Here is a 72,089-nt window from a genome sequence, read left to right as displayed (position 1 = left end):
TCATCCCATCCTTACCCATCCCATCCTTACCCATCCCATCCCATCCCTACCCATCCCCATCCATCCTTACCCATCCCTACCCATCCTTACCCATCCTTACCCATCCTTACCCATCCTTACCCATCCATCCCATCTTTACCCATCCATCCCATCCTTACACAACCCATCCCAACCCATCCATCTCATCCATCCCATCCTTACCCATCCTTACTCCTCCCATCCTTACTCCTCCCATCCTTACTCCTCCCATCCTTGCCCATCCGTACCCATCCAATACGTACCCATCCTTACTCATCCCATCCTTACTCCTCCCATCCTTACTCCTCCCATCCGTACCCATCCCATACGTACCCATCCCATACGTACCCATCCCATACGTACCCATCCCATCCGTACTCATCCCATCCTTACTCATCCCATCCTTACCCATCTCATCCTTACCCATCCTTACCCATCCCATCCTTACACATCCTTACCCATCCCACCCTTACCCATCCCACCCTTACCCATCCATCCCACCCTTACCCATCCCACCCTTACCCATCCCACCCTTACCCATCCATCCCACCCTTACCCATCCCATCCGTACCCAATCCACCCCTACTCATCCTTAGCCATTCCAGAAAAAAAAATACTCCTCAGCCCCAGCCTCAGCCCCAGCCCCAGCCCCAGCCTCAGCCCCAGCCTCAGCCCCAGCCTCAGCCCCAGCCTCAGCCCCAGCCCCAACCTCAGCCCCAACCTCAGCCCCAACCTCAGCCCCAACCTCAGCCCCAACCTCAGCCCCAACCTCAGCCCCAACCTCAGCCCCAACCTCAGCCCCAGCCCCAGCGCCCCAGCATCTCAGCCCCAGCATCTCAGCCCCAGCATCTCAGCCCCAGCATCTCAGCCCCAGGTGTCAGCCCCAGGTGTCAGCCCCAGGTGTCAGCTTACCTTCCGTATGCGAAGCGTCTGTCTTTATGATGATCGCCAAAGGTGTCCCACAGCCTGAGAGACACACTGACCTCATCCACCACATCCCTGGAGCGCTCCAACACCTACAGCGGGTCACACAGAGACACATATTAGAAAACATACAGATTTTTAAACAAGATTAATTTAAAATACTGTACATAGAATGCAGGTGGGGGTGAGTGATGACAAGTGGGAGGTGAGTGATGACAGGTGAGTGATCAAGTAAGTCTTGAATTAGAGGGTAATGCCTTTAAATTTATACACTGATTGAGTCTGAAGTTATGGAGATTGTACTCCTGTTAGAGAGGCAGTTCCTCAGTTTAGGGTTCTATAATGTTGATTGGAGATTAACAATGTTTGCAGATCTGTGCCATGTCACTCAGCTGTGATTATCCAATTAACTGTCCATTTATCCATGTGGTCTGGAAATAATAAACATGAATACAATGGCATCAATACTAAGATAAGGCACATTCATTTAGAAATAACAAGATACAGTCTCCATCTGTTAAAATAATCCAATGAGTGAAACAAAAATACAAGTAGCTAGCAACATCAGACTAACCAGCTAACAATTATAGGCGAAAATGTAGCTAATAATGTTAGATAGCTAGCATAAAAACAAGATATATAATGTTGTAATAATGACAGAAATATTCTTAAACTATTGACATCTTTCATCAGTAAAACATATACCTTCTTAAAGGGACAGGCTTTCTTAGGTAGGGCTGTTTGTTGACAGTAGGGCTGTTTGGTGACAGGTAGGGCTGTTTGGTGACAGGTAGGGCTGTTTGGTGACAGGTAGGGCGACAGGTAGGGTGACAGGTAGGGCTGTTTGTTGACAGGTAGGGCTGTTTGATGACAGGTAGGGCTGTTTGATGACAGGTAGGGCTGTTTCAGCTGCAGTGTAGAGAGACAGACTGTATTGGTCTATAGCCCAGACCGTAGGGATGTGTGTTGGGGTTAGGGGTCAGGGTTAGGTTTATACCTCTTGACAGACTCTGTACTGGTCTATAGCCCAGACTGTAGGGATGTGTGTTGGGGTTAGGGGTCAGGGTTAGGGTTGTACCTCTTGACAGACTCTGTACTGGTCTATAGCCCAGACCGTAGGGATGTGTGTTGGGGTTAGGGGTTAGGGTTGTACCTCTTGACAGACTCTATACTGGTCTATAGCCCAGACCGTAGGGATGTGTGTTGGGGTTAGGGGTCAGGGGTCAGGGTTAGGTTTGTACCTCTTGACACACTCTGTACTGGTCTATAGCCCAGACCGTAGGGACGTGTGTGGACAGTAGTTGGTACTGGTTCAGAGTGGTGTTGCAGGCCCGAGCACAGATCAGCCGTGTCTTCCCTACGGCGTTGTCCCCCACCACAACACACTTAATGGTCTCAACATTGGGTCTCTCGTAGTCCATACTAGTGTTCAGGGCCCTGTGTGACAGGAGAGAAAACAGGCTCAATCACGTTGGATAATGATGATGCAACGTCCGGTAGTAGATCGCCTAAACAACGCAGATGAACAACATAATGTAGGTACACGTTTAAATTAAGACTTCATTTTCACTCAGTTCATTCAAAACAACCGTGAAACACGTTCTAATAAGCAGCTATTCACATTCTTATGATTATACTGATGACATGGCGACAGGATAGTATTAACACTGAGGTCCACTAATCTGTCACTCTGCTGCTCTAGAACCACACTACTGCAGAACACATCCAGAGGTCAGGGAATAGAGGGAGGAGTAGGAAACTGGCTCTAATCCGCAGCCCTGCATCCAAAACAAATCAGTTTAGCTCTTCAACAGAGAAGGGACTATGGACCAACCAAGCTTTGTGTTTGCTTCAGCCGTTACACTACTGTTGAATTTACACTTGTTGTTTAGTATTATCCGAGGTCAGAAGAGGGGCCAGCCGAAAGGTCTCGGGTAAAGAGGGGCCAGCCGAAAGGTCTCGGGTAAAGAGGGGCCAGCCGACAGGTCTCGGGTAAAGAGGGGCCAGCCGACAGGTCTCGGGTAAAGAGGGGCCAGCCGACAGGTCTCGGGTAAAGAGGGGCCAGCCGACAGGTCTCGGGTAAAGAGGGGCCAGCCGACAGGTCTCGGGTAAAGAGGGGCCAGCCGACAGGTCTCGGGTAAAGAGGGGCCAGCCGACAGGTCTCGGGTAAAGAGGGGCCAGCCGACAGGTCTCGGGTAAAGAGGGGCCAGCCGACAGGTCTCGGGTAAAGAGGGGCCAGCCGACAGGTCTCGGGTAAAGAGGGGCCAGCCGACAAGTCTCGGGTAAAGAGGGGCCAGCCGACAGGTCTCGGGTAAAGAGGGGCCAGCCGACAGGTCTCGGGTAAAGAGGGGCCAGCTGACAGGTCTCGGGTAAAGAGGGGCCAGCTGACAGGTCTCGGGTAAAGAGGGGCCAGCTGAAAGGTCTCGGGTAAAGAGGGGCCAGCTGAAAGGTCTCGGGTAAAGAGGGGCCAGCTGAAAGGTCTCGGGTAAAGAGGGGCCAGCTGAAAGGTAGGATTTAGTCCTACTGCATGGCATTCAGAACAGTTGACCTCAGTAGCTAAGAGGAGGAAACGGGCCTAGTCAACACCAGTGATGCTACTCTGAAAGAGGAGTTAACGGGCCTAGTCAGCACCAGTGATGCTACTCTGAAAGAGGAGGAAACGAGCCTAGTCAGCACCAGTGATGCTACTCTGAAAGAGGAGTTAACGGGCCTAGTCAGCACCAGTGATGCTACTCTGAAAGAGGAGTTAACGGGCCTAGTCAGCACCAGTGATGCTACTCTGAAAGAGGAGGGCACGGAGTGTAACAACACGTCAGAGGTTTGATGACACGAGATATTCCCCAAAATGGGCCTGAGTGTAACATCATGTCAGAACTTAAGAATTTCACTGTACCCTGCAATTGCATTTGTGACCCTGTGCATGTGACTAATAAACTAATCTAATTAGCTACATAATTTTAAAAAATAATTAAACATGACTTGTTTATAATTTCTGAAGATAGTTGATGGGAGTCTGCTGCTTGGCATAATCACTCTGTGATGTCATTTAGGTGCAAAGTCTTTAAACGTTTCCAAACCTCCACAATGTGTTTCACAACCAGACTGCTGTAGTTTACTCGAAATTGACACTAACCTGGGACTCAAATAATGAAATCAATCAAATAATGTAACAAGAACGATGTCCTTGCATGATATAATTTGTATCCACATTAAAATGAGTTAAAGTGCCTCTCGACTCAACTACCGTGTAAGTGCCAGGCACAGCTCTGTAGTGAAGTAACAGAGAGGACGACACCCTAGTCTTCGTTCCAGTTGGCCAAGATGTCATAACAGAAGCACCTACCGTTCTCTAGGGCTGAGTGAGTGTGATCTGGTCAACCAAAACTACAGGCAGGAGTTCAGAGTGCGATTCAATAATTGCAGGTAGCTCGATGGCTCCTGTACAAATAAGAATCGCTCGCCGCTAGCTAGGCAAATACTGCAAGATCATTTCGTAACTGGTATCGCGCCCCAGCTTGTTGAACGTTAATCCTTTTCTCCCAATGTAACAATAACCACTACTATGTATCTAGCTTGATTGTTCGGGCTGCCTTCAGAAGTACTCCGTCCGTCCCCATCCGAAAGCGCTTCGGGAAAAAAATAATCTGCAGCCACAACAGCACGGAACAAAACGACGTGATGCGGCTTCCATGGTGACGTCAAGCCCCGTCCGTTCTATTTATAGCGCGAGGCGAGCTACGGTTTCATTCAGAAAACCAGGTGGTTCAGCCCGCGACGGGAGAGGTTATACGCGTACGCCGGGTGCCTAAATTGATGACGTTTGGAGCGCAGTTGAGAGTCGAGTGGAGACAAACGGATTCGGTTCAGTCAGTCATCCTGATTCTCAGTTAGCGGATTTATGTTTTTGTCTAGAAATGTCAGTGATCATTTGAAACGTGTCTGTCGAAGTTGGGACGTGGGAGTGTTCAGAATCATTCCGTTCTACTAATAGTGTTATTTATTTATTTAGACATAAATGTCTCTTTAGACCGATATTAATGCCATAGTTGTACATTTTCGGCGAAAACCTCTACAATGAATGTGCTTTAGCTTTCACCCTGGCCTGATATTGGCTACACTATATCTATCTACTTCCACCTCCAGCAGGAGCGATGACACTGATGTGGCCCATGTTGTATCACATCCGGCCGTGATTAGGAGTCCCATAGAGCGGCACACAATTGGCCCAGCGTCGTCCAGGTTTGGCCGGGGTAGGCCGTCATTGTAAATAATAATTTGTTCTTAACAGACTTTCCTTGTTAAATAAAATAAATCTCTCCCCATTGAGCAGTGTAGACTGTATCACGGTGACATCCCGACAGTTACTACCACTATTACAAGTTATTTATCGTGTAGGCTGCTATCCTACTCGTAATAAAATCAAGTGGGATGGAACAAATTGAAGATGGTGACCAATACTACAAGTAATTTCTCCCTCGGCCATCGAAATAAACATCACTTTCTTTTACAATTTTGAACTAGTGCCATGCTGCGTCTGTTGCTAAACTTTATCGGAAGGGCTTATCAGGACGACTGACTGAACCGAATGCATTTGTCTCCACACACCCTTCACTTTTAAACTGCGCAACATACATCATCCATGTGGGCACCAGGCTTGTCTGTATAGCCTGTCCCGCTGGAGACAGAGAGAGACCGGGCAGGGAGGGACGCTGCTGAGCTGAGCGTTTCGACCGACGCCATCTGTGAATATAGGAGACATGTTTATCATTTTAGATAAATATGTTATACAGAATGTAAACATTTGATAAAGTTATAACCGAAGTGGTATTGACAACAAGGTAAATATCTTGTGCACTAATGATATACTGTACCGGGCAAGCAGTAGTATCTGGACCACTATATTTCAACTGACACTGCCATTGAAGTCCAGGCACTAAAAAGGACAGCAGCAAAAAGCGTCATTAATATTAAAATGAGTTATGTAAGCCTTCCATTGTAATAATGCAGAGATTGGAAACGGAACATAATCATGTGATACACTAGACAGAGCGGTTGGAAGGGCTGAAGTAGAGACAAGGACCAATCAGAATCATTCATGCTTTCCGCATCCTGTTGTTTGCATCTGTAACAGTATAATTTTAAACCGTCCCCTCGCCCATACCCGGGCGCGAACCAGGGACCTACGAAGCGTCGTTACCCATCGCTCCACAAAAGCCGCGGCCCTTGCAGAGCAAGGGGAACTACTACTTCAAGGTCTCAGAGCAAGTGACGTCACTGATTGAAACGCTATTTAGCGCCCACGCTAACTAAGCTAGCCGTTTCACATCTGTTACACATCCATTCAAATTCTGTCAAGTAAAACTGTCTTAACTAAACTAACAGGTTAAAGCAGTGATCCGTTAGATATGAGCCGCAGCAATTTAAATGAATGGGACGCAATTAGCTTTTTCCTTGTATATAAGATGACAACACATCAGAACAACACAGCATTCTGTAGATATGTCAGACACATCAGAACAACACAGCATTCTGTAGATATGTCAGACACATCAGAACAACACAGCATTCTGTAGATATGTCAGACACATCAGAACAACACAGCATTTTATAGATATGTCAGACACATCAGAACAACACAGCATTCTGTAGATATGTCAGACACATCAGAACAACACAGCATTCTGTAGATATGTCAGACACATCAGAACAACACAGCATTCTGTAGATATGTCAGACACATCAGAACAACACAGCATTCTGTAGATATGTCAGACACGTCAGAACAACACAGCATTTTATAGATATGTCAGACACATCAGAACAACACAGCATTCTGTAGATATGTCAGACACGTCAGAACAACACAGCATTCTGTAGATATGTCAGACACGTCAGAACAACACAGCATTCTGTAGATATGTCAGACACGTCAGAACAACACAGCATTTTATAGATATGTCAGACACATCAGAACAACACAGCATTCTGTAGAAATGTCAGACACATCAGAACAACACAGCATTCTGTAGATATGTCAGACACATCAGAACAACACAGCATTCTGTAGATATGTCAGACACATCAGAACAACACAGCATTCTGTAGATATGTCAGACACATCAGAACAACACAGCATTTTATAGATATGTCAGACACATCAGAACAACACAGCATTTTATAGATATGTCAGACACATCAGAACAACACAGCATTCTGTAGATATGTCAGACACATCAGAACAACACAGCATTCTGTAGATATGTCAGACACATCAGAACAACACAGCATTCTGTAGATATGTCAGACACATCAGAACAACACAGCATTCTGTAGATATGTCAGACACGTCAGAACAACACAGCATTTTATAGATATGTCAGACACATCAGAACAACACAGCATTCTGTAGATATGTCAGACACGTCAGAACAACACAGCATTCTGTAGATATGTCAGACACGTCAGAACAACACAGCATTCTGTAGATATGTCAGACACGTCAGAACAACACAGCATTTTATAGATATGTCAGACACATCAGAACAACACAGCATTCTGTAGATATGTCAGACACATCAGAACAACACAGCATTCTGTAGATATGTCAGACACATCAGAACAACACAGCATTCTGTAGATATGTCAGACACATCAGAACAACACAGCATTCTGTAGATATGTCAGACACATCAGAACAACACAGCATTCTGTAGATATGTCAGACACATCAGAACAACACAGCATTCTGTAGATATGTCAGACACATCAGAACAACACAGCATTCTGTAGATATGTCAGACACATCAGAACAACACAGCATTTTATAGATATGTCAGACACATCAGAACAACACAGCATTCTGTAGATATGTCAGACACGTCAGAACAACACAGCATTCTGTAGATATGTCAGACACGTCAGAACAACACAGCATTCTGTAGATATGTCAGACACGTCAGAACAACACAGCATTTTATAGATATGTCAGACACATCAGAACAACACAGCATTCTGTAGATATGTCAGACACATCAGAACAACACAGCATTTTATAGATATGTCAGACACATCAGAACAACACAGCATTCTGTAGATATGTCAGACACATCAGAACAACACAGCATTCTGTAGATATGTCAGACACATCAGAACAACACAGCATTTTATAGATATGTCAGACACATCAGAACAACACAGCATTTTATAGATATGTCAGACACATCAGAACAACACAGCATTCTGTAGATATGTCAGACACATCAGAACAACACAGCATTCTGTAGATATGTCAGACACATCAGAACAACACAGCATTCTGTAGATATGTCAGACACATCAGAACAACACAGCATTCTGTAGATATGTCAGACACATCAGAACAACACAGCATTCTGTAGATATGTCAGACACATCAGAACAACACAGCATTCTGTAGATATGTCAGACACATCAGAACAACACAGCATTCTGTAGATATGTCAGACACGTCAGAACAACACAGCATTTTATAGATATGTCAGACACATCAGAACAACACAGCATTCTGTAGATATGTCAGACACGTCAGAACAACACAGCATTCTGTAGATATGTCAGACACGTCAGAACAACACAGCATTCTGTAGATATGTCAGACACGTCAGAACAACACAGCATTTTATAGATATGTCAGACACATCAGAACAACACAGCATTCTGTAGATATGTCAGACACATCAGAACAACACAGCATTTTATAGATATGTCAGACACATCAGAACAACACAGCATTCTGTAGATATGTCAGACACATCAGAACAACACAGCATTTTATAGATATGTCAGACACATCAGAACAACACAGCATTCTGTAGATATGTCAGACACATCAGAACAACACAGCATTTTATAGATATGTCAGACACATCAAAACCAAACAGCATTCTTCAGATAGCTGGGACTGGGAGCACTGAACAGCCTCTCTACTATAGCTGGGACTGGGAGCACTGAACAGCCTCTCTGCTATAGCTGGGACTGGGAGCACTGAACAGCCTCTCTGCTATAGCTGGGACTGGGAGCACTGAACAGCCTCTCTACTATAGCTGGGACTGGGACTGGGAGCACTGAACAGCCTCTCTACTATAGCTGGGACTGGGACTGGGAGCACTGAACAGCCTCTCTGCTATAGCTGGGACTGGGACTGGGAGCACTGAACAGCCTCTCTGCTATAGCTGGGACTGGGAGCACTGAACAGCCTCTCTACTATAGCTGGGACTGGGACTGGGACTGGGAGGACTGAACAGCCTCTCTACTATAGCTGGGACTGGGAGTACTGAACAGCCTCTCTACTATAGCTGGGACTGGGAGCACTGAACAGCCTCTCTACTATAGCTGGGACTGGGAGCACAAAACAGCCTCTCTGCTATAGCTAGGACTGGGAGCACTGAACAGCCTCTCTGCTATAGCTGGGACTGGGAGCACTGAACAGCCTCTCTACTATAGCTGGGACTGGGACTGGGAGCACTGAACAGCCTCTCTGCTATAGCTGGGACTGGGAGCACAGAACAGCCTCTCTACTATAGCTGGGACTGGGAGCATTGAACAGCCTCTCTACTAAAACTGGGACTGGGAGCACTGAACAGCCTCTCTGCTATAGCTGGGACTGGGACTGGGAGCACTGAACAGCCTCTCTACTATAGATGGGACTGGGAGAACTGAACAGCCTCTCTGCTATAGCTGGGACTGGGAGCACTGAACAGCCTCTCTGCTATAGCTGGGACGGGGAGCACTGAACAGCCTCTCTACTATTGCTGGGACTGGGAGCACTGAACAGCCTCTCTACTATAGATGGGACTGGGAGCACTGAACAGCCTCTCTGCTATAGATGGGACTGGGAGCACTGAACAGACTCTCTACTATAGCTGGGACTGGGAGCACAGAACAGCCTCTCTACTATAGATGGGACTGGGAGCACTGAACAGCCTCTCTACTATAGATGGGACTGGGAGCACTGAACAGCCTCTCTACTATAGCTGGGACTGGGAGCACTGAACAGCCTCTCTACTATTGCTGGGACTGGGAGCACTGAACAGCCTCTCTACTATAGATGGGACTGGGAGCACTGAACAGCCTCTCTGCTATAGATGGGACTGGGAGCACTGAACAGCCTCTCTACTATAGCTGGGACTGGGAGCACAGAACAGCCTCTCTACTATAGATGGGACTGGGAGCACTGAACAGCCTCTCTACTATAGATGGGACTGGGAGCACTGAACAGCCTCTCTACTATAGCTGGGACTGGGAGCACTGAACAGCCTCTCTACTATAGATGGGACTGGGAGCACAGAACAGCCTCTCTACTATAGCTGGGACTGGGATCACAGCACAGCCTCTCTACTATAGCTGGGACTGGGACTGGGAGCACTGAACAGCCTCTCTACTATAGCTGGGACTGGGAGCACAGAACAGCCTCTCTGCTATAGCTGGGACTGGGACTGGGAGCACTGAACAGCCTCTCTACTATAGATGGGACTGGGAGCACTGAACAGCCTCTCTACTATAGCTGGGACTATGAGCACAGAACAGCCTCTCTGCTATAGCTGGGACTGGGACTGGGAGCACCGAACAGCCTCTCTACTATAGCTGGGACTGGGAGCACTGAACAGCCTCTCTGCTATAGCTGGGACTGGGAGCACTGAACAGCCTCTCTACTATAGATGGGACTGGGACTGGGAGCACAGAACAGCCTCTCTGCTATAGCTGGGACTGGGACTGGGACTGGGAGAACTGAACAGCCTCTCTGCTATAGCTGGGACTGGGAGCACTGAACAGCCTCTCTACTATAGCTGGGACTGGGAGCACTGAACAGCCTCTCTGCTATAGCTGGGACTGGGACTGGGACTAGGACTGGGAGCACTGAACAGCCTCTCTACTTTCCCGGGCTGTATCATAACCGTCCGTGATCGGGAGTCCCATAGGGCAGCTCACAATTGGCCCAGCATTTTCCAAGTTATGGGAAGGTTTGACCGGGGTAGGCAGTCATTGTAAATAAGAATTTGTTCCTAACTGACTTGCCTTGTTCAATAAAATCTACACACAGTACCCCATAATGACATCAGAGTACCCTAAAATGACATCACAGCACCCCATAAGGACATCACAGTACCCCATAATGACATCACATTACTCCATAATTACATCACAGTACCCCATAATGACATCACATTACCCCATAATGACATCACAGTACCCCATAATGACATCACAGTACCCCATAATGACATCACAGTACCCCATAATGACATCACATTACCCCATAATGACATCACAGTACCCCATAATTACATCACAGTACCCTAAAATGACATCACAGTACCCCATAATGACATCACATTACCCCATAATGACATCACAGTACCCCATAATGACATCACATTACCCCATAATGACATCACAGTACCCCATAATGACATCACAGTACCCCATAATTACATCACAGTACCCCATAATGACATCACATTACCCCATAATGACATCACAGTACCCCATAATGACACAGCAAAAACAGGTTTTTAGACATTTTAGCACATTTATGAAAAATATTACATTTACTTATGTAATATTTCAGTTTTCTGTCTTTATGGGGTACTGTGTGTAGATTGATGATGGGTAAAATTCTATTACCTGCTGTTTGTTCACCCGCACCGCAATTGCTGAAAACTCATCCACAACAGCCCAAATATATTTGATGAAGTTTAAACCTGAAGCCCCATCTGACCCTAACCCACTAATATAGAACATGAGCTGTAGACTACAGTCAGAGACCCTAACCCACTAATATAGAACATGAGCTGTAGACTACAGTCAGAGACCCTAACCCACTAATATGAGCTGTAGACTACAGTCAGAGACCCTAACCCACTAATATGAGCTGTAGACTACAGTCAGAGACCCTAACCCACTAATATGAGCTGTAGACTACAGTCAGAGACCCTAACCCACTAATATGAGCTGTAGACAACAGACAGAGACCCTAACCCACTAATATGAGCTGTAGACTACAGTCAGAGACCCTAACCCACTAATATAGAACATGAGCTGTAGACTACAGTCAGAGACCCTAACCCACTAATATTAGCTGTAGACTACAGTCAGAGACCCTAACCCACTAATATGAGCTGTAGACTACAGTCAGAGACCCTAACCCACTAATATAGAACATGAGCTGTAGACTACAGTCAGAGACCCTAACCCACTAATATGAGCTGTAGACTACAGTCAGAGACCCTAACCCACTAATATGATCTGTAGACTACAGTCAGAGACCCTAACCCACTAATATAGGATATGAGCTGTAGACTACAGTCAGAGACCCTAACCCACTAATATAGAACATGAGCTGTAGACTACAGTCAGAGACCCTAACCCACTAATATAGGATATGAGCTGTAGACTATATCTGTGTCAGTCTACTGTATGATGTATCAGTCTGCTGCATGATGTATCAGTCTACTGTACTGTATGATGTATCAGTCTGCTGCATGATGTATCAGTCTACTGTACTGTATGATGTAGCAGTCTACTGTACTGTATGATGTATCAGTCTACTGTATGATGTAAAAGTCTACTGTACTGTATGAATTGGCAGTCTACTGTACTGTATGATGTAACAGTCTAGTGTACTGTATGATGTAGCAGTCTACTGTACTGTATGATGTAACAGTCTACTGTACTGTGTGATGTAGCAGTCTACTGAACTGTATGATGTAGCAGTCTACTGTACTGTATGATGTAACAGTCTACTGTACTGTGTGATGTAGCAGTCTACTGTACTGTATGATGTAGCAGTCTACTGTACTGTATGATGTATCAGTCTACTGTATGATGTAAAAGTCTACTGTACTGTATGAATTGGCAGTCTACTGTACTGTATGATGTAACAGTCTACTGTACTGTATGATGTAGCAGTCTACTGTACTGTATGATGTAACAGTCTACTGTACTGTGGGATGTAGCAGTCTACTGTACTGTGTGATGTAGCAGTCTACTGTACTGTATGATGTAGCAGTCTACTGTACTGTATGATGTAACAGTCTACTGTACTGTATGATGTAACAGTCTACTGTACTGTATGATGTAGCAGTCTACTGTACTGTATGATGTAACAGTCTACTGTACTGTGGGATGTAGCAGTCTACTGTACTGTGTGATGTAGCAGTCTACTGTACTGTATGATGTAGCAGTCTGCTGTACTGTATGATGTAGAAGTCTACTGTACTGTATGATGTATCAGTCTACTGTACTGTATGATGTATCAGTCTACTGTATGATGTATCAGTCTACTGTACTGTATGATGTAGCAGTCTACTGTACTGTATGATGTAGCAGTCTACTGTACTGTATGATGTAGCAGTCTACTGTACTGTATGATGTAGCAGTCTACAGTACTGTATGATGTAAGTATACTGTACTGGATGATGTAACAGTCTACTGTACTGTATGATGTAGCAGTCTACTTTACTGTATGATGTAGCAGTCTGCTGTATGATGTAGCAGTCTAATGTATGATGTAACAGTCTACTGTACTGTATGATGTATCAGTCTACTGTACTGTATGATGTAGCAGTCTACTGTATGATGTAACAGTCTAGTGTACTGTATGATGTAGCAGTCTACTGTACTGTATGATGTATCAGTCTACTGTATGATGTAGCAGTCTACTGTACTGTATGATGTAGCAGTCTACTGTACTGTATGATGTAACAGTCTAGTGTACTGTATGATGTAACAGTCTACTGTACTGTATGATGTAGCAGTCTACTGTACTGTATGATGTAACAGTCTACTGTACTGTTTGATTCTGTATTCAGACACAAAATATTTATGTACTCCGTAGAATGACTATTATGACTGTAACTTAACTCATGTGGCCTTGTTGTTTAGTGACCCATACCTCCTCCTGGAGGACAGATTATGTCATTACCATTGTTGTTTAGTGACCATACCTCCTCCTGGAGGACATATGATGTCATTACTATTGTTGTTTAGTGACCCAATACCTCCTCCTGGAGGACAGATGATGTTATTACTATTGTTGTTTAGTGACCCAATACCTCCTCCTGGAGGACAGATGATGTCATTGCTATTGTTTTTTAGTGACCCAATACCTCCTCCTGGAGGACAGATGATGTCATTACTATTGTTGTTTAGTGACCATACCTCCTCCTGGAGGACAGATGATGTCATTACTATTGTTGTTTAGTGACCCAATACCTCCTCCTGGAGGACAGATGATGTTATTACTATTGTTGTTTAGTGACCCAATACCTCCTCCTGGAGGACAGATGATGTCATTGCTATTGTTTTTTAGTGACCCAATACCTCCTCCTGGAGGACAGATGATGTCATTACTATTGTTGTTTAGTGACCCAATACCTCCTCCTGGAGGACAGATGATATCATTACTATTGTTGTTTAGTGACCATACCTCCTCCTGGAGGACAGATGATGTCATTACTATTGTTGTTTAGTGACCCAATACCTCCTCCAGGAGGACAGATGATGTCATTACTATTGTTATTTAGTGACCCATACCTCCTCCTGGAGGACAGATGATGCCATTACTATTGTTGTTTAGTGACCCATACCTCCTCCTGGAGGACAGATGATGTCATTACTATTGTTGTTTAGTGACCCATACCTCCTGGAGGACAGATGTCATTACTATTGTTGTTTAGTGACCATACCTCCTGGAGGACAGATGTCATTACTATTGTTGTTTAGTGACCCATACCTCCTCCTGGAGGACAGATGATGTCATTACTATTGTTGTTTAGTGACCCATACCTCCTCCTGGAGGACAGATGATATCATTACTATTGTTGTTTAGTGACCCATACCTCCTGGAGGACAGATGTCATTACTATTGTTGTTTAGTGACCATACCTCCTCCTGGAGGACAGATGATGTCATTACTATTGTTGTTTAGTGACCATACCTCCTCCTGGAGGACAGATGATGTCATTACTATTGTTGTTTAGTGACCATACCTCCTCCTGGAGGACAGATGATGTCATTACTATTGTTGTTTAGTGACCCAATACCTCCTCCTGGAGGACAGATGATGTCATTACTATTGTTGTTTAGTGACCCATTACCTCCTCCTGAAGGACAAATGATATCATTACTTTTCCTTGAACAGTATAATGATTCTGTCCTACATCTACACTGAGTGGACAAAACATTAGGAACCTAAGATTCCCAATATGGAATTGCACCGTTTTGCCCTCAGAACAGCCTCAAGTCATCATCGGGGCATGGACTCTAGAAGTTGATGAAAGCGTTCCACAGGGATGCTGGCCCATGTTGACTCCAATGCTTCCCACTTGTATCAAGTTGGCTGGATATCTTTTGGGTGGTTGACCATTCTTGATCCACACAGGAAAGTGTTGAGTGTGAAAAAAGTCTACTGTACTGTATGATGTAGCAGTCTACTGTACTGTATGATGTAACAGTCTACTGTACTGTATGATGTAGCCGTCTACTGTACTGTATGATGTAACAGTCTACTGTACGATGTAAAAGTCTACTGTATGATGTAACAGTCTACTGTACTGTATGATGTAGCAGTCTACTGTACTGTATGATGTATCAGTCTACTGTACTGTATGAATACCTCCTCCTGGAGGACAGATGATGTCATTACTATTGTTGTTTAGTGACCCATACCTCCTCCTGGAGGACAGATGATGTCATTACTATTGTTGTTTAGTGACCCATACCTCCTCCTAGAGGACAGATGATGTCATTACTATTGTTGTTTAGTGACCCATACCTCCTCCTGGAGGATAGATGATGTCATTACTATTGTTATTTAGTGACCCAATACCTCCTCCAGGAGGACAGATGATGTCATTACTATTGTTGTTTAGTGACCATACCTCCCATAGCTCCCATAACAGACCAGAGTTACAGAGACATTATAGCTCCCATAATAGACCACAGAGTTACAGAGACATTATAGCTCCCATAACAGACCACAGAGTTAGAGACATTATAGCTCCCATAACAGACCACAGAGTTACAGAGACATTATAGCTCCCATAACAGACCACAGAGTTAGAGACATTATAGCTCCCATAACAGACCACAGAGTTACAGAGACATTATAGCTTCCATAACAGACCAGAGAGTTACAGAGACATTATAGCTCCCATAACAGACCACAGAGTTACAGAGACATTATAGCTCCCATAACAGACCACAGAGTTACAGAGACATTATAGCTTCCATAACAGACCAGAGAGTTACAGAGACATTATAGCTCCCATAACAGACCACAGAGTTACAGAGACATTATAGCTCCCATAACAGACCACAGTTACAGAGACATTATAGCTCCCATAACAGACCAGAGTTAGAGACATTATAGCTCCCATAACAGACCACAGAGTTAGAGACATTATAGCTCCCATAACAGACCACAGAGTTAGAGACATTATAGCTCCCATAACAGACCACAGAGTTACAGAGACATTATAGTTCCCATAACAGACCACAGAGTTAGAGACATTATAGCTCCCATAACAGACCACAGAGTTACAGAGACATTATAGCTCCCATAACAGACCACAGAGTTAGAGACATTATAGCTCCCATAACAGACCACAGAGTTAGAGACATTATAGCTCCCATAACAGACCACAGAGTTACAGAGACATTATAGCTCCCATAACAGACCACAGAGTTAGAGACATTATAGCTCCCATAACAGACCACAGAGTTAGAGACATTATAGCTCCCATAACAGACCACAGAGTTACAGAGACATTATAGCTTCCATAACAGACCAGAGAGTTACAGAGACATTATAGCTCCCATAACAGACCACAGAGTTACAGAGACATTATAGCTCCCATAACAGACCACAGAGTTACAGAGACATTATAGCTTCCATAACAGACCAGAGAGTTGCAGAGACATTATAGCTCCCATAACAGACCACAGAGTTACAGAGACATTATAGCTCCCATAACAGACCACAGTTACAGAGACATTATAGCTCCCATAACAGACCAGAGTTAGAGACATTATAGCTCCCATAACAGACCACAGAGTTAGAGACATTATAGCTCCCATAACAGACCACAGAGTTAGAGACATTATAGCTCCCATAACAGACCACAGAGTTAGAGACATTATAGCTCCCATAACAGACCACAGAGTTAGAGACATTATAGCTCCCATAACAGACCACAGAGTTACAGAGACATTATAGCTCCCATAACAGACCACAGAGTTAGAGACATTATAGCTCCCATAACAGACCACAGAGTTAGAGACATTATAGCTCCCATAACAGACCACAGAGTTAGAGACATTATAGCTCCCATAACAGACCACAGAGTTAGAGACATTATAGCTCCCATAACAGACCACAGAGTTACAGAGACATTATAGCTCCCATAACAGACCACAGAGTTAGAGAGACATTATAGCTCCCATAACAGACCACAGAGTTACAGAGACATTATAGCTCCCATAACATACCACAGAGTTACAGAGACATTATAGCTCCCATAACAGACCACAGAGTTAGAGACATTATAGCTCCCATAACAGACCACAGAGTTAGTGACATTATAGCTCCCATAACAGACCACAGAGTTAGAGACATTATAGCTCCCATAACAGACCACAGAGTTACAGAGACATTATAGCTCCCATAACAGACCACAGAGTTAGAGACATTATAGCTCCCATAACAGACCACAGAGTTACAGAGACATTATAGCTCCCATAACATACCACAGAGTTAGAGACATTATAGCTCCCATAACAGACCACAGAGTTACAGAGACATTATAGCTCCCATAACAGACCACAGAGTTACAGAGACATTATAGCTCCCATAACAGACCACAGAGTTACAGAGACATTATAGCTCCCATAACAGACCACAGAGTTAGAGACATTATAGCTCCCATAACAGACCACAGAGTTAGAGAGACATTATAGCTCCCATAACAGACCACAGAGTTACAGAGACATTATAGCTCCCATAACATACCACAGAGTTAAAGACATTATAGCTCCCATAACAGACCACAGAGTTACAGAGACATTATAGCTCCCATAACAGACCACAGAGTTACAGAGACATTATAGCTCCCATAACAGACCACAGAGTTACAGAGACATTATAGCTCCCATAACAGACCACAGAGTTACAGAGACATTATAGCTCCCATAACAGACCACAGAGTTAGAGACATTATAGCTCCCATAACAGACCACAGAGTTACAGAGACATTATAGCTCCCATAACAGACCACAGAGTTAGAGACATTATAGCTCCTATAACAGACCACAGAGTTAGAGACATTATAGCTCCCATAACAGACCACAGAGTTACAGAGACATTATAGCTCCCATAACAGACCACAGAGTTACAGAGACATTATAGCTCCCATAACAGACCACAGAGTTACAGAGACATTATAGCTCCCATAACAGACCACAGAGTTAGAGAGACATTATAGCTCCCATAACAGACCACAGAGTTACAGAGACATTATAGCTCCCATAACAGACCACAGAGTTAGAGACATTATAGCTCCCATAACAGACCACAGAGTTAGAGACATTATAGCTCCCATAACAGACCACAGAGTTAGAGACATTATAGCTCCCATAACAGACCACAGAGTTAGAGACATTATAGCTCCCATAACAGACCACAGAGTTACAGAGACATTATAGCTCCCATAACAGACCACAGAGTTAGAGACATTATAGCTCCCATAACAGACCACAGAGTTAGAGACATTATAGCTCCCATAACAGACCACAGAGTTAGAGACATTATAGCTCCCATAACAGACCACAGAGTTAGAGACATTATAGCTCCCATAACAGAACAGACCACAGAGTTACAGAGACATTATAGCTCCCATAACAGACCACAGAGTTAGAGAGACATTATAGCTCCCATAACAGACCACAGAGTTACAGAGACATTATAGCTCCCATAACATACCACAGAGTTACAGAGACATTATAGCTCCCATAACAGACCACAGAGTTAGAGACATTATAGCTCCCATAACAGACCACAGAGTTAGTGACATTATAGCTCCCATAACAGACCACAGAGTTAGAGACATTATAGCTCCCATAACAGACCACAGAGTTACAGAGACATTATAGCTCCCATAACAGACCACAGAGTTAGAGACATTATAGCTCCCATAACAGACCACAGAGTTACAGAGACATTATAGCTCCCATAACATACCACAGAGTTAGAGACATTATAGCTCCCATAACAGACCACAGAGTTACAGAGACATTATAGCTCCCATAACAGACCACAGAGTTACAGAGACATTATAGCTCCCATAACAGACCACAGAGTTACAGAGACATTATAGCTCCCATAACAGACCACAGAGTTAGAGAGACATTATAGCTCCCATAACAGACCACAGAGTTACAGAGACATTATAGCTCCCATAACAGACCACAGAGTTAGAGAGACATTATAGCTCCCATAACTGAGGACAGAGTTAGAGACATTATACAGTGCATTCCCAAAGTATTCAGACCCCCTAATACTGCAGAAATGTTTTGGTATCCCCTTCCCCAGATCTGTGCCTCGACACAATCCATTCTCAGAGCTCTACGGACAATTCCTTTGACCTCATGGCTTGGTTTTTGCTCTGACTTGAACTGTAAACTGTGGGACCTTATATAAACAGGTGTGTGCCTTTCCAAATCATGTCCAATCAATTGAATTTACCACAGGTTCACTCTAATCAAGTTGTAGAAACATCTCAAGGATGATCAATGGAAACAGAATGCACCGGAGATCAATTTCAAGTCTCATAGCAAAGGGTCTGAATACTTATATATTTAAGGTATTTCTGTTTTTGCTTTGTCATTAGGGGGTATTATGATGTCATTAGGGGGTATTGTGATGTCATTAGGGGGTATTGTGATGTCATTAGGGGGTATTATGATGTCATTAGGGGGTATTATGATGTCATTATGGGGTATTGTGATGTCCTTATGGGGTATTTTGATGTCATTAGGGGGTATTGTGATGTCATTAGGGGGTATTATGATGTCATTAGGGGGTATTATGATGTCATTAGGGGGTATTATGATGTCATTAGGGGGTATTGTGTGTAGATTGATGAGGAAAACGGGCTGTAATGTAACAAAAGGTGGAAAAAGTCAAGGGGTCTGAATATTTTCTGAATGCACTGTATATTCCAAAATGTTATAACCACCCATATATAATCACCCTTCAGCTCCCCTCAACCCCTCCCATCTATCTCTGACCACCATCCAGTCCCCCCCTTCAGCTCCCCTCAACCCCTCCCATCTATCTCTGACCACCATCCAGTCCCCCCTTCAGCTCCCCTCAACCCCTCCCATCTATCTCTGACCACCATCCAGTCCCACCCTTCAGCTCCCCTCAACCCCTCCCATCCATTTCGTTTATATTTGTCATATAGTTTTTTTCTCAACTGTGCTGTGATGTTTCACACAAGTTCTAAAACGTTCTATTCTCATAGTTTCTACAGATTGTAAATGAAAGATAAAATATTTGTACAGTACTTGATTGAACTGCTAAGGCAACGCTTGGCCATACATTCAACTGTTGATTAAAATAAAGATGCAGCATAATACAACGACATGGAATTACATTCTTCTGTTATGAGCGTTGCTACTATCTAGCTATACTGACTACTGATTAAAACCATTCACTGACATTCCCCACACAGGCTGTACAAATCATTTGCTTACCACCCCAATAGATCCACAAACAATGCAATCGCCATCACTCTGCCTTATCCCATCTGGACAAGAGGAATACCTATGTAACAATGCTGTTCATTGACTATAGGTCAGCATTCAACACCACAGTACACTCCAAGCTCATCATTAAGCTCGAGGCACTGGGTCTGAGCACCGCCCTGTGCAATTGGGTCCTGGACTTCCTGACGGGCCGCCGCCAGGTGGTGAAGGTAGGTAACAACACCTCCACTTCACTGAACCTCAACACTGGGGCCCCACGGGGGGACGAGACAGCCTACAGGGAGGAGGTGAGGGCTCTGGGAGTGTGGTGCCAGGAAAATAACCTTTCACTCAACGTCATCAAAACAAAGGAGATGATTGTGGAAACAGCAGGGAGCACCCCCCTATCCACATCTACAGGACCGCAGTGGAGAAGGTGGAAAGCCTCAAGTTCCTAGGCATCACATCACTGACAAAATGAAATGTTCCACCCACAGTGTGGTGAAGGTGCAACAGCTTGGCACCTAAAACCCTCAGACACTTTTATAGATACACAATTGAGAGCATCCTGTCGGGCTGTATCACCGCTTGGTACGGAAACTGCACCTCCCACAACCGTAGGGCTCTCCAGAGGGTAGTGAGGTCTGCACAACGCATCACCGGGGACAAACTACCTGCCCTCCAGGACACCTACACCACCAGATGTCACAGGAAGGACAAAAATATCAAGGACAACAACAACCCAAGCCACTGCCTGTTCACCCCATTACCATCCAGAAGGCGAGGTCAGTACAGTTGCATCAAAGCAGGGACCGAGAGACTGAAAAACACCTATCTCAAGGCCATCAGACTGTTGAACAGCCATCACTAGCACGGAGAGGCTGCTGCCTACACAGACTCGAAATCATTGGGCAATTTAATAAATGGATCACTAGTCACTTTAATAATGTTTACATATCTTGCATTACTCACCTACACACTCTTAGTCTATGCCGCTCTGACATTACTCACCCATATATTTCTATATTCCAATCCTTTACTTAGATTTGTGTGTATATGTTGTGAAATTGTTAGATATTACTGCACTGTAAGGGTTTTGACTTGATGTTATTGTTTATAGGGGTGCCAGGTAGGTTGTGCCTACCAGAGAAAACATTGGTTTCTCCTTTTAGTTTGGGAGGGAATGAGTCCCATCTGGTCCGTCAAGTCTACACCAATACAAAGGACTTGTGTAAAAGTCAGGATGGAAATACACTTTTCATAAACCCTTAAAACATTGAAAAGAACTTCAAAAACAACTATTCTTTTGTGTGTTGTATTACCAACAAATGATCACACACACATAACAATATAACACAATGAGTTCTGGTTCCTCCAGAATGTCCTGTACCTCGGGCCTAAAAGAGTCCAGCCCGGTAAAGGACTGTTAAAAATCCAGACAGACACCTCTGCTGTCAGCCCTCTACCACCCTAACCCAGAGATATTTATCAGTTCAGACAGACACCTCTGCTGTCAGTGTTACGATTTTCTTTAGGTGAAGGAGAGTCAGACCAAAATGCGGCGTGGTTATTTAGATACATCTTTAATGAAGATGAAACACGAACAATACAAAAACCATAAACGTAAAAACCAAAACCGCCTAAACTGGTGCAAACTAAAACAGAGACAGGAACAATCACCCACGAAACACTCAAAGAATATGGCTGCCTAAATATGGTTCCCAATCAGAGACAACGATAAACACCTGCCTCTGATTGAGAACCACTCCAGACAGCCATAGACTATGCTAGAACACCCCACTATACCACAATCCCAATACCTACGAAAACCCCAAGACAAAACACACCACATAAATAAATCCATGTCACACCCTGGCCTGACCAAAATAATAAAGAAAACACAAAATACTAAGACCAGGGCTTGACAGTCAGCCCTCTATCCACCCTAACCCAGAGATATTTATCAGTTCAGACAGACACCTCTGCTGTCAGCCTTCTACCACCCTAACCCAGAGATATTTATCAGTTCAGACAGACACCTCTGCTGTCAGCCCTCTACCACCCTAACCCAGAGATATTTATCAGTTCAGACAGACACCTCTGCTGTCAGCCCTCTACCACCCTAACCCAGAGATATTTATCAGTTCGCAGGAGAGCAAAAACAGTGTTTCCAACGGCGCAGTTTAATCATAAAAACCACCGGAAAACAGAACAATCAATAAATGGTACAAAAACCCGTCTCACACCAGCATAACGTGCACAAGCCCTTACAAACATCATTACGGACAAGGACATGGGGTTAAATAAACAACATGTAATGAATGGAATTGGAACCAGGTGTGTGGAAAGACAAGACAAAAAACTAATGGAAAATGAAAGGTGGATCGGCGATGGCTAGAAGACCGGTGACGTCGACCGCCGAACGTCGCCCGAACAAGGAGAGGGACCGACTTCGGAGGAAGTCGTGACAATAACCCCAGATCAACCTGAAGCCTTGTAGTCGCAGTAGATGGCAAACAGACGGTAGAAGTTCAGAATGACCACCAGGAAGTTCTTGATGGTGAAGAAGATGAGCATGTGGTGTATGACGTGGAAGTAGAGGATGAGGGTGAGGCGGACCACCAGGAAGGGTCCGTCCTGGACGAAGAGGCTCTCCACCATGCTCCAGATATCTGTCCTTAGTCTGGCCAGCAGAGACACACCCTGGTCCCCCTCTGAATATTCATCAGGTCTGGAGGTAGACACTGGGGAGAGAAGAGACATTGGTCAGCTGGTCATGTGGGATAAGTTAGTGACATTGAAATCCAGAATCTGTGTCTAAATATCGCCATATACATACATACTGACTGAATAAAATAAATATAAATATATTTGCAGTGGGGTCCCAAGAAATTCTGGTGGAAAATATTGTCATTACCATAAATCCCTGTATAACAGAGCAATAACATTATGGTTACCATAAATCCCTGTATAACAGAGCAATAACATTATGGTTACCATAAATCCCTGTATAACAGAGCAATAACATTATGGTTACCATAAATCCCTGTATAACAGTACAATAACATTATGGTTACCATAAATCCCTGTATAACAGAGCAATAACATTATGGTTACCATAAATCCCTGTATAACAGAGCAATAACATTATGGTTACCATAAATCCCTGTATGACAGAGCAATAACATTATGGTTACCATAAATCCCTGTATAACAGAGCAATAACATTATGGTTACCATAAATCCCTGTATAACAGAGCAATAACATTATAGTTACCATAAATCCCTGTATAACAGAGCAATAACATTATGGTTACCATAAATCCCTGTATAACAGTACAATAACATTATGGTTACCATAAATCCCTGTATAACAGAGCAATAACATTATGGTTACCATAAATCCCTGTATAACAGAGCAATAACATTATGGTTACCATAAATCCCTGTATAACAGAGCAATAACATTATGGTTACCATAAATCCCTGTATAACAGAGCAATAACATTATGGTTACCATAAATCCCTGTATAACAGAGCAATAACATTATGGTTACCATAAATCCCTGTATAACAGAGCAATAACATTATGGTTACCATAAATCTCTGTATAACAGAGCAATAACATTATGGTTACCATAAATCCCTGTATAACAGAGCAATAACATTATGGTTACCATAAATCCCTGTATAACAGAGCAATAACATTATGGTTACCATAAATCCCTGTATAACAGAGCAATAACATTATGGTTACCATAAATCCCTGTATAACAGAGCAATAACATTATGGTTACCATAAATCCCTGTATAACAGAGCAATAACATTATGGTTACCATAAATCCCTGTATAACAGTACAATAACATTATGGTTACCATAAATCCCTGTATAACAGAGCAATAACATTATGGTTACCATAAATCCCTGTATGACAGAGCAATAACATTATGGTTACCATAAATCCCTGTATAACAGAGCAATAACATTATGGTTACCATAAATCCCTGTATAACAGAGCAATAACATTATAGTTACCATAAATCCCTGTATAACAGAGCAATAACATTATGGTTACCATAAATCCCTGTATAACAGTACAATAACATTATGGTTACCATAAATCCCTGTATAACAGAGCAATAACATTATGGTTACCATAAATCCCTGTATAACAGAGCAATAACATTATGGTTACCATAAATCCCTGTATAACAGAGCAATAACATTATGGTTACCATAAATCCCTGTATAACAGAGCAATAACATTATGGTTACCATAAATCCCTGTATAACAGAGCAATAACATTATGGTTACCATAAATCCCTGTATAACAGAGCAATAACATTATGGTTACCATAAATCTCTGTATAACAGAGCAATAACATTATGGTTACCATAAATCCCTGTATAACAGAGCAATAACATTATGGTTACCATAAATCCCTGTATAACAGAGCAATAACATTATGGTTACCATAAATCCCTGTATAACAGAGCAATAACATTATGGTTACCATAAATCCCTGTATAACAGAGCAATAACATTATGGTTACCATAAATCCCTGTATAACAGAGCAATAACATTATGGTTACCATAAATCCCTGTATAACAGTACAATAACATTATGGTTACCATAAATCCCTGTATAACAGAGCAATAACATTATGGTTACCATAAATCCCTGTATAACAGTACAATAACATTATGGTTACCATAAATCCCTGTATAACAGAGCAAGCAGAAATGTGTATTCTGTAGCACAAACTCAAAAAAGTTCTGGAGAATAAGAGCACCTCCTCCCAGCTGCCCACTGCACTGAGGCTAGGAAACACTGTTACCACCGATAAATCCACAATAATTGAGAATTTCAATAAGCATTTTTCTACGGCTGGCCATGCTTTCCCCCTGGCTACCCCTACCCTGGTCAACTGCCCGGCACCCTCCACACACCCCATTTCTCCTTCACCCAAATCCAGATAGCTGATGTTCTGAAAGAGCTGCAAAATCTGGACCCCTACAAATCAGCCGGGCTAGACAATCTGGACCCCCTCTTTCTAAAATTATCTGCCGAAATTGTTGCAACCCCTATTACTAGCCTGTTCAACCTCTCTTTCGTATCGTCTGAGATTCCCAAAGATTGGAAAACTTCCGTGGTCATCCTCCTCTTCAAAAGGGGGAGACACTCTAGACACAAACTGCTACAGACCTATATCTATTCTACCCTGCCTTTCTAAGGTCTTTAAAAGCCAAGTTAACAAACAGATTACTGACCATTTCGAATCTCACTGTACCTTCTCCACTATGCAATCTGGTTTCAGAGCTGGTCATGGGTGCACCTCAGCCACGCTCAAGGTACTAAAAGATTTCAGAACCGCCATCGATAAGAGACATTACTGTGCAGCCGTATTCATCGACCTGGCCAAGGCTTTCGACTCATTTACAAAATAGCCTCCAATTCTCTACTCAACAAATTGGATGCAGTCTATCACAGTGCCATCCGTTTTGTCACCAAAGCCCCATATACTACCCACCACTGCGACCTGTATGCTCTCGTTGGCTGGCCCTCACTACATACTCGTCGCCAAACCCACTGGCTCCAGGTCATCACCAAGTCTCTGCTAGCTAAAACCCCACCTTATCTCAGCTCACTGGTCACCATAGCAGCACCCACCCATAGCACGTGCTCCAGCAGGTATATCTCACTGGTCACCCCCAAAGCCAATTCTTCCTTTGGCCGCCTCTCCTTCCAGTTCTCTGCCAATGACTGGAACGAACTGCAAAAACCTCTGAAGCTGGAGACTCTTACCTGCCTCACTAACTTTAAGCGCCAGCTGTCAGAGCAGCTCACAGTTCCCTGCACCTGTACGTAGCTCATCTGTAAATAGCCCATCCAATCGACCTCATCCCCATTCTGTATTTATTTATTTATCTTTCTCCTTTTCACCCCATTATCTCTACTTGCACATTAATCTTCTGTACATCCTACCATCCTACCATTCCAGTGTTTAATTTAATTTTTATGGAATGGTCTGCCTATCCATGTAAGAGACGCAAACTCGGTCTCAACCTTTAAGTCTTTACTGAAGACTCATCTCTTCAGTGGGTCATATGATTGAGTGTAGTTTGGCCCAGGAGTGGGAAGGTGAATGGAAAGGCTCTGGAGCAACGAACCGCCCTTGCTGTCTCTGCCTGGCCGGTTCCCCTCTTTCCACTGGGATTCTCTGCCTCTAACCCTATTACAGGGGCTGAGTCACTGGCTTACTGGGGCTCTTTCATACCGTCCCTGGGAGGGATGCGTCACTTGAGTGGGTTGAGTCACTGATGTGATCTTCCTGTCTGGGTTGGCGCCCCCCCTTGGGTTGTGCCGTGGTGGAGATCTTTGTGGGCTATACTCGGCCTTGTCTCAGGATGGTAAGTTGGTGGTTGAAGATATCCCTCTAGTGGTGTGGGGCTGTGCTTTGGCAAAGTGGGTGGGGTTATATCCTTCCTGTTTGGCCCTGTCCGGGGGTGTCCTCGGATGGGGCCATAGTGTCTCCTGACCCCTCCTGTCTCAGCCTCCAGTATTTATGCTGCAGTAGTTTATGTGTCGGGGGGCTAGGGTCAGTTTGTTATATCTGGAGTACTTCTCCTGTCCTATTCGGTGTCCTGTGTGAATTTAAGTATGCTCTCTCTAATTCTCTTTCTCTCTTTCTTTCTCTCTTTCGGAGGACCTGAGCCCTAGGACCATGCCTCAGGACTACCTGACATGATGACTCCTTGCTGTCCCCAGTCCACCTGGCCGTGCTGCTGCTCCAGTTTCAACTGTTCTGACTTATTATTATTGGACCATGCTGGTCATTTATGAACATTTGAACATCTTGGCCATGTTCTGTTATAATCTCCACCCGGCACAGCCAGAAGAGGACTGGCCACCCCACATAGCCTGGTTCCTCTCTAGGTTTCTTCCTAGGTTTTGGCCTTTCTAGGGAGTTTTTCCCTGCCACCGTGCTTCTACACCTGCATTGCTTGCTGTTTGGGGTTTTAGGCTGGGTTTCTGTACAGCACTTTGAGATATCAGCTGATGTACGAAGGGCTATATAAATACATTTGATTTGATTTGATTTTGATAATTCCCTGTAGAACAGAGCAATAACATTATGGTTACCATAATTCCCTGTAGAACAGAGCAATAACATTATGGTTACCGTAATTCCCTGTATAACACAGCAATAACATTATGGTTACCCTAATTCCCTGTATAACACAGCAATAACATTATGGTTACCATAATTCCCTGTATAACAGAGCAATACCATGATGGTTACCGTAATTCCCTGTATAACAGTACAATAACATTATGGTTACTGTAATTCCCTGTATAACAGAGCAATAACATTATGGTTACCGTAATTCCCTGAATAACAGAGCAATAACATGATGGTTACCGTAACCATAAGAAGAGCCAGGATATAAACACACAGTACCTGACAGGTGGAGAGGAAACTGGAACATACTCCACGTCCAGACTCCGAGGATGACGTACACCATGCTGGGACTGCTGTCCCTGTGGGAGACATGGTTTAACAGTGTTAAGGGTGTGAAGCTGCAGAAACATTCACATGTATGTTTCTCTGCACTGGTACTATAGCCTGGGTCCAGTCTGTTTCTGTTCCTAATGGAATTGTCATGGTACTGTAGCCTGGGTCCAGTCTGTTTCTGTTCCTAATGGAATTGTCATGGTACTATAGCCTGGGTCCAGTCTGTTTCTGTTCCTAATGGAATTGTCATGGTACTATAGCCTGGGTCCAGTCTGTTTCTGTTCCTAATGGAATTGTCATGGTACTATAGCCTGGGTCCAGTCTGTTTCTGTTCCTATTGGAATTGTCATGGTACTGTAGCCTGAGTCCAGTCTGTTTCTGTTCCTATTGGAATTGTCATGGTACTGTAGCCTGGGTCCAGTCTGTTTCTGTTCATTATGGAATTGTCATGGTACTATAGCCTGGGTCCAGTCTGTTTCTGTTCCTAATGGAATTGTCATGGTACTATAGCCTGGGTCCAGTCTGTTTCTGTTCCTAATGGAATTGTCATGGTACTGTAGCCTGGGTCCAGTCTGTTTCTGATCCTATTGGAATTGTCATGGTACTGTAGCCTGGGTCCAGTCTGTTTCTGTTCCTAATGGAATTGTCATGGTACTATAGCCTGGGTCCAGTCTGTTTCTGTTCCTATTGGAATTGTCATGGTACTGTAGCCTGAGTCCAGTCTGTTTCTGTTCATTATGGAATTGTCATGGTACTGTAGCCTGGGTCCAGTCTGTTTCTGTTCCTAATGGAATTGTCATGGTACTGTAGCCTGAGTCCAGTCTGTTTCTGTTCCTAATGGAATTGTCATGGTACTATAGCCTGAGTCCAGTCTGTTTCTGTTCCTAATGGAATTGTCATGGTACTGTAGCCTGAGTCCAGTCTGTTTCTGTTCCTAATGGAATTGTCATGGTACTGTAGCCTGGGTCCAGTCTGTTTCTGTTCCTAATGGAATTGTCATGGTACTATAGCCTGGGTCCAGTCTGTTTCTGTTCCTAATGGAATTGTCATGGTACTATAGCCTGGGTCCAGTCTGTTTCTGTTCCTAATGGAATTGTCATGGTACTATAGCCTGGGTCCAGTCTGTTTCTGTTCCTAATGGAATTGTCATGGTACTATAGCCTGGGTCCAGTCTGTTTCTGTTCCTAATGGAATTGTCATGGTACTATAGCCTGGGTCCAGTCTGTTTCTGTTCCTAATGGAATTGTCATGGTACTGTAGCCTGGGTCCAGTCTGTTTCTGATCCTATTGGAATTGTCATGGTACTGTAGCCTGGGTCCAGTCTGTTTCTGTTCCTAATGGAATTGTCATGGTACTATAGCCTGGGTCCAGTCTGTTTCTGTTCCTAATGGAATTGTCATGGTACTGTAGCCTGGGTCCAGTCTGTTTCTGTTCATTATGGAATTGTCATGGTACTGTAGCCTGGGTACAGTCTGTTTCTGTTCATTATGGAATTGTCATGGTACTGTAGCCTGGGTCCAGTCTGTTTCTGTTCATTATGGAATTGTCATGGTACTGTAGCCTGGGTCCAGTCTGTTTCTGTTCATTATTGAATTGTCATGCCAAGAGTGCAGAAACAGACTGGCACCCAGGCCACATATAATGTCTACTGACTTAAAATATCTACATCAAACAGTATCTCTGAGGTTAAGGGTTAGGGGTCGGGGTTAAGGTACTGACTTGACATTAGACAGTATCTCTGAGGTTAGGGTTAGGGGTTAGAGGTCAGGGAGTGTCTCTGAGGTGAACTCCAGGATGCCAGGTTATGGTTAGGGGTTAAGGGTTAGAGTTTAGGGGTTAGAGGTCAGGGTTTAGGGACTCACTTGACATCCAACAGTGTCTCTGAGGTGAACTCCAGGATGTCAGCGGCAGTGCCTACGAAGATGAGGAGGAGCTGAGACAGTTCATCCCTGGTCACCCCTCCTGCAACAGGGAGCAGCCACTTCCCTATGACCAGCAGGATCAACAGGGTCTGGTGCAGGGCCAGGATCCAGTCGTTAGCGCACACTGACGACAACAGAGATACTGAACCCTGTTGGGCCAAGCAGAGAGACACATAGTGGTTAGTATAACTGATTAGAGGTTATTAATGGCTAGGTAACTCCAACCAGAGAGACACATAGTGGTTAGTATAACTGATTAGAGGTTATTAATGGCTAGGTAACTCCAACCAGAGAGACACATAGTGGTTAGTATAACTGATTAGAGGTTATTAATGGCTAGGTAACTCCAACCAGAGAGACACATAGTGGTTAGTATAACTGATTAGAGGTTATTAATGGCTAGGTAACTCCAACCAGAGAGACACATAGTGGTTAGTATAACTGATTAGAGGTTATTAATGGCTAGGTAACTCCAACCAGAGAGACACATAGTGGTTAGTATAACTGATTAGAGGTTATTAATGGCTAGGTAACTCCAACCAGTGTTGTTATTATTAAAGATCAGTATCTCAAAATCTCCCTTAAAAAACATGAATGAATGTTTTCTAAGAGGTTAAGGGAGAGCCCAGTTCAGGCCAGGGGAGGGTACTACAGCCAGCAGCAGAGTCTGCCACATGAATAAAAGTCCTGTGTGACTAAGCTTGTAATAGTTTTTATTAAGGGTTGTTTAGTTAAAAAACAACTTCTGTAGATGTATTTTAGTTATAAAAAGTCAGAGCTCACAATAAAGTATTTGAGGTGCACCAGCAGCATTACCAAACAAACTGGTGTTAAAGACAGCCTCTGTCTAGTTAGGCCTGTAGGAAAAACCTGCAGGACACAGGAAACACTGTGGCTTCTGCCCACCTGGAGTAACGTCTCGCTGCCATTGGTGGAAATCCCTCTCCACATGTTTAACAGGCTCTTTATGTTTTCAGATGAATACAGTTTGTCACACTGAGGATGAACAGACATACAGTACACAAGTTAAATTGATACGATACTATGTGTTCTAGCCTACAGTATGGACAATAGAAAAGAAACAGCATCATTTACACACAGTATATGATTTCATTCACCATCATTTACACAGAGTACAGTATATGATTTCATTCACCATCATTTACACAAAGTACAGTATATGATTCCATTCAGCATTATTTACACAGAGTACAGTATATGATTTCCGCTCATTATGCAAGTTACAAATAAATGTACAACTAAAGTAAAGGAATAAATGATTAAAAATCCTAAATAAAACAGAACATCAAAGTCCTTACCCTGGAATCAGTAGCTTTGTTCTGTTGATGATGTAACTCTAGAATCCACAGAGATGGAATGATACTGATGAGGAACAGGAAGATGGCAGGAGAAAACCTGGAGACAGGGAAAGATAACATGAAAAGGTATTAAAAACAAACAGTCAAGGCTACTAAACTTTTAAAAAAAAAGTAATTTCACAGTTCTATGCTACTTAGATTTACCATTTACAATCCTGTAATTTCACAGTTCTATGTTATTTAGATTTACCATTTACAATCCTGTAATTTCACAGTTCTATGTTATTTAGATTTACCATTTATAATCCTGTAATTTTTTTCTCTTCAGGGTTAAAATCATCTCGACAACCAGAGGAAGATAAAGGATCGTCAAGAACCAATAAAGAGCATTATTCTTAACCCAGACCACCCTCCATACTCCTATCAGAGAGATGAGGAGGAATAGCGACCGGGTAACAACCGCACAGATAAACTTCACTATCATCTTTTTGTCTGGGTCGGAGAAATACTATACAACTCCAGCTGCCTCATTAACGGGGCATGCTTCTAGTCTGCTCGCTGTCAGCCACTTCACCACACCGTTGAAAAAGTGACCGTTTAGGCACGCCTCCGCACAACGAATACCCAATGCGTGCTGCCGGTGGCAAAATGCTGCGCTTGACGCGCGACATTGCAAAGCAATTAGTTGAGTAAAAGTAAATGTTACATGTTTAAGGGAGTTGCATGTAGGAAGTATTATTATACGGTGCATTCGGAAAGTATTCAGACCCGTTTCTACATTTTGTTACGTTACAGCCTTATTCTAAAATTGATACAATTCTTTTTTTTCTCATCAATCTACACTACACTACACCATGATGACAAATCGAAAAGTTTTTTAATTTGAGCAAATGTATAAAAAATTAACACATAAATACCTTATTTACATTAGTATTCAGACCTTTGACTACGAGACTCAAAATTGAGCTCAGGTGCATCCTGTTTCCATTGATCATCCTTGAGACGTTTCTACAACTTGATTGGAGTCCAACTGTGGTAAATTAAATTGATTGGTCATGATTTGGAAAGGCACACACCTGTCTATATAAGGTCCCACAGTTGACAGTGCAAGTCAGAGCAACCCCCCCAAATAATAATTTTAAACTACATTGTTGGCTAGAGGCTCGTAAGTAAGCATTGTAAGTAGTAAGGTTGTATTCGGCGCATGTGACTTATACAATTGGATTTGATGGAGCAGTGTGATGGCGATTGCATTGTCTGTAATGCACGAACACGTCTCATAAAAGTCATGATGTTTTTGTTTGGTTAGCTTTTGGAAATTGTAGAAATAAAAACATTTCCTTCTTCAGAAGTTCCAACTAGGCAGGCTAACGTTAGTTAATTTGCTAGGTATCATACAGTAGGCGTATATTAATAATGATATAGTTAATATAAGTAGACATGCAATCATAATTGACTGTAGCGTATGTAAAGCACCCATAAACTACCGGTGGCTGAAAGCACAATCGTCGCGGAACGAACGAGTGACACCTTTCCGGGAAAGGCCGGTCCATTTTTTAAAAATCATTCCTGCCTCCTTCGCCCTGCAAGTGTATACTCGTCAGACGTTATGAAACGTTATCAGAAGCGTCCACTTAATTTGAGGGCTGAGGGGACAGGGGGTGTCGTTTAAGTGTTTGGAAAGCAACCCTAAAGCAAATACATTTGTACGAAGCTGAATCAGGAAATTAATGTCCACTCTTCATTGCAGATCCCGCCTTCATTCTTGTTTGATAATTTCTCGAAATCTAAAAGCACAACATAGATTTAAGCTAGTGTCTTAAGTAGCTGAACATGTTATTACTCCAACCAAGTGAAAGAGAGAAATTACACGTTTTCATTTTCATCAAAAAGTTCGGTGCGAGACAACCGTTAACCCGAAGACATATCTCTACCCATGAGTTCAGCCAGTCACCATGTCAACGCCTGGTTTTCTATTGGAGAAGCAGCTTCTGCGCCTCTTCATACTGTACTTTCATTGACTTTGTTTTATAGAGGAGACGGTATGCTATTCGGCCAAAATTAGAAGTACCAGTACGGCGCTCCGGACCGCACTGGTTACAGGTTGACTAGACAGATCTAACACAGTGTTGCCAACTCCTCAGTATGGAAAGTAGCTATTGGCGGTTCGCTTTTTTATTTATTTTTATTTGTCGCTAGAGGGGTCTGAATACTCGCTAAGTTGACAACACTGCGATTCTAGAATCAGCTTTATCCATCTCGATAGACCAGACTGCCCAGAAGCTCACCGCCCGGAAGCTCATCACCCGGACCGGAAGCTCACCGCCCGTCCACTGTGGACATGTTGCCATGGTAACGCCGGTGACTAAAACATGTCTGCAAAAGGGAAACAAAGCAACAAATCAGCGGATAAAAATGCAAACGATAGAAATGACGTTGCGTCCAAAGTAGGAAGATATGTTAAAACCCTATTAATATTGAATATTATTTTAAATATTTACTATATCATTTGTCTGGTTATTATTTGACAAACTGTTATCATAGCCAGAGCTAACCTAGTTTGGCCTGCTAACCAAACTCAACTTGTGTTCTGAATCCAATTAATACAGGAAAATTATGCTGAAAAAGCCAACCCTCAATGGAAACTTATTTCCCATGAACAAATCAACACGCTGTTGGATTTGACAGTGGAACAAGTGCAATTGTAAGTAACGAGGATATATAGGCCTACTGGCCAGTTTATTTGGAAGTGTTTCATGTATGCCAACCTTTTGTTTTACAACAGCCAGTTTGAAGAAATACTTGGTTTGAAGAACTACCAGACGTGTCTGAAGGAGGCTTCCCTGTTGGACTACTTTGTCTCTGGCTTCTGGTGGACCAGGGAGATGAACTACACCTGTCAACAGATCTCATTCATCATGGCTCTACTGCAATTGTTACTGGACAATATCAGTGGTAAGTCAGAGGATTTATAGGTAACAGACAGTATCAAATCAAATTTTATACGTCACAGATCGAATCCCCGAGCTGACAAGTTACAAATCTGTCGTTCTGCCCCTGAACAAGGCAGTTAACCCACTGTTCCAAGGCCGTCATTGAAAATAAGAATTTGTTCTTAACTGACTTGCCTATTTAAATAAAGGTAAAATAAAAAATAAATAAAATTAGCAGATGTTATTGCGGGTGTAGCGAAACGCTTGTGCTTCTAGCTCCGACAGTGCCGTAATATTTAACAAATTACACAACATAAACCCAATACACACAAATCTAAGTAAAGGACAAGTGATGTCAGAGCGGAACGGACTAAGATAGAGTATGTCTTGCATTTCTCATCTCATATGTACATATGAGATGAGAAATATGTACATATGAGATGAGAAATGCAAGATATGTAAACATTATTAAGTTAATGAGATACCGTAGAATAGTATAGAATAAAGTATGAGATGAGTAATTTACTGTGCAACCTATTATTTTTTTATTTTACCAATTTCGTGGTATCCAATTAGCAGTATCTTGTCTCATCGCTACAACTCCCGTATGGGCTTGGGAGAGACGAAGGTTGAAAGTCATGTGTCCTCTGATACACAATCCAAACCAAGCCGCACTGCTTCTTAACACAGCGCGCATCCAACCCGGAAGCCAGCCGCACCAATGTGTCGGAGGAAACACCGTGCACCTGGCAACCACTGCGCCCGGCCCGCCACAGGAGTCGCTGGTGCGCGATGAGGCAAGGATATCCCTACCGGCCAAGCCCTCCCTAACCCGGACGACCTAGGCCAATTGTGCGTCGCCCCACGGACCTCCCGGTCGTGGCCGGTTAAGACAGAGCCTGGGCACGAATCTCTGGTGGCACAGCTGGCGCTGCAGTACAGCGCCCTTAACCACTGCGCCACCCGGGAGGCCGCAACCTATAATTTTGATTTGTTACCACGAGTGTGCCCCAACCAGGGATGGAGAAACTTGGGGTGTGGGACACAAAATCTGAACTCATCATGACCGGCCACAGTGGCTCGCAGGCCTGCATATACACATCTATACCCACACATGCAGACAGCCTTTTTGTTTGCCCTAAGTAACATTTAGTTGGGGTCCCACCCCACCCTGCGAGAATTTCTAAGTTGCCCCCTTCATGACAGCAGAGTGAAGAAAATAGTTAATTTCCTTCAAAACTTCACAATTTGAGATAATGTTGCCGTTTGAAAGCAAGTTTCCTGCAATTCTACTCATTTTGCCATGGAACAGAGTCATGGAGGGAAGACTGAGCAATGTATAACTAATTTCAGGCAATTCTACTCATTTTGCCCTTTATTAGGGACTGTGTGTTCACCTAATCATCAAGATAATCATCAAGACCTTCATTAGGGACTGTGTGTTCACCTAATCATCAAGACCTTCATTAGGGACTGTGTGTTCACCACCTAATCATCAAGACCTTCATTAGGGACTGTGTTTGTTGTGGAATTCATCAATATAGCCATAAGAATCCAACCAGACGTGTAATACTTCTCTCTCTAGCTGAGTGGTGCTCTGCCAGATTGTGGAAACCACGGAGCCGGCGCGAGATATGGCTCGGACAACGTTCCTCAATCCATGAATGGGAGATGGCGCTGTATTCCTAATTATCCCAACGGACAAATCGAGAAGATTGAAATACTGCTAGTTTTTAATGAAACCCTTTTTGTCAGCATTGAAAGCCATTTTGTCAGCATGCTAGGCTAGCTAATGCTATATTCAATGCCCATTGAATTCCATTAAAATGCAATGCGTTGTGGTGAGTATCTAACGAAAGTGTTGTCGAATCTAATGGGTTGCTTTAGCATTAGCTAGCCTAGCATGCTGACAAATGGCAGTTTCATTAAAAACTAGCAGTATTTCAATCTTCTCGATTTGTCCGTTGGGATAATTAGGAATACAGCGCCATCTCCCATCCTTGGATTAAGGTATGTTTTCCGAGACACATATCACACTCTTTCCTGTCCTGATCTTGGCATGGCACCGTTCCTGCCTCAGAGAGAGAAGTAATGAACGTCCAGTCAGATTCTTATGGCTAACGTCAATATGGACTGGCTGTGGCTAATATCTGTCCTCAATGTCCCAGAGAAGCAGATGCCGTTTGTTGATAACCTGAATGAGTTTGCCAAGATGATATCAGGAACGCGCCAGTCTCCTTCTCCAGAGGTTGACTCACTGTTTGATGCTGAGCAGGCCATGTCCATCACTGACTACCTGAAGTGCAGGTAGCAAGACTCTTCTCTGTTAGCCTTTTTTAGTAAGGCCTACATGATTAATATCACATGAACACTGTCCTTACTTACCTGGTGATAATCCATTCAGAGCAGTGACCCTCATAGGGGATGTTGAAGTTCTGGTCTGTTGGTTACTTATCTTGGTTCACCTGTTTTACTATAGTCTCTTTCAGAACTACCAACTCTATGAGTTTCTCTTCAGCCAACCTAGAGAGGAGCTGCTCCTTGGGAAGAAGGTGAGACTGCCTGCGTCATTGTGTCCGTATGTATGTTGAGGTTTCCTTAAGGAAGCTAGTGAGTAACTTCTACTCCAACCTCGGCCAACAGCTCCGCCCCCCCCCCCCCCGCAGCTACTCGCTCAAGCCTCTCCAGGTTCTCCTTTACCCAAATCCAAATAGCAGATGTTCTGAAAGAGCTGCAAAACCTGGACCCGTACAAATCAGCTGGGCTTGACAATCTGGACCCTCTATTTCTGAAACTATCCGCCGCCATTGTCGCAACCCCTATTACCAGCCTGTTCAACCTCTCTTTCATATCGTCTGAGATCCCCAAGGATTGGAAAGCTGCCTCAGTCATCCCCCTCTTCAAAGGGGGAGACACCCTGGACCCAAACTGTTACAGACCTATATCCATCCTGCCCTGCCTATCTAAGGTCTTCGAAAGCCAAGTCAACAAACAGGTCACTGACCATCTCGAATCCCACCGTACCTTCTCCGCTGTGCAATCTGGTTTCCGAGCCGGTCACGGGTGCACCTCAGCCACGCTCAAGGTACTAAACGATATCATAACCGCCATCGATAAAAGACAGTACTGTGCAGCCGTCTTCATTGACCTTGCCAAGGCTTTCGACTCTGTCAATCACCATATTCTTATCGGCAGACTCAGTAGCCTCGGTTTTTCGGATGACTGCCTTGCCTGGTTCACCAATTACTTTGCAGACAGAGTTCAGTGTGTCAAATCGGAGGGCATGCTGTCCGGTCCTCTGGCAGTCTCTATGGGGGTGCCACAGGGTTCAATCCTCGGGCCGACTCTTTTCTCTGTATATATCAATGATGTTGCTCTTGCTGCGGGCGATTCCCTGATCCACCTCTACGCAGACGACACCATTCTATATACTTCCGGCCCGTCCTTGGACACTGTGCTATCTAACCTCCAAACGAGCTTCTTTGCCATACAACACTCCTTCCGTGGCCTCCAACTGCTCTTAAACGCTAGTAAAACCAAATGCATGCTTTTCAACCGTTCGCTGCCTGCACCCGCACGCCTGACCAGCATCACCACCCTGGATGGTTCCGACCTTGAATATGTGGACATCTATAAGTACCTAGGTGTCTGGCTAGACTGCAAACTCTCCTTCCAGACTCATATCTAACATCTCCAATCGAAAATCAAATCAAGAGTCGGCTTTCTATTCCGCAACAAAGCCTCCTTCACTCACGCCGCCAAATTTACCCTAGTAAAACTGACTATCCTACCGATCCTCGACTTCGGCGATGTCATCTACAAAATTGCTTCCAACACTCTACTCAGCAAACTGGATGCAGTTTATCACAGTGCCATCCGTTTTGTCACTAAAGCACCTTATACCACCCACCACTGCGACTTGTATGCTCTAGTCGGCTGGCCCTCGCTACATATTCGTCGCCAGACCCACTGGCTCCAGGTCATCTACAAGTCCATGCTAGGTAAAGCTCTGCCTTATCTCAGTTCACTGGTCACGATGGCAACACCCATCCGTAGCACGCGCTCCAGCAGGTGTATCTCACTGATCATCCCTAAAGCCAACACCTCATTTGGCCGCCTTTCGTTCCAGTTCTCTGCTGCCTGTGACTGGAACGAATTGCAAAAATCGCTGAAGTTGGAGACTTTTATCTCCCTCACCAACTTCAAACATCTGCTATCTGAGCAGCTAACCGAGCGCTGCAGCTGTACATAGTCTATCGGTGAACAGCCCACCCATTTTTACCTACCTCATCCCATACTGTTTTTATTTATTTACTTTTCTGCTCTTTTGCACACCAATATCTCTACCTGTACATAACCATCTGATCATTTATCACTCCAGTGTTGTTAATCTGCAAAATTGTAATTATTCGCCTACCTCCTCATGCCTTTTGCACACAATGTATATAGACTCCCCTTTTTTTTCTACTGTGTTATTGACTTGTTAATTGTTTACTCCATGTGTAACTCTGTGTTGTCTGTTCACACTGCTATGCTTTATCTTGGCCAGGTCGCAGTTGCAAATGAGAACTTGTTCTCAACTAGCCTACCTGGTTAAATAAAGGTGAAATAAAAATTTTAAAAAATTAAAAACTTGGAAGGTCAGTGACCATAAAGAGTCCTTTCCTGTCATTGTCCCTAACCATTTATCTGTCATCTCTGACTAACTCACCATCAGGACATTTATCTGTCATCTCTGTCTAACTCACCATCAGGAGAAGTCAAACTAGTGGAACCACTTTACTGTAAATGTACTGGCCCTATACTGCATGTACTGTGCTGAAACAAAAGTCAATCACAACAGTTCACTCTGTTCCTCTCACAACATGTATGGAGCCTATAATAACATTAGATCTCATTATCACAACATGTATGGAGCCTATAATAACATTAGATCTCATTATCACAGCATGTATGGAGCCTATAATAACATCAGATCTCATTATCACAGCATGTATGGAGCCTATAATAACATCAGATCTCATTATCACAACATGTATGGAGCCTATAATAACATTAGATCTCATTATCACAACATGTATGGAGCCTATAATAACATTAGATCTCATTATCACAGCATGTATGGAGCCTATAATAACATCAGATCTCATTATCACAGCATGTATGGAGCCTATAATAACATCAGATCTCATTATCACAGCATGTATGGAGCTTATAATAACATCAGATCTCATTATCACAGCATGTATGGAGCCTATAATAACATTAGATCTCATTATCACAGCATGTATGGAGCCTATAATAACATCAGATCTCATTATCACAACATGTATGGAGCCTATAATAACATTAGATCTCATTATCACAACATGTATGGAGCCTATAATAACATTAGATCTCATTATCACAGCATGTATGGAGCCTATAATAACATCAGATCTCATTATCACAGCATGTATGGAGCCTATAATAACATCAGATCTCATTATCACAGCATGTATGGAGCCTATAATAACATCAGATCTCATTATCACAGCATGTATGGAGCCTATAATAACATCAGATCTCATTATCACAGCATGTATGGAGCCTATAATAACATCAGATCTCATTATCACAGCATGTATGGAGCCTATAATAACATATCTCATTATCACAGCATGTATGGAGCCTATAATAACATCAGATCTCATTATCACAACATGTATGGAGCCTATAATAACATCAGATCTCATTATCACAACATGTATGGAGCCTATAATAACATTAGATATCATTATCACAACATGTATGGAGCCTATAATAACATTAGATCTCATTATCACAGCATGTATGGAGCCTATAATAACATCAGATCTCATTATCACAACATGTATGGAGCCTATAATAACATCAGATCTCATTATCACAACATGTATGGAGCCTATAATAACATTAGATATCATTATCACAACATGTATGGAGCCTATAATAACATTAGATATCACTATCACAGCATGTATGGAGCCTATAATAACGTATCTCATTATCACAGCATGTATGGAGCCTATAATAACATTAGATCTCATTATCACAGCATGTATGGAGCCTATAATAACATTGGATCTCATTATCACAGCATGTATGGAGCCTATAATAACATCAGATCTCATTATCACAGCATGTATGGAGCCTATAATAACATCTCATTATCACAGCATGTATGGAGCCTATAATAACATTAGATATCATTATCACAGCATGTATGGAGCCTATAATAACATCAGATCTCATTATCACAACATGTATGGAGCCTATAATAACATCAGATCTCATTATCACAACATGTATGGAGCCTATAATAACATTAGATATCATTATCACAACATGTATGGAGCCTATAATAACATTAGATCTCATTATCACAGCATGTATGGAGCCTATAATAACATCAGATCTCATTATCACAACATGTATGGAGCCTATAATAACATCAGATCTCATTATCACAACATGTATGGAGCCTATAATAACATCAGATCTCATTATCATAACATGTATGGAGCCTATAATAACATTAGATATCATTATCACAACATGTATGGAGCCTATAATAACATTAGATATCACTATCACAGCATGTATGGAGCCTATAATAACGTATCTCATTATCACAGCATGTATGGAGCCTATAATAACATTAGATCTCATTATCACAGCATGTATGGAGCCTATAATAACATTGGATCTCATTATCACAGCATGTATGGAGCCTATAATAACATCAGATCTCATTATCACAGCATGTATGGAGCCTATAATAACATCTCATTATCACAGCATGTATGGAGCCTATAATAACATTAGATATCATTATCACAGCATGTATGGAGCCTATAATAACATCAGATCTCATTATCACAACATGTATGGAGCCTATAATAACATCAGATCTCATTATCACAACATGTATGGAGCCTATAATAACATTAGATATCATTATCACAACATGTATGGAGCCTATAATAACATTAGATCTCATTATCACAGCATGTATGGAGCCTATAATAACATCAGATCTCATTATCACAACATGTATGGAGCCTATAATAACATCAGATCTCATTATCACAACATGTATGGAGCCTATAATAACATCAGATCTCATTATCATAACATGTATGGAGCCTATAATAACATTAGATATCATTATCACAACATGTATGGAGCCTATAATAACATTAGATATCACTATCACAGCATGTATGGAGCCTATAATAACATATCTCATTATCACAGCATGTATGGAGCCTATAATAACATTAGATCTCATTATCACAGCATGTATGGAGCCTATAATAACATTGGATCTCATTATCACAGCATGTATGGAGCCTATAATAACATTGGATCTCATTATCACAGCATTTATGGAGCCTATAATATCAGAGCCCATTAAATTGATTTGTTCAACCAGAGCTCTTTTCTAGGAGCTGCAACATTCCAGGATGTGACATAATAAACTACTCATCATTCCCAGATCGAGCTGTAGTATAGTGATTCATCCCTGACAGTTTGGAGCTATTATGAATGAGTCTGTTTGATTTCCCATTGATACCTTAACAAGGTCTGTCACCAGTTAATATGATCCTTTTCTTAATATATTCACAAATGTGAAGGCAAACATCCAACATATTCTACTGTAAGATCATGGGTGAGACTACAACCTCTGTTTCCTGACTTACTGTATTCCAGAGGACCATAGAGGTGATCAGCTCAGCAGACTTTGTAGCCCCACTGGAGGAAGGCATGAATACTGATGACTACCTCCATTACATGACTCCTGTTGAACAGCAGGAAGAGGTACTGTACTGTACTGTAGGACTACTGATGACTACCTCCATTACATGACTCCTGTTGAACAGCAGGAAGAGGTACTGTACTGTAGGACTACTGATGACCACCTCATTACATGACTCCTGTTGAACAGCAGGAAGAGGTACTGTACTGTAGGACTACTGATGACTACCTCCATTACATGACTCCTGTTGAACAGCAGGAAGAGGTACTGTACTGTAGGACTACTGATGACTACCTCCATTACATGACTCCTGTTGAACAGCAGGAAGAGGTACTGTACTGTAGGACTACTGATGACTACCTCCATTACATGACTCCTGTTGAACAGCAGGAAGAGGTACTGTACTGTAGGACTACTGATGACTACCTCCATTACATGACTCCTGTTGAACAGCAGGAAGAGGTACTGTACTGTAGGACTACTGATGACTACCTCCATTACATGACTCCTGTTGAACAGCAGGAAGAGGTACTGTACTGTACTGTAGGACTACTGATGACTACCTCATTACATGACTCCTGTTGAACAGCAGGAAGAGGTACTGTACTGTAGGACTACTGATGACTACCTCCATTACATGACTCCTGTTGAACAGCAGGAAGAGGTACTGTACTGTAGGACTACTGATGACTATCTCCATTACATGACTCCTGTTGAACAGCAGGAAGAGGTACTGTACTGTAGGACTACTGATGACTACCTCCATTACATGACTCCTGTTGAACAGCAGGAAGAGGTACTGTACTGTAGGACTACTGATGACTACCTCATTACATGACTCCTGTTGAACAGCAGGAAGAGGTACTGTACTGTAGGACTACTGATGACTACCTCATTACATGACTCCTGTTGAACAGCAGGAAGAGGTACTGTACTGTAGGACTACTGATGACTACCTCATTACATGACTCCTGTTGAACAGCAGGAAGAGGTACTGTACTGTACTGTAGAACTACTGATGACTACCTCATTACATAACTCCTGTTGAACAGCATGAAGAGGTACTGTACTGTAGGACTATTGATGACTACCTCATTACATGACTCCTGTTGAACAGCATGAAGAGGTACTGTACTGTAGGACTACTGATGACAACCTCATTACATAACTCCTGTTGAACAGCATGAAGAGGTACTGTACTGTAGGACTACTGATGACTACCTAATTACATGACTCCTGTTGAACAGCATGAAGAGGTACTGTATTGTAGAAATACTGATGACTACCTCATTACGTGACTCCTGTTGAACAGCAGGAAGAGGTACTGTACTGTAGGACTACTGATGACTACCTCATTACATGACTCCTGTTGAACAGCAGGAAGAGGTACTGTACTGTAGGACTACTGATGACTACCTCATTACATGACTCCTGTTGAACAGCATGAAGAGGTACTGTATTGTAGAAATACTGATGACTACCTCATTACGTGACTCCTGTTGAACAGCAGGAAGAGGTACTGTAGGACTACTGATGACTGCCTCATTACATGACTCCTGTTTAACAGCAGGAAGAGGTACTGTAATTGACTCTACCATGGGCTCTGCTTAGGTTACTTCTCACAGCTGATGTTTTTATATTTTCGTGTACTATCTGGATTTAAAAGACAAGTAGATTAATAAATAATACAGATTGTATTATTGTGTATTATTTCTGAGTTAGTGTCACTCCTATTCCAAAACTCCTATTCCAAGTCAGTGATCCTGCTATTTCCCATAAGACCACAGGTGGGTGCTGTCACACTGTTGAAGACCTCTTCACTGAGAACTGAAGCTTGACTTTATGACTGATCAATGTGTTACCACTACTACTAGTACATACCATAACGGTTGATTTGAACATGTAGCAACAGAATGTAAGGGTAGGAGATTGTAGTTAAATACCATAACGGTTGATTTGAACATGTAGCAACAGAATGTCTGATACTGACCCAGGGACAGAGGACCAGCCTGTCTGATAGGTGGTGTTCTGTTGACCCAGGGACAGAGGACCAGCCTGTCTGATAGGTGGTGTTCTGTTGACCCAGAGGACCAGCCTGTCTGATAGGTGGTGTTCTGTTGACCCAGAGGACCAGCCTGTCTGATAGGTGGTGTTCTGTTGACCCAGGGACAGAGGACCTTCCTGTCTGATAGGTGGTGTTCTGTTGACCCAGGGACAGAGGACCAGCCTGTCTGATAGGTGGTGTTCTGTTGACCCAGGGACAGAGGACCAGCATGTCTGATAGGTGGTGTTCTGTTGACCCAGAGGACCAGCCTGTCTGACAGGTGGTTTTCTGTTGACCCAGGGACAGAGGACCAGCCTGTCTGATAGGTGGTGTTCTGTTGACCCAGAGGACCAGCCTGTCTGATAGGTGGTGTTCTGTTGACCCAGGGACAGAGGACCAGCCTGTCTGATAGGTGGTGTTCTGTTGACCCAGAGGACCAGCCTGTCTGATAGATGGTGTTCTGTTGACCCAGGGACAGAGGACCTTCCTGTCTGATAGGTGGTGTTCTGTTGACCCAGGGACAGAGGACCAGCCTGTCTGATAGATGGTGTTCTGTTGACCCAGGGACAGGACCAGCCTGTCTGATAGGTGGTGTTCTGTTGACCCAGGGACAGAGGACCAGCATGTCTGATAGGTGGTGTTCTGTTGACCCAGAGGACCAGCCTGTCTGATAGGTGGTGTTCTGTTGACCCAGAGGACCAGCCTGTCTGATAGGTGGTGTTCTGTTGACCCAGAGGACCAGCCTGTTTGATAGGTGGTGTTCTGTTGACCCAGAGGACCAGCCTGTCTGATAGGTGGTGTTCTGTTGACCCAGGGACAGAGGACCTTCCTGTCTGATAGGTGGTGTTCTGTTGACCCAGGGACAGAGGACCAGCCTGTCTGATAGGTGGTGTTCTGTTGACCCAGGGACAGAGGACCAGCATGTCTGATAGGTGGTGTTCTGTTGACCCAGAGGACCAGCCTGTCTGATAGGTGGTGTTCTGTTGACCCAGAGGACCAGCCTGTCTGATAGGTGGTGTTCTGTTGACCCAGAGGACCAGCCTGTTTGATAGGTGGTGTTCTGTTGACCCAGAGGACCAGCCTGTCTGATAGGTGGTGTTCTGTTGACCCAGGGACAGAGGACCTTCCTGTCTGATAGGTGGTGTTCTGTTGACCCAGGGCAGAGGACCAGCCTGTCTGATAGGTGGTGTTCTGTTGACCCAGGGACAGAGGACCAGCATGTCTGATAGGTGGTGTTCTGTTGACCCAGAGGACCAGCCTGTCTGATAGGTGGTGTTCTGTTGACCCAGAAGACCAGCCTGTCTGATAGGTGGTGTTCTGTTGACCCAGAGGACCAGCCTGTCTGATAGGTGGTATTCTGTTGACCCAGAGGACCAGCCTGTCTGATAGGTGGTGATCTGTTGACCCAGGGACAGAGGACCAGCATGTCTGATAGGTGGTGTTCTGTTGACCCAGAGGACCAGCCTGTCTGATAGGTGGTGTTCTGTTGACCCAGGGACAGAGGACCAGCCTGTCTGATAGGTGGTGTTCTGTTGACCCAGGGACAGAGGACCTTCCTGTCTGATAGATGGTGTTCTGTTGACCCAGGGACAGAGGACCTTCCTGTCTGATAGGTGGTGTTCTGTTGACCCAGGGACAGAGGACCAGCCTGTCTGATAGGTGGTGTTCTGTTGACCCAGGGACAGAGGACCTTCCTGTCTGATAGGTGGTGTTCTGTTGACCCAGGGACAGAGGACCTTCCTGTCTGATAGGTGGTGTTCTGTTGACCCAGGGACAGAGGACCTTCCTGTCTGATAGATGGTGTTCTGTTGACCCAGGGACAGAGGACCAGCCTGTCTGATAGGTGGTGTTCTGTTGACCCAGAGGACCAGCCTGTCTGATAGATGGTGTTCTGTTGACCCAGGGACAGAGGACCAGCCTGTCTGATAGATGGTGTTCTGTTGACTCAGGGACAGAGGACCAGCCAGGAGGAGGATGGAGAGGTACCAGGTGAAACAGCTCTGGAGCAGGAGAAGGAGAACAAGGCTACAGGGTTGGAAGGATACAACGTTCAGGATGTCAAAGACGTGCTGGGAGACCTGACCAAAGAGATGCTGGGAACCCTACAGGTAGGATTTCATGATGAATCTGAATCCTTTAAAGCTGTTGTTGTCTAGTTTTTATTGAAATGAACAACCTTCATGTATTCTGGTGTTTCGTACAGTTGAATTTGATCATTGTTCCCGACCGACCCACCCACCCACTGGCATACTGGCTGACTGTCTATGTTGTATACTGACTGACATACTGACTGACATACTGACTGACATACTGACTGACTGTCTATGTTGTATACTGACTGACTGACTGACACACTGGCATACTGGCTGACTGTCTATGTTTTATACTGACTGACTGACTGACACACTGGCATACTGGCTGACTGACATACTGACTGACATACTGACTGACTGTCTATGTTGTATACTGACTGACATACTGACATACTGACTGACATACTGACTGTCTATGTTGTATACTGACTGACATACTGACTGACATACTGACATACTGACTGACGTACTGACTGTCTATGTTGTATACTGACTGACATACTGACATACTGACTGACATACTGACTGACATACTGACTGACATACTGACTGACTGTCTATGTTGTATACTGACTGACATACTGACTGACACACTGGCATACTGGCTGACTGACATACTGACTGACATACTGACTGACATACTGACTGACTGTCTATGTTGTATACTGACTGACATACTGACATACTGACTGACATACTGACTGTCTATGTTGTATACTGACTGACATACTGACTGACATACTGACTGACTGACATACTGACTGACTGACATACTGACTGACTGTCTATGTTGTATACTGACTGACATACTGACTGACTGTCTATGTTGTATACTGACTGACATACTGACTGACATACTGACTGACTGTCTATGTTGTATACTGACTGACATACTGACTGACTGACATACTGACTGACTGTCTATGTTGTATACTGACTGACATACTGGCTGACTGTCTATGTTGTATACTGACTGACATACTGACTGACTGACATACTGACTGACTGACATACTGACTGACTGACATACTGACTGACATACTGACTGACTGTCTATGTTGTATACTGACTGACATACTGACTGACTGACATACTGACTGACTGACTGACATACTGACTGACTGACTGACTGTCTATGTTGTATACTGACTGACATACTGACTGACTGTCTATGTTGTATACTTACTGACATACTGACTGACACACTGGCATACTGACTGACTGTCTATGTTGTATACTGACTGACATACTGACTGACACACTGACATACTGACTGACTGTCTATGTTGTATACTGACTGACATACTGACTGACATACTGACTGACATACTGACTGACACACTAACATACTGACTGACTGTCTATGTTGTATACTGACTGACTGACTGTCTATGTTGTATACTGACTGACTGTCTATGTTGTATACTGACTGACTGACTGTCTATGTTGTATACTGACTGACTGTCTATGTTGTATACTGACACACTGACTGACTATGTTGTATACTGACTGACCGACCGTCACGCTGACCGGCACGCTCAGGGATACATGGAGACAGGGGGAATACACGGAGCCAGGGGGAGTACACGGAGCCAGGGGGAATACACGGAGCCAGGGGGAATACACGGAGCCAGGGGGAATACACGGAGTCAGGGATATACAATGGTCTTTTGGATGACAACGTTGAAACACTCTTCATGTGGTAAATAATGAGTAATTATCCAAACTATTATCAATGGCTTTCCTCTTGTGTTGTTACAGGCTGAATTCACAGAGAAGCTGAGAGTCCAGGAGGAGAGTTTCAGTACCAGACTAGAACCACTGAAACATTCTGCCTGCAAATAGCTACAATACACCTCATAGTATAACATATCCACTATGAACACAATACACCACACAGTCTATAATATATCCACAATACACCACACAGTCTCTAACATATCCACAATACACCACACAGTCTATAATATATCCACAATACACCACACAGTCTCTAACATATCCACAATACACCACACAGTCTCTAACATATCCACAATAAACCACACAGTCTATAATATATCCACAATACACCACACAGTCTCTAATATATCCACTATGAACACAATATACCACACAGTCTATAACATATCCACAATAAACCACACAGTCTATAATATATCCACTATGAACACAATACACTACACAGTCTATAATATATCCACTATGAACACAATACACCACACAGTCTATAATATATCCACTATGAACACAATATACCACACAGTCTATAATATATCCACAATACACCACACAGTCTATAATACATGCACAATACACCACACAGTCTATAATATATCCACAATACACCACACAGTCTATAATATATCCACAATACACCACACAGTCTATAATATATCCACAATACACCACACAGTCTATAACATATCCACAATACACCACACAGTCTATAATATATCCACAATACACCACACAGTCTATAATATATCCACAATACACCACACAGTCTATAATATATCCACAATACACCACACAGTCTATAATATATCCACAATACACCACACAGTCTATAATATATCCACAATATACCACACAGTCTATAATATATCCACAATACACCACACAGTCTATAATATATCCACAATACACCACACAGTTTATAATATATCCACAATACACCACACAGTCTATAATATATCCATAATACACCACACAGTTTATAATATATCCACTATGAACACAATACACCACACAGTCTATAATTTATCCACAATACACCACACAGTCTATAATATATCCACAATACACCACACAGTCTATAATATATCCACAATACACCACACAGTCTATAATATATCCACAATACACCACACAGTTTATAATATATCCACTATGAACACAATACACCACACAGTCTATAATTTATCCACAATACACCACACAGTCTATAATATATCCGCAATACACCACACAGTCTATAACATATCCACAATACACCACACAGTCTATAATATATCCACTATGAACACAATACACCACAGTCTATAATATATCCACAATACACCACACAGTCTATAACATATCCACTATGAACACAATACACTACACAGTCTATAATATATCCACAATACACCACACAGTCTATAATATATCCACAATACACCACACAGTCTATAATATATCCACTATGAACACAATACACCACACAGTCTATAATATATCCACAATACACCACACAGTCTATAATATATCCACAATACACCACACAGTCTATAATATATCCACAATACACCACGCAGTCTATAATATATCCACTATGAACACAATACACCACACAGTCTATAATATATCCACAATATACCACACAGTCTATAATATATCCACTATGAACACAATACACCACACAGTCTATAATATATCCACAATACACCACACAGTCTATAATATATCCACAATACACCACGCAGTCTATAATATATCCACTATGAACACAATACACCACAGAGTCTATAATATATCCACAATATACCACACAGTCTATAATATATCCACAATATACCACACAGTCTATAATATATCCACAATACACCACACAGTCTATAATATATCCACAATATACCACACAGTCTATAATATATCCACAATACACCACACAGTCTATAATATATCCACAATACACCACACAGTCTATAATATATCCACTATGAACACAATACACCACACAGCCTATAACATATCCACAATACACCACACAGTCTATAATATATCAACTATGAACACAATACACCACACAGTCTATAATATATCCACAATACACCACACAGTCTATAATATATCCACAATACACCACACAGTCTATAACATATCCACAATACACCACACAGTCTATAATATATCCACAATACACCACGCAGTCTATAATATATCCACTATGAACACAATACACCACACAGTCTATAATATATTCACAATACACCACACAGTCTATAATATATCCACAATACACCACACAGTCTATAATATATCCACTATGAACACAATACACCACACAGTCTATAACATATCCACAATACACCACACAGTCTATAATATATCAACTATGAACACAATACACCACACAGTCTATAATATATCCACAATACACCACACAGTCTATAATATATCCACAATACACCACACAGTCTCTAACATATCCACAATACACCACACAGTCTATAATATATCCACAATACACCACACAGTCTATAATATATCCACTATGAACACAATACACAACATAGTCTATAATATATCCACAATACACCACACAGTCTATAATAGATCCACCATAAACACAATACACCACATAGTCTATAATATATCCACAATACACCACACAGTCTATAATAGATCCACTATGAACACAATACACCACACAGTCTATAATATATCCACAATACACCACACAGTCTATAATATATCCACAATACACCACGCAGTCTATAATATATCCACTATGAACACAATACACCACATAGTCTATAATATATCCACAATACACCACACAGTCTATAATAGATCCACTATGAACACAATACACCACACAGTCTATAATATATCCACAATACACCACACAGTCTATAATATATACACAATACACCACACAGTCTATAATATATCCACTATGAACTCAATACACCACACAGTCTATAATATATCCACAATACACCACACAGTCTATAATATATACACAATACACCACACAGTCTATAATATATCCACTATGAACACAATACACCACACAGTCTATAATATATCCACAATACACCACACAGTCTATAATATATACACAATACACCACACAGTCTATAATATATCCACTATGAACTCAATGCACCACGCAGTCTATAATATATCCACAATACACCACACAGTCTATAATATATCCACAATACACCACACAGTCTATAATAGATCCACTATGAACACAATACACCACACAGTCTATAATATATCCACAATACACCACACAGTCTATAATATATACACAATACACCACACAGTCTATAATATATCCACAATACACCACACAGTCTCTAATATATCCACAATACACCACACAGTCTATAACATATCCACAATACACCACACAGTCTATAATATATCCACTATGAACACAATACACCACGCAGTCTATAATATATCCACAATACACCACACAGTCTATAATATATCCACTATGAACACAATACACCACACAGTCTATAATAGATCCACTATGAACACAATACACCACACAGTCTATAATATATCCACAATACACCACACAGTCTATAATATATCCACTATGAACACAATACACCACACAGTCTATAATATATCCACTATGAACACAATACACCACACAGTCTATAATATATCCACTATGAACACAATACACCACACAGTCTATAATATATCCACTATGAACACAATACACCACATAGTCTATAATATATCCACAATACACCACACAGTCTATAATATATCCACTATGAACACAATACACCACATAGTCTATAATATATCCACAATACACCACACAGTCTATAATAGATCCACTATGAACACAATACACCACACAGTCTATAATATATCCACAATACACCACACAGTCTATAATATATACACAATACACCACACAGTCTATAATATATCCACAATACACCACACAGTCTATAATAGATCCACTATGAACACAATACACCACACAGTCTATAAAATATCCACAATACACCACACAGTCTATAATATATCCACAATACACCACACAGTCTATAATAGATCCACTATGAACACAATACACCACACAGTCTATAATATATCCACAATACACCACACAGTCTATAATATATACACAATACACCACACAGTCTATAACATATCCACAATACACCACACAGTCTATAATATATCCACTATGAACACAATACACCACGCAGTCTATAATATATCCACAATACACCACACAGTCTCTAATATATCCACAATACACCACACAGTCTATAACATATCCACAATACACCACACAGTCTATAATATATCCACTATGAACACAATACACCACGCAGTCTATAATATATCCACAATACACCACACAGTCTATAATATATCCACTATGAACACAATACACCACACAGTCTATAATATATCCACTATGAACACAATACACCACACAGTCTATAATATATCCACTATGAACACAATACACCACACAGTCTATAATATATCCACAATACACCACACAGTCTATAATATATCCACAATATACCACACAGTCTATAATATATCCACAATACACCACACAGTCTATAATATATCCACAATACACCACACAGTCTATAATATATCCACTATGAACACAATACACCACACAGCCTATAACATATCCACAATACACCACACAGTCTATAATATATCAACTATGAACACAATACACCACACAGTCTATAATATATCCACAATACACCACACAGTCTATAATATATCCACAATACACCACGCAGTCTATAATATATCCACTATGAACACAATACACCACACAGTCTATAATATATCCACAATACACCACACAGTCTCTAACATATCCACAATACACCACACAGTCTATAATATATCCACAATACACCACACAGTCTCTAACATATCCACAATACACCACACAGTCTCTAACATATCCACAATAAACCACACAGTCTATAATATATCCACAATACACCACACAGTCTATAATATATCCACTATGAACACAATATACCACACAGTCTATAACATATCCACAATAAACCACACAGTCTATAATATATCCACTATGAACACAATACACTACACAGTCTATAATATATCCACTATGAACACAATACACCACACAGTCTATAATATATCCACTATGAACACAATATACCACACAGTCTATAATATATCCACAATACACCACACAGTCTATAATATATCCACAATACACCACACAGTCTATAATACATGCACAATACACCACACAGTCTATAATATATCCACAATACACCACACAGTCTATAATATATCCACAATACACCACACAGTCTATAATATATCCACAATACACCACACAGTCTATAACATATCCACAATACACCACACAGTCTATAATATATCCACAATATACCACACAGTCTATAATATATCCACAATACACCACACAGTCTATAATATATCCACAATACACCACACAGTCTATAATACATGCACAATACACCACACAGTCTATAATATATCCATAATACACCACACAGTTTATAATATATCCACTATGAACACAATACACCACACAGTCTATAATTTATCCACAATACACCACACAGTCTATAATATATCCACAATACACCACACAGTCTATAATATATCCACAATACACCACACAGTCTATAATACATGCACAATACACCACACAGTCTATAATATATCCACAATACACCACACAGTCTATAATATATCCACAATACACCACACAGTCTATAATATATCCACAATACACCACACAGTCTATAACATATCCACAATACACCACACAGTCTATAATATATCCACAATACACCACACAGTTTATAATATATCCACAATACACCACACAGTCTATAATATATCCATAATACACCACACAGTTTATAATATATCCACTATGAACACAATACACCACACAGTCTATAATTTATCCACAATACACCACACAGTCTATAATATATCCACAATACACCACACAGTCTATAATATATCCACAATACACCACACAGTCTATAATATATCCACAATACACCACACAGTTTATAATATATCCACTATGAACACAATACACCACACAGTCTATAATTTATCCACAATACACCACACAGTCTATAATATATCCGCAATACACCACACAGTCTATAACATATCCACAATACACCACACAGTCTATAATATATCCACTATGAACACAATACACCACAGTCTATAATATATCCACAATACACCACACAGTCTATAACATATCCACTATGAACACAATACACTACACAGTCTATAATATATCCACAATACACCACACAGTCTATAATATATCCACAATACACCACACAGTCTATAATATATCCACTATGAACACAATACACCACACAGTCTATAATATATCCACAATACACCACACAGTCTATAATATATCCACAATACACCACACAGTCTATAATATATCCACAATACACCACGCAGTCTATAATATATCCACTATGAACACAATACACCACACAGTCTATAATATATCCACAATATACCACACAGTCTATAATATATCCACTATGAACACAATACACCACACAGTCTATAATATATCCACAATACACCACACAGTCTATAATATATCCACAATACACCACGCAGTCTATAATATATCCACTATGAACACAATACACCACAGAGTCTATAATATATCCACAATATACCACACAGTCTATAATATATCCACAATATACCACACAGTCTATAATATATCCACAATACACCACACAGTCTATAATATATCCACAATATACCACACAGTCTATAATATATCCACAATACACCACACAGTCTATAATATATCCACAATACACCACACAGTCTATAATATATCCACTATGAACACAATACACCACACAGCCTATAACATATCCACAATACACCACACAGTCTATAATATATCAACTATGAACACAATACACCACACAGTCTATAATATATCCACAATACACCACACAGTCTATAATATATCCACAATACACCACGCAGTCTATAATATATCCACTATGAACACAATACACCACACAGTCTATAATATATTCACAATACACCACACAGTCTATAATATATCCACAATACACCACACAGTCTATAATATATCCACTATGAACACAATACACCACACAGTCTATAACATATCCACAATACACCACACAGTCTATAATATATCAACTATGAACACAATACACCACACAGTCTATAATATATCCACAATACACCACACAGTCTATAATATATCCACAATACACCACACAGTCTCTAACATATCCACAATACACCACACAGTCTATAATATATCCACAATACACCACACAGTCTATAATATATTCACTATGAACACAATACACAACATAGTCTATAATATATCCACAATACACCACACAGTCTATAATAGATCCACCATAAACACAATACACCACATAGTCTATAATATATCCACAATACACCACACAGTCTATAATAGATCCACTATGAACACAATACACCACACAGTCTATAATATATCCACAATACACCACGCAGTCTATAATATATCCACTATGAACACAATACACCACATAGTCTATAATATATCCACAATACACCACACAGTCTATAATAGATCCACTATGAACACAATACACCACACAGTCTATAATATATCCACAATAAACCACACAGTCTATAATATATACACAATACACCACACAGTCTATAATATATCCACTATGAACTCAATACACCACACAGTCTATAATATATCCACAATACACCACACAGTCTATAATATATACACAATACACCACACAGTCTATAATATATCCACTATGAACACAATACACCACACAGTCTATAATATATCCACAATACACCACACAGTCTATAATATATACACAATACACCACACAGTCTATAATATATCCACTATGAACTCAATACACCACGCAGTCTATAATATATCCACAATACACCACACAGTCTATAATATATCCACAATACACCACACAGTCTATAATAGATCCACTATGAACACAATACACCACACAGTCTATAATATATCCACAATACACCACACAGTCTATAATATATACACAATACACCACACAGTCTATAATATATCCACAATACACCACACAGTCTCTAATATATCCACAATACACCACACAGTCTATAACATATCCACAATACACCACACAGTCTATAATATATCCACTATGAACACAATACACCACGCAGTCTATAATATATCCACAATACACCACACAGTCTATAATATATCCACTATGAACACAATACACCACACAGTCTATAATAGATCCACTATGAACACAATACACCACACAGTCTATAATATATCCACAATACACCACACAGTCTATAATATATCCACTATGAACACAATACACCACACAGTCTATAATATATCCACTATGAACACAATACACCACACAGTCTATAATATATCCACTATGAACACAATACACCACACAGTCTATAATATATCCACTATGAACACAATACACCACATAGTCTATAATATATCCACAATACACCACACAGTCTATAATATATCCACTATGAACACAATACACCACATAGTCTATAATATATCCACAATACACCACACAGTCTATAATAGATCCACTATGAACACAATACACCACACAGTCTATAATATATCCACAATACACCACACAGTCTATAATATATACACAATACACCACACAGTCTATAATATATCCACAATACACCACACAGTCTATAATAGATCCACTATGAACACAATACACCACACAGTCTATAAAATATCCACAATACACCACACAGTCTATAATATATCCACAATACACCACACAGTCTATAATAGATCCACTATGAACACAATACACCACACAGTCTATAATATATCCACAATACACCACACAGTCTATAATATATACACAATACACCACACAGTCTATAACATATCCACAATACACCACACAGTCTATAATATATCCACTATGAACACAATACACCACGCAGTCTATAATATATCCACAATACACCACACAGTCTCTAATATATCCACAATACACCACACAGTCTATAACATATCCACAATACACCACACAGTCTATAATATATCCACTATGAACACAATACACCACGCAGTCTATAATATATCCACAATACACCACACAGTCTATAATATATCCACTATGAACACAATACACCACACAGTCTATAATATATCCACTATGAACACAATACACCACACAGTCTATAATATATCCACTATGAACACAATACACCACACAGTCTATAATATATCCACAATACACAACACAGTCTATAATATATCCACAATATACCACACAGTCTATAATATATCCACAATACACCACACAGTCTATAATATATCCACAATACACCACACAGTCTATAATATATCCACTATGAACACAATACACCACACAGCCTATAACATATCCACAATACACCACACAGTCTATAATATATCAACTATGAACACAATACACCACACAGTCTATAATATATCCACAATACACCACACAGTCTATAATATATCCACAATACACCACGCAGTCTATAACATATCCACAATACACCACACAGTCTATAATATATCCACTATGAACACAATACACCACAGTCTATAATATATCCACAATACACCACACAGTCTATAATATATCAACTATGAACACAATACACCACACAGTCTATAATATATCCACTATGAACACAATACACCACACAGTCTATAATATATCCACAATACACCACGCAGTCTATAATATATCCACTATGAACACAATACACCACACAGTCTATAATATATTCACAATACACCACACAGTCTATAATATATCCACAATACACCACACAGTCTATAATATATCCACTATGAACACAATACACCACACAGTCTATAACATATCCACAATACACCACACAGTCTATAATATATCAACTATGAACACAATACACCACACAGTCTATAATATATCCACAATACACCACACAGTCTATAATATATCCACAATACACCACACAGTCTCTAACATATCCACAATACACCACACAGTCTATAATATATCCACAATACACCACACAGTCTATAATATATCCACTATGAACACAATACACAACATAGTCTATAATATATCCACAATACACCACACAGTCTATAATAGATCCACCATAAACACAATACACCACATAGTCTATAATATATCCACAATACACCACACAGTCTATAATAGATCCACTATGAACACAATACACCACACAGTCTATAATATATCCACAATACACCACGCAGTCTATAATATATCCACTATGAACACAATACACCACATAGTCTATAATATATCCACAATACACCACACAGTCTATAATAGATCCACTATGAACACAATACACCACACAGTCTATAATATATCCACAATACACCACACAGTCTATAATATATACACAATACACCACACAGTCTATAATATATCCACTATGAACTCAATACACCACACAGTCTATAATATATCCACAATACACCACACAGTCTATAATATATACACAATACACCACACAGTCTATAATATATCCACTATGAACACAATACACCACACAGTCTATAATATATCCACAATACACCACACAGTCTATAATATATACACAATACACCACACAGTCTATAATATATCCACTATGAACTCAATACACCACGCAGTCTATAATATATCCACAATACACCACACAGTCTATAATATATCCACAATACACCACACAGTCTATAATAGATCCACTATGAACACAATACACCACACAGTCTATAATATATCCACAATACACCACACAGTCTATAATATATACACAATACACCACACAGTCTATAATATATCCACAATACACCACACAGTCTCTAATATATCCACAATACACCACACAGTCTATAACATATCCACAATACACCACACAGTCTATAATATATCCACTATGAACACAATACACCACGCAGTCTATAATATATCCACAATACACCACACAGTCTATAATATATCCACTATGAACACAATACACCACACAGTCTATAATAGATCCACTATGAACACAATACACCACACAGTCTATAATATATCCACAATACACCACACAGTCTATAATATATCCACTATGAACACAATACACCACACAGTCTATAATATATCCACTATGAACACAATACACCACACAGTCTATAATATATCCACTATGAACACAATACACCACACAGTCTATAATATATCCACTATGAACACAATACACCACATAGTCTATAATATATCCACAATACACCACACAGTCTATAATATATCCACTATGAACACAATACACCACATAGTCTATAATATATCCACAATACACCACACAGTCTATAATAGATCCACTATGAACACAATACACCACACAGTCTATAATATATCCACAATACACCACACAGTCTATAATATATACACAATACACCACACAGTCTATAATATATCCACAATACACCACACAGTCTATAATAGATCCACTATGAACACAATACACCACACAGTCTATAAAATATCCACAATACACCACACAGTCTATAATATATCCACAATACACCACACAGTCTATAATAGATCCACTATGAACACAATACACCACACAGTCTATAATATATCCACAATACACCACACAGTCTATAATATATACACAATACACCACACAGTCTATAACATATCCACAATACACCACACAGTCTATAATATATCCACTATGAACACAATACACCACGCAGTCTATAATATATCCACAATACACCACACAGTCTCTAATATATCCACAATACACCACACAGTCTATAACATATCCACAATACACCACACAGTCTATAATATATCCACTATGAACACAATACACCACACAGTCTATAATATATCCACTATGAACACAATACACCACACAGTCTATAATATATCCACAATACACCACACAGTCTCTAATATATCCACAATACACCACACAGTCTATAACATATCCACAATACACCACACAGTCTATAATATATCCACAATACAGCACACCTTCTATAATATATCCACAATACACCACACAGTCTATAACATATCCACTATGAACACAATACACCACACAGTCTATAATATATCCACTATGTACACAATACACCACACAGTCTATAATATATCCACAATACACCACAGTCTATAATATATCCACTATGAACACAATACACCACACAGTCTATAATATATCCACTATGTACACAATACACCACACAGTCTATAATATATCCACAATACACCACAGTCTATAATATATCCACTATGAACACAAACTATCTGATCTTCCCTGAAGGGTTTACTAAATATACAGGACATCAACCAGACTATGCCAAACTGAATTATTTTATTGGATAAAAGGACAGTGGATTGTAGTCAGGGTGGGAAATTTACTCATTTTTGTCAGGAAAAATAAATAATGAAGATTAATCATTACGCTTTCAGCATGGTGGTATTGAGATTCTCTCTTAAAGGGTTAGGGTTAGATACATCACAGAAAACACTGTTACCCCGCTTTCAGCATGGTGGTATTGAGATTCTCTCTTAAAGGGTTAGGGTTAGATACATCACAGAAAACACTGTTACCCCGCTTTCAGCATGGTGGTATTGAGATTCTCTCTTAAAGGGTTAGGGTTAGATACATCACAGAAAACACTGTTACCCCGCTTTCAGCATGGTGGTATTGAGATTCTCTCTTAAAGGGTTAGGGTTAGATACATCACAGAAAACACTGTTACCCCGCTTTCAGCATGGTGGTATTGAGATTCTCTCTTAAAGGGTTAGGGTTAGATACATCACAGAAAACACTGTTACCCCGCTTTCAGCATGGTGGTATTGAGATTCTCTCTTAAAGGGTTAGGGTTAGATACATCACAGAAAACACTGTTACCCCGCTTTCAGCATGGTGGTATTGAGATTCTCTCTTAAAGGGTTAGGGTTAGATACATCACAGAAAACACTGTTACCCCGCTTTCAGCATGGTGGTATTGAGATTCTCTCTTAAAGGGTTAGGGTTAGATACATCACAGAAAACACTGTTACCCCGCTTTCAGCATGGTGGTATTGAGATTCTCTCTTAAAGGGTTAGGGTTAGATACATCACAGAAAACACTGTTACCCCGCTTTCAGCATGGTGGCATTGAGATTCTCTCTTAAAGGGTTAGGGTTAGATACATCACAGAAAACACTGTTACCCCGCTTTCAGCATGGTGGTATTGAGATTCTCTCTTAAAGGGTTAGGGTTAGATACATCACAGAAAACACTGTTACCCCGCTTTCAGCATGGTGGTATTGAGATTCTCTCTTAAAGGGTTAGGGTTAGATAAATCACAGAAAACACTGTTACCCCGCTTTCAGCATGGTGGTATTGAGATTCTCTCTTAAAGGGTTAGGGTTAGATACATCACAGAAAACACTGTTACCCCGCTTTCAGCATGGTGGTATTGAGATTCTCTCTTAAAGGGTTAGGGTTAGATACATCACAGAAAACACTGTTACCCCGCTTTCAGCATGGTGGTATTGAGATTCTCTCTTAAAGGGTTAGGGTTAGATACATCACAGAAAACACTGTTACCCCGCTTTCAGCATGGTGGTATTGAGATTCTCTCTTAAAGGGTTAGGGTTAGATACATCACAGAAAACACTGTTACCCCGCTTTCAGCATGGTGGTATTGAGATTCTCTCTTAAAGGGTTAGGGTTAGATACATCACAGAAAACACTGTTACCCCGCTTTCAGCATGGTGGTATTGAGATTCTCTCTTAAAGGGTTAGGGTTAGATACATCACAGAAAACACTGTTACCCCGCTTTCAGCATGGTGGCATTGAGATTCTCTCTTAAAGGGTTAGGGTTAGATACATCACAGAAAACACTGTTACCCCGCTTTCAGCATGGTGGTATTGAGATTCTCTCTTAAAGGGTTAGGGTTAGATACATCACAGAAAACACTGTTACCCCGCTTTCAGCATGGTGGTATTGAGATTCTCTCTTAAAGGGTTAGGGTTAGATACATCACAGAAAACACTGTTACCCCGCTTTCAGCATGGTGGTATTGAGATTCTCTCTTAAAGGGTTAGGGTTAGATAAATCACAGAAAACACTGTTACCCCGCTTTCAGCATGGTGGTATTGAGATTCTCTCTTAAAGGGTTAGGGTTAGATACATCACAGAAAACACTGTTACCCCGCTTTCAGCATGGTGGTATTGAGATTCTCTCTTAAAGGGTTAGGGTTAGATACATCACAGAAAACACTGTTACCCCGCTTTCAGCATGGTGGTATTGAGATTCTCTCTTAAAGGGTTAGGGTTAGATACATCACAGAAAACACTGTTACCCCGCTTTCAGCATGGTGGTATTGAGATTCTCTCTTAAAGGGTTAGGGTTAGATACATCACAGAAAACACTGTTACCCCGCTTTCAGCATGGTGGTATTGAGATGACACACACACATTCACACTCAAATATATATATATTTATATATTTTTTTTAAATGTTTTTTTTACATGTGGGCTTTGATAAAAACACATTTAACTGTTCCCAAATGCTCTGTGTGACCACCCGCCAATGTGGCCAGTAAGAATACACATTCTACCAGCCAATGCCAGAATCTAGCACCATTTGGCTGGTGGCTGGTGGCTGGTGACTGGTGACTGGTGACTGGTAACTGGTGGCGGGTAACTGGCTGGTGGCTTGTAACTGGTGGCTGGTAACTGGTGACTGGTAACTGGTGACTGGTAACTGGTGACTGGTGGCGGGTAACTGGTGACTGGTGGCGGGTAACTGGTGACTGGTGGCGGGTAACTGGTGACTGGTAACTGGTGACTGGTGGCGGGTAACTGGTGGCTGGTAACTGGTGGCTGGTAACTGGTGACTGGTAACTGGTGGCGGGTAACTGGCTGGTGGCTGGTGACTGGTGGCTGGTAACTGGTGGCTGGTAACTGGTGACTGGTAGCTGGTGGCTGGTGTTAATTTCTAACCCTTATTGTAGTCGTTTAAGGTATAGCTTTATTGATTTAATTAAAGCAGAACCACTCTTTAACAGTCAGTGAGCAAGAATCTAATTAGGAAGGTTATATTTACTGGAAGAATTAGCTGACTGAAAGAGCTTCAGCACTGTGGCATCCTGTCGGGCTGTATCACCGCCTGGTACAACAACTCCACCTCCCGCAGCCGCAGGGCTCTCCAGAGGGTGGTGTGGTCTGCCCAACGCATCACTGGGGGCACACTGCCTGCCCTCCAGGACACCTACAGCACCTGATGTCACAGGAATGCCAAGAACATTATCAAGGACATCAACCACCCGAGCCACTGCCTGTTCACCCCGCTACCATCTAGAAGGCGAGGTCAGTACAGGTGCATCAAAGCTGGGACCAAGAGACTGAAAAACACCTATTTCAAGGCAATCAGACTTAAATAACCATCACTAGCCAGCTACCACCCAGTTACTCATCCCTGCACCTTAGAGGCTGCTGCCCTATATACAAAGACATGGAATCACTGGTCACTATAATAATCGAACACTAGTCTGTTTAATAATGTTTACATACTTCTTTACTCATTTCATATGTATATAGGACCTATGTTCGACTGTATTTTAGTCAATGCCGCTCTGACATTGCTTGTCCTAGTATTTATATATTTCTTAATTCCATTATTTTACTTTTAGATGTGTGTGTATGGTTGTGAATTGTTAGATATTACTGCACTGTTGGAGCTAGGAACACAAGCATTTAGTTAGATATTACTGCACTGTTGGAGCTAGGAACACAAGCATTTAGTTAGATATTACTGCACTGTTGGAGCTAGGAACACAAGCATTTAGTTAGATACTACTGCACTGTTGGAGCTAGGAACACAAGCATTTAGTTAGATATTACTGCACTGTTGGAGCTAGGAACACAAGCATTTAGTTAGATATTACTGCACTGTTGGAGCTTGGAACACAAGCATTTAGTTAGATATTACTGCACTGTTGGAGCTAGGAACACAAGCATTTAGTTAGATACTATTGTTGGAGCTAGAAACACAAGCATTTAGTTAGATATTACTGCACTGTTGGAGCTAGGAACACAAGCATTTAGTTAGATATTACTGCACTGTTGGAGCTAGGAACACAAGCATTTAGTTAGATACTACTGCACTGTTGAAGCTAGAAACACAAGCATTTAGTTAGATATTACTGTTGGAGCTAGGAACACAAGCATTTAGTTAGATACTACTGCACTGTTGGAGCTAGGAACACAAGCATTTAGTTAGATACTACTGCACTGTTGGAGCTAGGAACACAAGCATTTAGTTAGATAATTACTGCACTGTTGGAACTAGGAACACAAGCATTTAGTTAGATATTACTGTACTGTTGGAGCTAGAAACACAAGCATTTAGTTAGATATTACTGCACTGTTGGAGCTAGGAACACAAGCATTTAGTTAGATATTACTGCACTGTTGGAGCTATTAATACAAGCATTTAGTTACATATTACTGCACTGTTGGAGCTTGGAACACAAGCATTTAGTTAGATATTACTGCACTGTTGGAGCTAGAAACACAAGCATTTAGTTAGATATTACTGCACTGTTGGAGCTAGAAACACAAGCATTTAGTTAGATATTACTGTACTGTTGGAGCTAGAAACACAAGCATTTAGTTAGATATTACTGCACTGTTGGAGCTAGGAACACAAGCATTTAGTTAGATATTACTGCACTGTTGGAGCTAGGAACACAAGCATTTAGTTAGATATTACTGCACTGTTGGAGCTAGGAACACAAGCATTTAGTTAGATACTACTGCACTGTTGGAGCTTGGAACACAAGCATTTAGTTAGATATTACTGTACTGTTGGAGCTAGAAACACAAGCATTTAGTCAGATATTACTGCACTGTTGGAGCTGGGAACACAAGCATTTAGTTAGATATTACTGCACTGTTGGAGCTAGGAACACAAGCATTTAGTTAGATATTACTGTTGGAGCTAGGAACACAAGCATTTAGTTAGATATTACTGCACTGTTGGAGCTAGGAACACAAGCATTTAGTTAGATACTACTGCACTGTTGGAGCTAGGAACACAAGCATTTAGTTAGATATTACTGTACTGTTGGAGCTAGGAACACCAGCATTTAGTTAGATATTACTGCACTGTTGGAGCTAGGAATACAAGCATTTAGTTAGATATTACTGCACTGTTGGAGCTAGGAACACAAGCATTTAGTTAGATACTACTGCACTGTTGGAGCTAGGAACACAAGCATTTAGTTAGATATTACTGCACTGTTGGAGCTAGGAACACAAGCATTTAGTTAGATATTACTGCACTGTTGGAGCTAGGAACATAAGCATTTAGTTAGATATTACTGTACTGTTGGAGCTAGGAACACAAGCATTTAGTTAGATATTACTGCACTGTTGGAGCTAGGAACACAAGTATTTAGTTAGATATTAATGCACTGTTGGAGCTAGGAACACAAGCATTTAGTTAGATATTACTGTACTGTTGGAGCTAGGAACACAAGCATTTAGTTAGATAATTACAGCACTGTTGGAGCTAGGAACACAAGCATTTAGTTAGATATTACAGCACTGTTGGAGCTAGGAACACAAGCATTTAGTTAGATATTACTGTACTGTTGGAGCTAGGAACACAAGCATTTAGTTAGATATTACTGCACTGTTGGAGCTAGGAACACAAGCATTTAGTTAGATATTACTGCACTGTTGGAGCTAGGAACACAAGCATTTAGTTAGATAGTACTGTACTGTTGGAGCTAGGAACACAAGCATTTAGTTAGACAGTACTGTACTGTTGGAGCTAGAAACATAAGCATTTAGTTAGATAATTACTGCACTGTTGGAGCTAGAAACACAAGCATTTCGCAATAACTGCTAAATATGTGACCGATAACATTGTATTTGGTTTGATTTGAACCAACTCACAGCCTGAGTAGCTGAGAGGCCATATACAGACTATCTATTATTTAAGCTGAATAGTACCTTGCCGCTGCATTTGAATCAATCGACCTGAAACAGAACTACTCACTGCTGCAGATGAAAAAGAACGCTGATGAAATGGTTTTATTAACGTATTTACCTATCTGGTGTTATTTCTGTCTTCTTTAGTGTTGTCCCAGCAGATTAGTAGTGCAGTAGTGCACTATATGAAATAGGGTGCAGTTTGGGAGACATTATCTGGTGTTATATCATTATCTTGGTTCTCAGGTGGATTTTTCTTTTACAAATATTTAATGTTCACATCTGTTTTAATCTCCCAAAATGTTATTTTGCTTCCAACTCATTATACAGAGTCGTGTCATTTCCTCCTCCATCATGGATTGTGTCTGAATGTAAATACCAAAACCATTATTAGCATGTTTTATTTTTTAATTTTTTTTATTTCACCTTTATTTAACCAGGTAGGCTAGTTGAGAACACCTTTATTTAACCAGGTAGGCTAGTTGAGAACACCTTTATTTAACCAGGTAGGCTAGTTGAGAACACCTTTATTTAACCAGGTAGGCCAGTTGAGAACAAGTTCTCATTTACAACTGCGACCTGGCCAAGATAAAGCACAGCAGTGTGAACAGACAACAACACAGAGTTACACAGTAGGGGGGGTGTCTATATACATTGTGTGCAAAAGGCATGAAAAGGTAGGCAAATAATTACAATTTATTCAACAATACAAATTGTTCATCCTGATCAGACTGGTTTTTACCAGGTATTGTTCATCCTGATCAGACAGGTTTTTACCAGGTATTATTCATCCTGATCAGAATGGTTTTTACCAGGTATTGTTCATCCTGATCAGACAGGTTTTTACCAGGTATTGTTCATCCTGATCAGACTGGTTTTTACCAGGTATTGTTCATCCTGATCAGACAGGTTTTTACCAGGTATTATTCATCCTGATCAGAATGGTTTTTACCAGGTATTGTTCATCCTGATCAGACAGGTTTTTACCAGGTATTGTTCATCCTGATCAGACAGGTTTTTACCAGGTATTGTTCATCCTGATCAGACAGGTTTTTACCAGGTATTATTCATCCTGATCAGAATGGTTTTTACCAGGTATTGTTCATCCTGATCAGACAGGTTTTTACCAGGTATTGTTCATCCTGATCAGACAGGTTTTTACCAGGTATTGTTCATCCTGATCAGAATGGTTTTTACCAGGTATTATTCATCCTGATCAGACAGGTTTTTACCAGGTATTGTTCATCCTGATCAGACAGATTTTTACCAGGTATTGTTCATCCTGATCAGACAGGTTTTTACCAGGTATTGTTCATCCTGATCAGAATGGTTTTTACCAGGTATTGTTCATCCTGATCAGACAGGTTTTTACCAGGTATTGTTCATCCTGATCAGAATGGTTTTTACCAGGTATTATTCATCCTGATCAGACAGGTTTTTACCAGGTATTGTTCATCCTGATCAGACAGATTTTTACCAGGTATTGTTCATCCTGATCAGACAGGTTTTTACCAGGTATTGTTCATCCTGATCAGAATGGTTTTTACCAGGTATTATTCATCCTGATCAGACAGGTTTTTACCAGGTATTGTTCATCCTGATCAGAATGGTTTTTACCGGGTATTATTCATCCTGATCAGACTGGTTTTTACCAGGTATTGTTTATCCTGATCAGACTGGTTTTTACCAGGTATTATTCATCCTGATCAGACAGGTTTTTACCAGGTATTGTTCATCCTGATCAGACAGGTCTTTTACAGGTATTGTTCATCCTGATCAGACAGGTCTTTTACATGGACGATACATTGGAGATAATATACGACAACTACTGGAACCAACTGAACATTACGAAACATCTAAGATACCAGGCCTGGTCTGCATAGCAGATTTTTAAAAGGTGTTTGATAAGTACAACAAAAATGTATATACATAACATTCAGAAAGTATTCATACCACTTGACTTTTCCCACATTTTGTTATGTTAAAGCTTTATTCTAAAATGTATTCAATTGTTTTTTCCCCTCATCAATCTACACACAATACCCCATAATACCAAAGCATAAACAGCTTTTTAAAACATTTTGCAAATGTATAAAAAATACAAAACTGAAATATCACATTTACATCAGTATTCAGACCCTTTACTCAGTACTTTGTTAAAATACCTTTTTTTCAATAATTACTGCCTCGAGTCTTGGGTATGACGCTAAAACACCTGTATTTAGGGATTTCTCCCGTTCTTCTCTGCAGAACCTCTCAAGCTCTGTCAGGTTGGATGGGGAGCGTCGCTGCACAGCTATTTTCAGGTCTCTCCAGAGATGTTTGATCGTCTGGGCTCCAGCTTGGCCACTTAAGGACGTTCAGCCACTCCTGCGTTGTCTTTGCTGTGTGCTTAGGGTCGTTGTCCTGTTAGAAGTTGAACCTTCTCCCCAGTCTGAGGTCCTGAGTTCTCTGGAGCAAATTTTCATCAAGGATCTCTCTGTACTTTACTTCGTTCATCTTTCCCTCGAGCCTGACTAGTCTCCCAGTCCCTACCACTGAAAAACATTCGCACAACATGATGCTGCCACCACCATGCTTCACCGTAGGGATGGTGCCAGGTTTTCTCCAGATGTGACGCTTGGCATTCAGGCCAAAGAGTTCAATCTGGGTTTCATCAGACCAGAGAATCTTGTTTCTCATGGTCTGAGAGTCCTATAGGCAAACTGTTATGTGGCTTCTGTCTGGCCACTCTACCACAATGGCCTGATTGGTGGAGTGGTGCAGAGATGGTTGTCCTTCTGGAAGGTTCTCCCATCTCCCCAGAGGAACTCTGGAGCTCTGTCAGATTGACCATCAGGTTCTTGGTCACCTCTTTGACCAAGGCCCTTCTCCCCCGATTGCTTAGTTTGGCTGGGCGGCCAGCTCTAGGAAGAGTCTTGGTGGTTCCAAACTTCTTCCATTTAAGAATGATGGAGGCCAATGTGTTCTTGGGGACCTTCAATGCTGCAGACATTTTTTGGTACCCTTCCTCAGATCTATGCCTCAACACAATCTTGTCTCTGAGCTCTACGGACAATTCCTTCGATCTCATGGCTTGGTTTTTGCTCTGACATGCACTGTTAACTGTAGGACCTTTCTATAGACAGGTGTGTGCCTTTCCAAATCATGTCCAATCAATTGAATTTACCAGAGGTGCACTCCAATCAAGTTGCAGAAACATCTCAAGGATGATCAATGGAAACAGCTCAATTTCGAGTCTCATAGCAAAGGGTCTGAATACTTATGTAAATAAGGTATTTCTGTTTTTTGTTTTTTTAATTTGCAAACATTTCTAAAAATCTGTTTTCACTTTGTCATGATGGGGTTTTGTGTGTAGATTGATGAGGAGTTTTTAAATATATATAGTCAAGCTTAGAATAGGGCTGTGACATTACAAAATGTGGAAAAAGTCAAGGGGTCTGAATAATTTCCGAATGCAGTGTAAATGCCTGGATTACTTTAACTTTGGTGATTGTCTTATACAATATGTTAAAGTTATGTACAGCAACCCCAGGTGTAAAATAGTAAACAATGGTTACGTCTCAGAAAGTATTCAGCTTATTAAGAGGAGTCCAACAAGGTTGTCTGTCTCCATATCTATTTATTATCTCCTTTTGAATTTCTAGCTATTGATTCAACAAGAACATCAAGGGGTTGGAAATCCAGGGTTTAGAAACTAAAGTGTTACGTTTTTTCTTAAGTCAGCAATCTGGATGCCTTCTCATTGAACATCTTGGTTACTTTTCTAGCCTCTCTGGACTAAAACCTAACAAGGGTACCATATTACGTATTGGATCGTTAAAAATACAGTGTTTACACTAACTTGTAATTGACCAATAAAATGGACAGATGGTAAAGTAGACAGATTTGGTATTCACATCTCTAAAAATATAAATGAACTTACCACAATTAATTTCAGTAGAAAGTTTGCAAAAATAGATAAGATTCTGCAACCATGGAGAGGTGAATACTTGTCTATTTATGGAAAATCTTGTCCTGTCACAGTTACTAGTGGCTCTGCCTACTCCAGACATCTCGTTTTGAAATCATATTAATTAACTCTTTGGTCCTGTCACAGTTACTAGTGGACTAGTGGCTCTGCCTATTCCAGACATCTCGTTTTGAAATCATATGAGCAAAACAATTATGTAACTTTATTTGGAATGCTAAATCAGATCAAATTAAACGTCCCTGTTAATATAATGAAAAGGAGTTTGGGGGCTAAACTTATTAAATATTAAAGCTTTAATCCTCTCACTAGAAGCTTCACTAAGTTAAAACTGAAACCCCAAATGGTTCTCCAGTGGATTATTAAGACTCCTCCTTTGATAAAATGGCCTTTTTGCCTTCATACAGATTACAACTTCTCATTTCCCACTAATTAAAAATGACATTTTGTTTAAAGTGTCACCCTTTCTTACACAAGCCATACAAAGCTGTTTACAATTTCAGTTGTATCCTCCCAAAAAGTATTTAGTCAGCCACCAATTGTGCAAGTTCTCCCACTTAAACAGATAAGAGAGGCCTGTAATTTTCATCATAGGTACACTTCAACTATGACAGAGAAAATGAGAAAAAAAATCCAGAAAATCACATTGTAGGATTTTTAATGAAATTATTTGCAAATTATGGTGGAAAATAAGTATTTACAGGCCTCTCTCATCTTTTTAAGTGGCTGACTAAATACTTTTTTGCCCCACTGTATATTAATAATAATAGCGGGTAGTGAGTACGGCCCGGTACATCACTGGGGCCAAGCTTCCTGCCATCCAGGACCTATATAGCGGGTAGTGAGTACGGCCCGGTACATCACTGGGGCCAAGCTTCCTGCCATCCAGGACCTATATAGATGGTAGTGAGTACGGCCCGGTACATCACTGGGGCCAAGCTTACTGCCATCCAGGACCTATATAGATGGTAGTGAGTACGGCCCGGTACATCACTGGGGCCAAGCTTCCTGCCATCCAGGACCTATATAGAGGGTAGTGAGTACGGCCCGGTACATCACTGGGGCCAAGCTTCCTGCCATCCAGGACCTATCATGTTTTCCTCCTCAGCAGATATCATGTTTACCTCCTCAGCAGATATCATGTTTACCTCCTCAGCAGATATCATGTTTACCCCCTCAGCAGATATCATGTTTACCTCCTCAGCAGATATCATGTTTACCCCCTCAGCAGATATCATGTTTACCCCCTCAGCAGATATCATGTTTACCTCCTCAGCAGATATCATGTTTACCCCCTCAGCAGATATCATGTTTACCTCCTCAGCAGATATCATGTTTACCCCCTCAGTAGATATCATGTTTACCTCCTCAGCAGATATCATGTTTACCTCCTCAGCAGATATCATGTTTACCTCCTCAGCAGACATCATGTTTACCCCCTCAGCAGATATCATGTTTACCTCCTCAGCAGATATCATGTTTACCTCCTCAGCAGATATCATGTTTACCCCCTCAGTAGATATCATGTTTACCTCCTCAGCAGATATCATGTTTACCTCCTCAGCAGATATCATGTTTACCTCCTCAGCAGATATCATGTTTACCCCCTCAGTAGATATCATGTTTACCCCCTCAGCAGATATCATGTTTACCTCCTCAGCAGATATCATGTTTACCTCCTCAGCAGATATCATGTTTACCTCCTCAGCAGATATCATGTTTACCTCCTCAGCAGATATCATGTTTACCCCCTCAGCAGATATCATGTTTACCCCCTCAGCAGATATCATGTTTACCTCCTCAGCAGATATCATGTTTACCTCCTTAGCAGATATCATGTTTACCCCCTCAGTAGATATCATGTTTACCCCCTCAGCAGATATCATGTTTACCCCCTCAGCAGATATCATGTTTACCCCCTCAGTAGAT

At 41.3% G+C, this 72,089-nt stretch overlaps 3 protein-coding genes across 5 annotated transcripts in view; 1 reads left to right on the top strand and 2 right to left on the bottom strand.

Annotated features, from left to right (window-relative positions):
- Positions 1 to 4,606, bottom strand: part of LOC139381331 (rho-related BTB domain-containing protein 1-like) — a 15,177-nt gene extending 10,571 nt beyond the window's left edge. The window contains exons 1-3 of the mRNA XM_071124782.1: positions 4,286 to 4,606; positions 2,184 to 2,379; positions 929 to 1,034 (exon numbers count right to left, since the gene is read on the bottom strand). Of these exons, the coding sequence (XP_070980883.1) occupies positions 929 to 1,034; positions 2,184 to 2,363 (286 nt within the window). The 5' untranslated portion in view covers positions 2,364 to 2,379; positions 4,286 to 4,606. The remainder of the gene's footprint in view (positions 1 to 928; positions 1,035 to 2,183; positions 2,380 to 4,285) is intronic.
- Positions 4,607 to 21,640: 17,034 nt separating this feature from the next.
- Positions 21,641 to 32,064, bottom strand: LOC139381567 (transmembrane protein 26-like). Of its 3 annotated transcripts, none has more exons than XM_071125204.1 (7): positions 31,784 to 32,064; positions 31,488 to 31,584; positions 31,075 to 31,164; positions 30,109 to 30,317; positions 28,193 to 28,272; positions 22,705 to 23,468; positions 21,641 to 22,234 (listed from the first exon to the last, which is right to left on the bottom strand). In XM_071125204.1, exons 1-6 carry the CDS (start codon positions 31,969 to 31,971, stop codon positions 23,206 to 23,208), a joined length of 927 nt encoding a protein of 308 aa, XP_070981305.1. In that variant the 5' UTR covers positions 31,972 to 32,064; the 3' UTR covers positions 21,641 to 22,234; positions 22,705 to 23,205. The 3 variants fall into 3 exon arrangements, with proteins under 3 accessions (XP_070981305.1, XP_070981306.1, XP_070981304.1); XM_071125205.1 differs by lacking the exon at positions 21,641 to 22,234 and having other exon boundaries at positions 22,295 to 22,838; positions 23,176 to 23,468; positions 31,784 to 32,060; XM_071125203.1 differs by lacking the exon at positions 21,641 to 22,234 and having other exon boundaries at positions 22,295 to 22,728; positions 22,846 to 23,468; positions 31,784 to 32,059.
- A 1,795-nt stretch (positions 32,065 to 33,859) lies between these two features.
- LOC139381687 (ciliary-associated calcium-binding coiled-coil protein 1-like) lies at positions 33,860 to 48,182 on the top strand. Its single transcript, XM_071125387.1, has 8 exons — positions 33,860 to 33,934; positions 34,097 to 34,191; positions 34,273 to 34,442; positions 36,589 to 36,727; positions 36,900 to 36,972; positions 42,155 to 42,262; positions 46,194 to 46,352; positions 48,099 to 48,182. The coding sequence occupies exons 1-8, from the start codon at positions 33,860 to 33,862 to the stop codon at positions 48,180 to 48,182; spliced, it is 903 nt and encodes a 300-aa protein (XP_070981488.1).
- Positions 48,183 to 72,089: the final 23,907 nt, after the last annotated feature.

Source organism: Oncorhynchus clarkii, chromosome 23, assembly GCF_045791955.1.
Source record: "Oncorhynchus clarkii lewisi isolate Uvic-CL-2024 chromosome 23, UVic_Ocla_1.0, whole genome shotgun sequence".
NCBI classification, from domain to species: Eukaryota; Metazoa; Chordata; class Actinopteri; order Salmoniformes; family Salmonidae; genus Oncorhynchus; species Oncorhynchus clarkii.
The sequence above is the reverse complement of the archived record's forward strand: the minus strand, read 5'-3'. Positions and strand labels throughout refer to the sequence as shown.

Bases quoted from the DNA above. Each gene is read 5' to 3' on its own strand.
- LOC139381567 (XM_071125204.1), bottom strand. From the start codon at position 31,971: ATGATAGTGAAGTTTATCTGTGCGGTTGTTACCCGGTCGCTATTCCTC. The intron at 30,318-31,074 runs GTGGGCAGAAGC...TTGGCCCAACAG, and splicing joins GCAGCGAGACGTTACTCCAG to GGTTCAGTATCTCTGTTGTC. The intron at 23,469-28,192 runs GTACTGTGTGTT...TTCTCTCCCCAG, and splicing joins GTTTCCTCTCCACCTGTCAG to TGTCTACCTCCAGACCTGAT.
- LOC139381687 (XM_071125387.1), top strand. From the start codon at position 33,860: ATGTCTGCAAAAGGGAAACAAAGCAACAAATCAGCGGATAAAAATGCA. The intron at 34,443-36,588 runs GTAAGTCAGAGG...TCAATGTCCCAG, and splicing joins GTTACTGGACAATATCAGTG to AGAAGCAGATGCCGTTTGTT. The intron at 46,353-48,098 runs GTAGGATTTCAT...GTGTTGTTACAG, and splicing joins AGATGCTGGGAACCCTACAG to GCTGAATTCACAGAGAAGCT.